The sequence below is a fragment of the Glycine max genome, chromosome 14 (genome assembly GCF_000004515.6).
Source record: "Glycine max cultivar Williams 82 chromosome 14, Glycine_max_v4.0, whole genome shotgun sequence".
Taxonomy (NCBI): Eukaryota; Viridiplantae; Streptophyta; class Magnoliopsida; order Fabales; family Fabaceae; genus Glycine; species Glycine max.
In genome coordinates, this window is record NC_038250.2 from 29,373,477 (window position 1) to 29,437,535 (window position 64,059).

A 64,059-nucleotide genomic window follows, 5' to 3' on the forward strand; every position below is an offset into this window, starting at 1 on the left:
ACATTATTTAAATTCATTTGTTTAGTTTAACTTACCCATTCAAGTAGGCTCTTAGGTACATATCTCATTTTGAATTTTACATCCAATTCTTCACGTAACTTTTTGATTCAAATTGTGATTGCCCAAATCTCTGGATGGACTGTGACTCGAGGAATCCATACACATCGGTATTCCCCACTCACATACTTGCTTCAGTCATGTGCCTATTGTTGTTAACACAAAGTAAATTATGTATGAATTTAAAATAATAAGTTATGTAATTAACAATAATCTAAATCAACTTACAGAATCCACAACTGTATAATAGAGATGCTGAGACATTGATCATCGTGTGCTTGTTCGCAACCGGCAAGTGTACCAGATCACACAAGTAGTATAAAATGGTAAGAACCGAGTATCGAACTCTCGGGGAACTTGTGTTATCTGGCAAGCTATTTCGATAAATAGGCGTCTGGTATGACAATATGACTGTGGTTATGAACAGGTATTTAAACTATCTAGGCAAAAAGAAAGAAAATCACGCAAGAGAAATACTATGTAAAAACAAGTAGAGAATGTGTTGGTCTTCCTCATAGGTTCTTGATGCTAAAAAGGATGTTCTCTATTTAACAATGCTCATGCATTCCTATGTTGTCTCTTGGACTGCTAGACCCCGATTCCTCATGATAGCCTAGCCTAGTCCTGCTCAAGCCTCGTCTGCAGATTCCTCTTATAAGACTAAACTCAACCAAGACCACATTAAGACACACATACACAACTAAGTTCTTGTACTCCGATTCCTCGTGATAACACAACAACTTAGTCCCGTACTATCTAGGACTTTAGAATCAGACCAGTTTCCATTGTTGAATGACCCTAACAAAGCATGCATCTACGTGATCAAGGTAAAAGCACACTGGAATGAAAAGCAGATAGCATAGAGAACACACAAAACATCATTACATAGATAGAAATATATTTACATCAGGTACCTACAGGGAAGATCCAACAGAGGATTTAGCTTTCCATAGTCTGGAAACCCCCTTTACAACAAAGAGAAGAACAAGATGAAAGACTGCAAAAACACAAGTGGTGAGGATGTCTCCTTCACCTCTAGGATCTCATAATCACTCACAAACTCATCTCAAGCTCTCAGAATGACTTCCGCTTCGAACTCGCGTCTCTGCAGATCTTCACACAGCAAAATCTCTCAGAACTCTCTAGAACTTGGACCTTTCTCTCTCTAGAACCTTCGTGCATGCAGAACTTCCCAAGAAAAGTGCCAAACTCTCTTTGCAAATCTGATTTCAGGCTTAAATAGGTGGCTTTGTTCGTGCTCGTGCGCTTAGAGCAGATCTGGACGCTTAGCACGCATAAGTGGATTTTGGCTTAGCGCGCTTGTTTCGCTTAGCGGATGAGCTGAAGCGGTGCGCTTGATGACCTGGAGCGGTGCGCTTAGTGAACTTGACAGGTCATCTTCTTCTGGATTCTTCCTCGCGCTTGGCCACTGAAGGTTGCGCTTAGCAAATTCTCGCTAAGCCAGCAGCTTGGCTTAGCGAAAAAGTGAAAAATATCACTTTGCCAAAGTTGCCTATTTAACCTGAAATTGAGAGAAATTGATTATTAAACGCACAAAACAAAAGTATAAATTATCTATTACCTATATTTAACAAAAAGTACTTATAGTATTACAAAACAGTCATAAATTGAGAAAGTTTGATGCAATATACACAGGTTTTATACACAAAAGTTAGTCGTATTCATCGACTAACAACTCCCCCAAATTTATAGTTTTGCTTGTCCTCAAGTGGTAAAATATGCAATGATTATGTACAGGGGTGTATGACCTATCCCTTGTTTTCATAGAATATGCAACTAGACAAAGAGGAGAACAAAATGTGAACAATACAATTAGATGAGGTTAATCATAAGACAGATTCAAGGAAAGTAGCTTAAACCACAGTCTCACGGCTACTGTCTCTCTCAAGCACAAGTGTTTAAGCTATTTATTGATAACAACTAACAGGAGGTCCAATCTTTGCATTTCATCTCAAGTCATCAAGTCAGAAATATATAAACAAAATCAGAAGGACTTTCTCAAGCTTGTAGTGAGGTTGTGGCTACATAAAAATCACTGGTTTTTCTAGGATTCAAAAGTTTAGATTCTAAGAGAGCACAAGTCCTAGACTAATCCCAATGATCTTTTCTTGTTTTGTACAAATAGCCTTCTCACTATTCCCTTTTCTTAAGTTGCTTTCGACCTTTTTGTAACAGCACAAGTTATTTTTTTTTTCTTTTTTTTTTGACATACAACTTATTTGTTGTGTGTGCTGATGCTTAACCTTTTTCTTTTCATTCTAATTGACTTTCCTCCCCCCAAATTTAGAGTAAATTTTCCTTGAACCATATGCTCTCCTAGAATCTAAACAAGGTATTAAGAGATAATCATTTAAAGTTTAGGGTTCAATTCATGACAAATCAATAAGCTTTATACAAGGGAGCAAAAGATACAAGTATCATTCAAGGTAAGCTATTTGGTCAAAAGAGCTTGTGTCTATACAATTCATGGCCTTCATCATGTTCTGAGTTATACAAATCATTCTAGAATTCAGAGATTTATGCAAAGATCATTATTCACAGTTAGTCGTTCACTCACAGAGTAAGGTCACACTCTCACCGGTTTTTGGTTCAAGCTTTTCTTTCACAATCAGTCTGTCTAGTGACTAACCATTCTATTATAAGTTCACACTCTTGTTCTTTCTTTGTTCAACATGCACATTTGCTCAAATTCATGAAAGGAAACACACATTTCATCATAAGCATGCATTCAATTTAAAACAAGGCATACAACCATTTTCACAAAATAAATAAACTACTTCACTGCCATACCATCAAAAGTTAAGTTAAACTGTTCACGATGCTTCAAGATGAGCAACTATACAACTCATGCACAAGACTAACAAAAAGTAACTAATGTACTAACATCAAAGTTATACTAATAATTCAAAAAAAGCACAAAAAATAACCAACAGGAATTTAAAAGTCCTATGATTGGTCCTAGGTGTCCTGTGTCTGAACCTCCTCCTCGTCAGTCGAATGCAGTACCGAAGTAGATACAAGAGAGGCATTCGAAGACTGGACTGGTGTGGTTTGATCTTCAGGCGTTGAAGGATCTGCTGCCTGCTATGGAGAAATGGTATCTGCCATTGGTGCCGGAGGCTCTGTGGCCTCAGGAGACTTTTCAGGAGTGGTTACGGCTTCCTGAGTTACAACTACCCTCATCTTTCTGATCAAGGGCTCAAGAGTGGAAGACTCTGATGACTCATTCGCTGGCTGATGTGGTACCTGAGCGGTGGGATCCTCGTCGTCCCTGTGAGGAGGAGGCTGAGTCCCTGGCTAGGCTACCCATTCATTAAATTTCTCTACTGTAGGGATGAAGTCTGGAAGTGCTACTAGCTAGAGACTTTGCAGCAAAATAATCTGCCCCTGATGTATGCTTCGAAGCATGGCTTTGAAACGTTGAAAATCTACAGGAGGTAGGGTAGAAGGAGCTACTGCAATACGAGCTGGAGGAGGAGCTGCTGATGTAGAAGCTAGATGAGGAGCTACTGATGTAGAAGGAGCCTCAGCTGGCCTTGCCCTTGGTCTTCTGGCCCCCCTAATAATAATTGTTGGATCATCAGGGTTCCAACAATTCTTCCTTATGTATGCCAAATTAATGACCGGGCTCAGATGTTCAAAGACAAGACTGTCGGAGGCAACTCCTTTGGTCCTGCATAAAGCTGTGATAAGAGCAGGAAACCTGAGTCTTGAGGAGTTAGATTGGGCCATAGAAGTAATCTGTCCATAAATGAGGGCTCCGGCATTCATGTCCAGCTGAGTAACTAGGCCAAAGATTAACCTAGCTCGATCCACAGTTAGATCCGATGTGTGGGAGGTCGGAGCCAGGTTGGAGTAGGATAGAACACTCCAGACCTGAGCCAGGGTGGTTAGATCTTTTCTGAGGATCTTCCCCGGGTGACCTTCAGCATTTAGAATAAACCCTCGGCCGGGTATGCACAGTGCAGCCTCAATTTCTCTAATATCAGAAGGCATCCTACAGTATTTTGAGTAGGCGGACAAAGATTCACCCTCAGCAAGCACCACAGGTGTTTCTAGAAAGGCATTGAGGCTGTCTGCATCAATCCTTATTAAGTGGCCCTGGATTCTGACTTGTTTAGGTGAAGGCCCCTCAGGACTGTAGAGGTTGGCATAGAACTCCTTCACCAACGCGAGGTCAATGCTACTATCAGCTAAGTTGGTGAGACGTTTGTGAAAGTTATGCCTCTCCAGCTTGCCCTTGAATTCATCCAGCTCTATGTGATAAATTTCCACTTTCCTCTCAGCTAATATGTGTCTTCCCAATACATTGTCAGTATATCTGGTCCAAGCCTCAAAGGAATGGAATCTCCGTCTATCATATTGAGCAGTGGGCCTTGAACCGACACTCTTTCTTTTCCTTGAAGACATCTGCAGACAAAGGAATCAAACATTTGATATTAAAAGAGAAAAGCTGAAAAATAACACTAAAAAAAACAATGGCCGCTTAGCGAGACAATTATCGCTTAGCAGCATTATGTAAAAGGCACACCCCTGCTTGGCGAAACATGGGTCGCTTAGCGGGTTTCACAAAAAACAACATTGGGCTTAGCGACATAGGAGTGCCGCTTAGCGGAAATTACTACGGTCCAATGTTTGCAAAATTGGCTTAGCTGGAGAGGAGCCCACTAAGCCTAAGGTCAGCCGCATGGATTTGCGCTTAGCCAAGGGTAGGCTGCGCTTAGCAGCACTAAACTGAGCAAAAATTTCACTAAGTTATGGAGGCTTAGCGAACAGGAACGCTCAGCTCAGCAAATGCTGCAAGGATTTTTGCTTGGCGCAGGAGATTCTGGCTTAACGCGCGGCCAATCAGTCAAAATATTTTACTAAGTTACCTGAACATAGCGAATCAGCCTCGCTTAGCCCAGGTACTATACCAGGCAGATGAATGTTCATCCTCAAGAAATAAACTCGCTTAGTGAACAATGCGCGCTTAGCAAGTGCTCATATAAACACCTATGTTCAAGGAAGAACTTGCTTAGCGCGGTAAGAGCGCTCAGCGAGTTCTTCAGGAAAACACTTATATTCAACGAATATTGATGAACTCGCTTAGCGTGGTATGAGTGCTAAGCGAATTCATTGCATTTTCCAGAAAAAAAAAACGCAGAAATAGTGTCGCATTTTCCTCCATATTTTGGGCCTCTACCAAGTAGATTGAACATGCACAGCCCTGAGTACAATTTTCAGGCACAAAATGAACCTAAAGGTTTCAACTTTAAATCATTCCTAAAACAACATAACCCTAAAAGTTTAAACCTACTCTAGAGTTGTCTAACCTAAGGTTTGATAAAATAACAAAGATAGAGATCAAAGAACTTACTTGTGCTACAGATGCTTGATGAAAACAAGTAGATGCAGAGTAGAAGAAGCAAAAGCACACAAGGAGAAGTTTGAGAGAGAAAGGGAGCAGAAGGGGTGCAAATTTTCAAAGAGTGGGTGTAACTGACGTTACACCCACAAAGAATGTTTCGTTCTTTTCGCTTAGCGGAGCGGTTCGCTGAGCGAAAAGACAAGACATTTGGTTTCTCAATTTTTCTTCCCGCTCAACAGTCCCGCGCTTAGCTAAATTCAAAATTCAATTTTTTTTTCCGTAGAATTTGGCTTAGCGTGAGAATGTTGTCGCTTAGCGAGATATGCAGATTAGAAAACTTGCAATTCCCGCTAAGCCAGGCTTTAGTCCGCTTAGCTAAAATTATGCAATTTAGGTACAGAGAAGCTGCCGTTGAGCGGTCAATAGCATCGCTTAGCGCATATACTGCCACAAGTGATTGAGCTAAGCGACCATGAGTGGCGCTAAGCTGCAGTGAATCCAGTTTAAACCGCAAGAATATCTGCTTAGCCAGCAGATTACGCGCTCATCCCCATGGCCCTCAATTTTGACCGCAATGAATCGCGCTTGGCGACATTGGGTCTCGCTTAGCCAAGGTGAAGCCATCGATCAGCGATCAATCTATCGCTTAGCGGAATTCAACTCGAATTGATTTTGGCTTAGCCAAACCTTGGTTAGCTTAGCGGAAATAATCAACCTCAGGTGCCAGGGTGGTGCACTAAGCGCTTGAACTCGTGGCTTAGCGCATGAGTGATTATGCGCTTAGCGAGAAGCAGACGCTTAGCGAAAGGACTAATTTTCAAAAAGATTTTTTACTAAGTTATAACTTAGTCCTTTCCCAAGAAATTAAAACCCTTAATTTCATATTCAAAGAGAGGTTGATATGCTCCATGTAAAGATTATTAAGCAAGTTCCTAATGATCAAATGCATGAAAAAAAATCACAACAAAGATTAAAACTGGGTTGCCTCCCAGGAAGTGCTTCTTTAACATCATTAGCTTGACGCTTTTACCTCCCTAGGCAATCTCATGTTTTGGTTCTGACCTTCAGAACCTCTTGACCTTCTCCCATTACCTGCAAGCAAACATTGTGTTCTGGAGCAGGCTTGTCTTCCACAAACAAGTCGAAATCAATTTTCTGGTCTTCAAAACCTAAGTCCAACTTTCTTTTCCCCATGTCAACTATGCAGCTTGCAGTCAACATGAACGACCTTCCCAAGATTGCAGGGATGTCAATATCTTCAGAGATATCCATGACCACAAAGTCTGTTGGGAAGATAAAATGCTTTACCCTGACCAACACGTCTTCAATCACTCCATAGGGCCTGGTAATGGAGCGGTCAACTAATTGCAAAGTCATTCGAGTGGGCATAATCTCCAACTCTCCCAGTCTTCTGCACATGGAGAGTGGCATCAAATTAATGTTGGCTCCCAGATCAATTAAAGCCTTTCCCAGATTGACTTCTCCTATTAAACAAGGAATGGTTACACTCCCAGGATCTTTGTGCTTAGGTGGAAGGATCTTTTGGATTACAACACTACAATTTCCTTCCACTATGATGTTTTCCTGATGAATGTACTTGTGCTTCCTTGTCAACATATCTTTCAAAAATTTAGAGTAGAGTGGCATCTACTGCAGAGCTTCACCAAAGGGCATGGTTATTTCCAGTTTCCTGAAAATATCCAAAAACCTTGCCAAATGACGAACTTTTTCTTTCTTGGAAGGCTCCACAGGATATGGTACTTCCACACTTTCTTGCACAACCTTTCCACTTCTACTCTTCTATGCAACCTTATTTTTTTTCATTTTCATTTTTCTCATTTTCTATTTCTTTTTCTTTTTCTTGGTCCTCCATCTCTTTATTCTGGACCATTATTTTCTTCCCTTTTTCCTGATTCTCTTTACCCTTCACATCATTTTTCTTAACCTCAGCACCTGTCTTTTCACTCAGTTGTTCCTTGTCTACCACATTTTCTTCATCCTCATCTTCCACAAACCTTTTACTCCTGGTCATGACAGCCTTGCATTCCTCCTTAGGATTATTTTCTGTATTTGCTCCAAAGCTGTTTGATGACTTGTCAGCCATCTGCTTGGCTAGTTGTCCCATTTGTACTTCAAGGTTCTCTAGTGCTGGCTCAGTACTCTTATGATTCGACATCGTTACCTGCATAAACTGAGTCAAGGTCTCTTCTAACTTAGTTGTCCTCTAAAAGATGTTAGGCCCTTGTTGAATTGGCCTGTTTGAGGATCCACCTTGGTCTTTATTGAACTGGTTGTCAGGGTGTGTCCTCCATTGTCCTTGCTGATTATAAGGACCTTGCTGGAAGCCTGAAAACCCTCCTTGAGTGTACCCTTGCCTCTACTGATTCCCCATGAAATGAATTTCTTGAGTGTTAGTGGGAATGCATTGACTTGTCTCATGAGCTTCACCACAAATGGTACAACCTGTGACCTGCAAAACAGAAGAATGTGTAGGTTGTCCAATCGACAGTTTAGTTGGCAGCTTACCAAGTGTTTTCGTTAGGATCCCAAGTTGCTTAGATAACAACTTGTTCTGTGCCAACAAGGCATCGTGTGATGTTAGTTCCAACAGGCTCTTCTTTGTGGGTTGATGGGTTCTATCCCTCAGGATGGCATGATCACTGGCTGACATGTTCTCTATGAGCTCAGTTGCTTCTTCTGGGTTTTCAGCTTTATTTTTCCCCCAACATAAGCATCTAGTAATTGCTTGGTTTGTGGTCTCAGCCCATCTATGAACATATTCAGTTGGATTGGCTCGGAGAATCCATGGGTGAGAGTTCTTCTCAGTAAGTCTCTGAATCTCTCCAATGCCTCACTCAATTTAAGAATTCTCGCTAAGCCAACAGCTTGGCTTAGCAAAAGAGTGAAAAACAGAACTTTGCCAAAGTTGCCTATTTAACCTCAAATTGAGAGAAATTGATTATTAAACGCACAAAACAAAAGTATAAATTATCTATTACCTATATTTAACAAAAAGTACTTATAGTATTACAAAACAACCATAAATTGGGAAAGTTTGATACAATATACATATGTTTTATACACAAAAGTTAGTCGTATTCATAGACTAACAGTGCTATTTTAGACAAATCTTCATACTTTATGTACAAGGGAAAGTATTCATTAAACACCCCGAACACGGTAGCATCCCACATAACATACAATGGCTTCAGAAAAATTTGTGGGATGATCAATGTCATCAGATATAGGGGATCATCAACCTCATGATCCGGCTAATCTGCAGGTTTTATTGGTCCAACAACTCCTTGTTTATCCAACATAATTTTATTACAGTGAACATTTTAATTGAAAAATGAAGCATTTAGTGACACTGAAATACTTGTTCTGATAAACACTTGACCAGATGTGTTGGCCAAGTAAGGAAGGTGTTAAGTGTCTACCCCACTAACTTAACCTCTTCAATGGGTACAGGAATAAGAGCATCTGCATCTCTAACCTCCTCAACACCGACCTTCACTTGATCATGCAACAAAGGGATGTTGTGAATGATTATGGATCCCTCATAAACTCTTCCTAGGGCAACCAGGCAAGGAGGATTTTCATCGATGTACAACCCGCATTTGTCTGAGTCACACATGTCTGGATCGTTCCCTGAGTGATCAATACAACTCTCCTTTGTGCTGACACGAGCAGCTGAAGGACCAACCTCAGGCTCAGGAGGCAGTGCAAGTCCCTGTGATTTTATCTGCGACTGAAACTGGGACTGCATCTAGCTTAACGATAACATTAGTTATCGAGTCACTTTTTTTGTGATCAACTCCTCTAGTCGGTCCAAAGTATTGCTTGATCGTCACACCGGCTCTAGCAGCACCCACACGACTGGGGTGTTCTGGTCGCCCAATGGTAGCAGTCAGTACATCCTGACGTCCATGGACAACAACCCTGTGGCACCTGCTCCTCCAACGAATCCTGTAAAGAACACATTTATTGGTTTACTCAATCACACAATAAACATAAATAATTACAATTATTAATTGAAAGTGACTTATAATCTTGTCAGCAATTTCCTTTGCTGCCTCAGACGTCATCTGGTCAATTTTCTTCGTGCGGGTCATCTTGCATTTGACGTGCCATCTGATGGGAGATGGAGGATAGATCATGGTGTTAGTGCTTCCGGATTGAGTAGCTTCCTATATTTTTTTTTTGTCTTCTCATCCATCAGCTTCTTTTCTAAATATTCATAACCCCCACGAGACAACACATGGGGGGCAGTGTTTTGCTTATGGCTGGCCTGTGCCTTTTTCTGGACATCTTGCAAAAATTCAAAATTAATGAAACTCATGATTACAATGTATTATAATAAGTGAATTTAAAGATGAAAACAATGAAAATCACAAAGCAGATACCTCCCACGAAGGGTCTCTACGACTCTGACAAAATTGGGCTCATTTCTCCTTGCTAATGTTGTACTTTACGCATATAGTGTCATCGACACTGTCCTTGTCGGCTACAAATGCCCATTTGGACGTCAAATCAGACTTAAATTGTCTCCACTGCTCTCTCACAGTCTAAAGTGTTTTCTTTTTTGTCCTTACATCAGATGCTTCAGGGATATCAAATTCAACCTGACAAACGAAAAATTAGGTTTTATTGTTACTAAATTCAAATTTTATGCTAATAAACAATATGCAACATGAAAACTAAAATACCTGAATATCCTTCCATATCAAATCCTTCCGAGCAGTAGGGACTTGCTTCCAATTCTCGTATGTCACATCGACCTTATCACGAGTGACGATCCCCAAATATGTTCTTAACTTCTTTTTGTGGGGACCGTTGGCCTTCCCGTCGCAGGATCTACATGGACCAGCGGTGTCTCTGTCCCAGCTAGTCTAGTCGCCAATGATCTTAGCTGTGTGGCTTTTCTTGTCCGCTTCAAGGTAGATGGCGATTGTGATGCTGCACCACTAGGAGGAGGACAACGACGACGACGAGAGCTGGGTGGAGTAGCCATTTGCTTGTAAAGAAAAAAACATTAGTTAATTAACATTATCACAAAACTAAATAAGTTATGTAAATGAATGGACTGAAATCAAATACATAATAAGAAAATTACATTAGACGATGTAAATTAATTCTCCTTCATCATGATCATTACAATTAGTATGAACATTGTCAGCTTCTTCTCTAACAATGTTAGGCGACATTTGTATGGACAAAGGACTAACGTAAATATCAATGCATGAATCATCATCTTCAACATTAACACCAATTGTTTTCCCATGTAGAACCACTGACCACCTTTCATCACAAGGGTCTTGAACATAAAATACTTGTTTAGCTTGTTCTGCCATGATGAAAGGGTCATTCTGGTAAGCGAGTTTCTTTAGATCTACCAACGTAAATCCTACATCATCGATCCGCACACCGGTGTTGTTATCAACCTATTTACATATGAAAACAGAAAAAGTAAATTTGACATAGTTAAGCTCCCAAATTTGTTCAATGAACCCAAAGTAAGGGATGGAAGCTACACAGGGATTGTTATCATGTACACTGGCGACGTGTTGAGATTTAGCCCTTAGGGTGACCCCGCTGTTTTGCATTGTACTTTTCCCATCTTGTGCTTTTGTATAAAAAAAAACTTGTTTATATCGTATCCTTGCCAAGTTATAACATTTCTTTTAGGCCCATCTGCTAGTTTTCTTAATGTTTTAGAAGCATTCTCATCAGCAAAGATTGTATCTTCAAACCAATCTAGGAAAGTCTTGTTATGCTTTTTCAAGACTCAGCTCTTCGACATTTTTGGATTACTTTCTTTCACTAAACCTTCATGGCGAAGTATGTATGGAAAAACTTGATTACTGTTATTCAACATATACAAGTGAGCTTGTTGCAAATCTTCTACAGTTGGAGTGATAACATGCAGTCCTCTTGAACCCTTACCTCTCACTTTTTTGTCATGCTGAGACTTGGGAAGTCCAACAGGTTTAGCTTTTTCAGTGTACTCTAAACAAAATTCAATGGCTTCTTCTGCAATGTAGCTTTCAACAATAGATGCTTCTGAGTGATGTAGATTCTTGGTATACCCTTTTTAGATCTTCATGTATCACTCAACCGGGTACATCCACCGCAAATAAACAGGACCACAACAGTTTATTTCTCTAACCAAATGAACAATTAAGTGAACCATGATGTCAAAGAAAGTAGGAGGAAAATACATCTCCAACTGACACAATATAATAACAGCCTTGTTTTTCAGCTCATCTAACTTCATAGGATCTAGGATTTTGCTCCATATGGCATTGAAGAAAAAGCACAGCCAAGTTATGGCTAACCTGACTTTGTTAGGCAAAATGTCTCGTATGGCCACGACTAACAATTGTTGCATCAAGACGTGACAATCGTGAGACTTTAACCCTACCAACTTAAGATCCTTCAACCGCACAAGACTCTTAATATTTGAAGAGTATCCTTGTGGGACTTTGACCCGGCGCAGACACTAACAAAAACTTATCTTCTCCTTTCTAGACAAAGTATGACAAGCTGAAGGCAAGTATATTTTTTTTACCATTAGACCTTGGATTCATTTGCGATCGTATACCCATCTCAACTAGATCTTGATGATTATTCAAACCATCTTTCGTCTTACCTTGAATGTTAAGGAGCATCCCAATGACACTATCACATACATTTTTCTCCACATGCATAACATCAATACAATGTCTAATATCTAGATCAGACAAGCACGAAAGATTAAAAAAATCAACCTCTTATTCCATATGCAAGTTGTTGGATTTCCCCTGCAATTACTTTTTGGTCCACTTTTTCTTTATACAAATATGTTCAAGGGAAATTCAGTTTGCCAGAAAGCGCACCAAATCGTCAAGTATTTAAAATTAAAATGGATGAATCCGAGTATCGAACTCAGGAAATTAGTCTTAAACAAGGTTAAATTCGGAAATAAGGCATTGTTGAAAGAAACATTGATAATTGATGATTTAAAACAGGATTAAACTAAGTCTAGGCTAAAAACAGTAAAAATGCAAGTAAAATTAACAGTGGTAGGTAAAGATGTTGGGTCTTTCTAACAAACCAACTGATGTATATAAAGATATTTCTCTAATTAATCATGCTTTTGTGTTCTATGCTATATCCTAAATTACTAAACCTCGATCCCTAGTTAGACTGAATCAATCCAAGCTTCGTCCTCAAATCCCTCTTATTGGACTAGGCTTAATTTAGACAGCCCTCCTAGGTTTAGACTTACTTAAACTAAGCTTCATCCTTAGATCCCTCTTGTTGGACTAGACTCAACTTAAATAGCTTATGAAAGTTTAGACTAATTTAGTCTAAGCTTTGTCCTCAGATCTCTCTTATTGAACTAGACTTAGACCAAACAACATTATTGTAACAACATATTTAAAACCAAAACTTAATCCGCAGATCTCTCTTGTAAGACTAAGTTTCAATTCTGCTTCATTCAAGTTCTAAGGCAGCAATACATTTCCCAATGCTAAAATCACCTAACCAGGCACACAAATGGTTGATCAGACCAAGAGCATACAAAATTTAAGCACTGAAAGAAGCATTGAACACAAGAAACACAATCAATTAGATATTAAAATAATTACATCAGTTGTTCTTTAGAAATCCCCAACAAGGGTGTTTAGCAAGCCATTACAAAAAAATCCCTAACAATAATGAGATTGCAAAACCTAGGTATCTCTGCAAAAGTTGCTCCTTTTGCTGCCTCCAGAGCTCTTTTCCCGAAATAGGCATTGTGGTGTGCTCTGGAATGTTGTAAAAATTTGTGTCAGGCTATTGTGTACCCTAATTCTGCACAAGATAGGCTATAAATAGGCTTTGAATTCGCGACGTTGCGCTTAGTGCCACCCTCGCGCTTAGCGCAAGTAAGTGGATTTGAGTTTAACGCTAGTCGTGCGTTGATCCTGGCTGAAGACAACTACTGCGCTTAGCACACTGATCTCACGCTTAGCATGCGGCCTTGATATTGATGCTCTTCCAGATTCTTCTATCGCGCTTAGCGGTGGATGCGTGTTTAGCCCACTGATGAGCTAAGCTCAACTATCACTTTTAGCACTTCATGAATTGGCCTCTTTTTCACTTGAAATTATACATATTTCGTCATTAAATTCAATGGAAATATTCTAGAGACAACTTTAACCATAAAACAAGATTTATTTACAAAATAACCATAAATTGGGGGACTATATAATTTTTTGAAAATGTTTTCTATACAAAAGTTAGTCTTATAAGACAACTAACACAAGTCTTACTTTTTTTCCTTCTTTTAGGTCTTTCCAAATACCACATTTAGGTGTTGAACCCGCTGGAAGACCTGGTCACCAATTAACGATATCAACACAGTTTCATGCTCTTGACTTCCATTAAATGCTTTTTTCAATCGCCTGTAAGGGTGATGAGGTTTTAGAAAACGTCGATGCCTAGTGTACACTATTTTCTACCATGTTTCAGTTGTATGTAACTTGTGTCTTCTTCAAAGATGGGGCATCCACGATGGCCCTTAACACTGTAACCGCTCAAATTCCCGTATGCTGGAAAGTCATTAATGGTACAAAAAAGCATTGCACACATTGAAAAGTCTCATTCCAAAACCCATCAAACACTAAAACCTTCTTGTCCCACAACTTTCTCAAGTCTTCAATCAACGAACTTAGATAGACATCAATGTCATTTCCTGACTATTTTGGGCCCGATATCATCATAGAAAACAACATGTATTTTCACTTCATGAACAACCAAGGTGGCAAATTTTAGATTACTAGCAGAACCAGCCATAAACTATGTTGAGTGCTTAAACTGCCATATGGATTCATTCCATCATTGGCTAGTCCAAGCCTAAGATTTCTTGCCTCTTAGCCAAAATCTAGATACAAACAATCTATCTTCTTTCACTAGGAGGAATCAGCTGGATGACGGAGCATTCTATCGCAGTTTCTCCCATTTGCATGCCATGTAAGGTCTTTTGCATCATCTCCATTAGCAAATAGACGCTTAAACCTTGGAATGATCGAAAGATACCACAACACCTTATTTGAGTTTCCATCACTACTACACTCCTCATCATCCTTGACTTTGTACCGTGATACCCCACACCTAGGGCATTTTGGCATTTCTTCAAATTCATTTCTATACAATACGCAATAATTCGAGCAAGCATGAATCTTCTAATACTCCATACCCATCGGACACAGTAACTTCTTCTCCTGATAGTAACTTTTAGGCAATGTGTTTTCCTCTGGAAGCATATCATGCACTACTTGAAGCAGCGAACTAAAACTTGTGTCACTCCACCCATATTTGGTCTTCACATTAACCAGACCTAACATCATTGACAACAACGTCAACAAATTCTTGCACCCCGAATACAAAGGTTTCTTTGAATCATTTTGCAATGTATCATACATAGGGGCATGTGCTTGCTGAAAAGACTCTTGTCCTAGGTCACAAATCATATCCTCCAAGCGATCTCCTATTTCTATATCAAATGGTTTAGATTGGGACTCACTCTGCATGTCTATCAATTCACCATGTGATATCCACATCGTATAATTCTTCTTAATTTCATCACACAGCAAATGCTCCCGTATGTCATCCACTTTTTGTCGTCTCCCATTCAAACAATTTATGCAAGGACAAAAAAATTTCCCGTTTTCATCCGGGCGACTTGTTCCGAAGCAAATTGTAAGAACTGTTCGACGCCTTCCTCATATGCAATGTTCAAGTAGCTTTCATTCATCCAACTTCGATCCATCTAAATAATAACTAGGTGATACTCCGAAACTCATTAATGCATGAAATTTCACTTTTTTTATTTAAGGTATGGCCCTATCCCATTCAGGAAGACATTTTTTTATGGTAGATTCATGCGTCAAGGTTAATCTTATTTTGTTAAATTTGATGAAATTTTGGCAGCATTTCTCATTGGTCTCCAAGTACACGACATGAAATCGGTGACTTTGATTCCCCGATAATCAAGTATGCACTCAGAGAACAACTAGAAATGCATTGTACCGAAATTCCATCAAATTTAAAAAAAAATAATGTTAACCTTAACGCATGGATCTACTATAAAACTACATTAATGACATACAACAACATAAAAAAACAATCATAACAAAATTAAGCATCAAAAGTTTATGAAAAACTTTTGTACCTGTGATGATGATCAGTATAGTGTCCAAGAACGAATGTCGTGATCACGATGCAAACAACTAGATAAATAGTGCCTACAATTTAAATATTTCAATGTAACACCAAGAGCAACAAAGAAAGCCAAGTGCTTTGGTTCAGCTCCTTTGAAAAATAAGTAGGTAAATCATCATGTAACACCAATGGATTTAGGTAATGTATTTCTAAGCAACTTGCTTAAGGTAAATGTATTTCTCATGATTTTTAGTCCTTAAGGTTTTGGGGTTAGGATACACTAGTAGCTTTAAGTTGTTGTTATCATACATTTAGACTATCAATTTTTCTAAAATGATGCAATTTTGATACATTAGTAGTATAGTAGTATTATAACTAGAAAAATATTGATAATTTGTCTAGGTTTTTATCTTTTGGCAGAATGTGCTAATCCCTTGACAAAACTAGAGAAAAGACATGTGTCCCTGTCATTAACTTTACTTATCATCCAATATAATGTTGTTTTGGGGGCCTTTATAGGGAAAGCACCCAGGGTTAAGTCCACTTTGAGGGTTTTCTTTGGGGGGTGGTTGGCCATGGCTATTACTTTTGGTTTAACAAACCTTATAGATCATTATAGCCAGCTATCCTGGATTATATATATGTTGATATCACTATCCTCAATTATAGACAGCTATCCTAGACTTGGAGTAGCTAGATCATCTTGCACTTGGGCTTTTCTTTATTTGTTACCTAATTATAGACAACTATCACTATCCTACTCTCTTGGTACACAATACAAGTTGTTACCAAAAGAAAAATAAAAATGATTGTTGGGAAGTATAATTGTTTTCCAATGGTAGTCATTGTATGCCCTTTGAATGCCAATACTAAAAGCAAAGTCGTGACATTGGGTTTATACTTTTTACAGAGGGCTGGAGTGCAGTTTGCTCAAAAGGATCAAGTGGTCCAACCAAATAATCCTACTTCACAACCTAGTAGGACTACTAATGTACCAAACAGGGAGCAGGCCTCACCTAGACATGAAGCAATTGCTCAGCCAGTAGAATCCCAGGCTGTCCCTGAGTTTCTACTATTGATTCAGAATATGAAAATTGGATCTCTCTATACATACAGAGATCAACAAGAAAGTAACTACAACAGTTAATCAATCATGGTTAACGACCAACTTTGATCCAAAGAGACAAATTGACCTTAGAGCATTTGCTATCAAATTATGTAAAGGTTGTCTTCAACATGATGATGGTTTTGATTATACAGTCGCAATAAAGCGATTTAATGTTAAAGACATTCAAGCATTGGAAGATTTCAAGAATGAAATATAGTTGCTCTGCCAGCTTCGTCACCCTAATTGTGTCTCATAGGATTCTGCAACCATAAACTTGCAAATTTTGGCATTAGCATACAGGGACCACATTTTATGTCAAAGCCAAAACCAATTAAAGTAGATTTTGTTATGGGTAATGTTTTATTTTATGAGCTTACTAATACAATGAATTTTTGTCATATAAACTAAGCTAATACTTTAACTTATAGGTACTTCAACAGATGTTGATATGAAGGAGGTTAACCAAACAAAACAGTATAAGGAACAATTTCAAAAACAATTGTTGGTTGTGCAGTTAAAAAATTCATAATCTATGTTTCCCTTCTCACTTTTTGTTTTTAAATACCTTTTTCTAAGTCAAGTTCATGCTACTCATCAATTAACTTCTATTAAGTTTTACAAATTGTTTTCAAAATAAGTGTTTTTAAAAACCAAAGAATAGAAACAGTTGGGAGATGTTTTCAGTTTTCTCATCTTTTGTTTCATAATGTTCAATCTCTTCCTCAATTCTATACTCTATGTCTTGCACCACCCTCTGTCAGTTGTTTGAGTAACCTTATTTAGTTGTGTTTTGAAAAATTAAAACTAGTCTCTAAAAATAGAAATCAAGCACAGCCTAAATGTTTGTTGGTGCAACAAAAAATTTAGGTTCTTAGAGATTGGGAGATGGACTGAACAAGATGCTGCAATTTTGGTCCCAAGAGACATAATCAGCATCAAACTGAGAGATATCATTCATGCTGATGCACGTCTTCTAGAGGGTGATGCTTTAAGTGTTGATCAGTCTTCTTTGACTGGAGAGTCTCTTCCAGTAACAAAGAATCTCTCTGAAGAAGTGTTTTCTGGATCAACCGTTAAAAAAGGTGAGATAAAAGCAGTGGTGATTGCCACAGGAGTGCACACCTTTTTTGGCTAAGCTACTCATCTGGTGGACAGCACAAACCAAGTTGGTCACTTCCAGAAAGTGCTTACAACAATTGGTAACTTTTGTATTTGCTTCATCGCAGTGGGAATAATCATTGAGCCAATGTGGTTAATGGCGGATGGCGGTTCATGGCGGAAAGTAAAAAATCCGCCATAAAAATATGGCGGATGGCGTAGCGGAAAATGGCGGAAGTCATGGCGGACCAAAAAAAAAAACATATATATAAACTCATTGAAATTAAAAAAAACAAAGGATTGCATTCAAATAAACTAAAAAAGTTTCATGAGTTCATACAATAATCAAGTACCAACACCAAATAAACTCATTAAAGAGGATGATGGTTCAGCCATTTAAAAGAGGACTGAACAGAAAAAAAAAAAATTGTGGTGTCAAATAGAAAAAAAAATTAAAAATGGGACTGTCGAAAGTAAAAGGGGGGTGTCAAATAGAAAAACGGAAAAAAAAAAGCTGCAGACATAAAAAAGGGGTGTCAAGCAGCAAAAACAAAAAAAAGGCTTTGGCCCACCCACCAGTATAAGTCGAGGTCGCGGTTCTGGGTCGTCTTCTCCGTTCGCGTCGCCGCCGTTCACGCCATGGGTCGTCGCTGCTGGCTGCTGTGTGCAGCGGGTCACGCGCGGCTGGTTCCGAGGCTGGTTGCAGGGGTCGTGGCTGGTTCCGAGGTCGCGCTGTGTTGAAGCTTCGAGGGTTGCAGCAGCGTTCTGAAAGGTAGGGGGGTCATGGTTTTCATTAAGTTTCCGGGTAGGGTTGGGTCGGGTCAGCCCAACTCCTACCGCGGACAAAAAAAAAAATTCCGCCATTTTCCGCCTCCCCGCCACATCCGCCATGGCCGCCATGGCTATGGCGGCCGCCATGGCGCCGCCATCTTTAACCCGTCACGCCACCGCTATTCGGTGGCGTTTTTTCAGAAAACCGCTACGCAACTCCGCCATGGCGCCGCCATGGCCGCCATTTAACAACACTGACGGTAATTCAGAGATATCATTCTCAAAGTTATCATAGCAAGGAAGAAACATTCTCTATCACTTAACAAATTGAACATGGAAAAAAAATAGTTTTGTTGTAAAAAAATTAATAATAATAATGTGCAACACAACATTCATTGTCGTACACTAATAGATAAAAGCAAACTATCATAAGAACATAATATAAAAAAAAGTAAGAATCTGTGTAAAAAGAAGAAATGAGAAATCCAATTTAATAGCTCAAATAACAATCGAATATTGTTATTTTGATTCAATAAAAGTGACTGATGATCATGTCCATTCAGTAATTTGCTATACAAACTAGAAGTTGCATTTAAGTTGTAGGATCGTCCTGCAGCAGCAACCTGACTTTCTAAAACCCTCAATCATAAATTTCATACCCATCATCATTTCTCAACCCTATTTCATTTTTTTTTTATGAAAAAGAAGTATAACTTACAAAACAGGAAAAGAAACGAGAAAATATTAGTATAATGTGAAAATCTCTTACAAATGAAAAATAATATTTTACCCAAAAAAAATTCTGTCGCCAAATGCCAATTTCCAAGAGAACTTTACAACCATCTGGCAAAGTCTTTTCGAATTGGCATAGAACAAAAACCCAAAGACAATATTAAGTGCACACCCCTGACGGAATAGCCAACATGTGCGTGAACTCAGTGAGAACGAAAATTTCATATAAAAAATAACTACCGTGTGAACCCAAGCACTAAAATCTGCCCATTAATCAGATGCAGCACTCAACAACGAAGTGATCCATGTTTAATAGAATTGCAAAGATATAATAGAAGAAATAAGATTAGATCTTCGATCCCTTACAATTTTGCTGGAACAGCAATTGGTATGAAAAAAGATTGGGAACAATAACGCTTGGATCGAAGAAAAGGAGACTTGGAAACTATACCTCCAAAGACGCGAGAAAGAGAGGTCTGTGAGCTGATTAGGGTTTGTAATCGTAGCGAATATTAGAGCTCTGCTTGTCACCTTCAAATGAATGTTTCTCCCAATTTCAGAAATCGGGATTGGCTGCGTGAATAGTGAAAACAAGACTAAAAGAAAAATCAAACAATAAAAAATAAATGGGCCATGATAATCTTGTCCAGTTTTTGAATGGGGATTGCTATTGGCCCATCTACATTTGTTATTCGCCCTAAGTGACACTTTTTTTTCACAAATATCCTTTTCACGAATATATGATTCCATTGTTTATTGATGAGGGTGCGAATAATGAAAATATAATTTCGTTGTATAGTATGTAACAAAATCATGTTTTTTGAAGGGGTGAAAAAAAAAATAAAAACACAATTTTGTTGCACATTATACAAAGAAATTGTGTTTCTGTTGTTTTTTGAAAGGGTGAAAAAAATGAACAAGAGAATCACGATTTTATTGTTTAATTTTTTTCGACCCAAAAATAGAACTACACTTTTGTTGCCCGTTTCCCTCTTCTTCTTCCTCTACAAGAACAAATCTAATGATGGTGGGGCACGCGAACCAAGGCAAAGAGTTGTGATGGTGCTATGGTGTTTGGACACAGTGGTGAGGATGTGCAGTGGTGGCTGGGACGATGAGGGGTCACGTGCTAGCAAATCTGAAGTTGGGAACAGCGCACGACACTAATAGTGGTGTTGCATTTAGATTTAACCGATGAGGGGGTCGCACAATGAGGTGGTGGCGCAATGAGGGGATTTGTTTAAGGTGGTGATGCAGTAAGGTCAATGTTGCACGACGAGGTGGTGGTGTGTGACCTTGGTGTTGGGATAAGAGGGAGGGTTAAAAAAGTATTTACTCACGTTTTTAGGGGCCAATAGCAAATCAATTGGAGTCAATAACAACTCTTTTTTTTAAATCTGGTGTGAATCTATTTTTTAAATGGTCCTAGGTATGCAATAACATCTAGGAGATTCAACCTTTACTTCCTGCAGTCCATTTTTTGCTTTTGGCACCTCCAAAAAGACTCCAATAGATATCCCTCACTCAGGCACCTCCTATTACAAAATGGTAATTCCAAAAAAGTATTTCAAAATAGCTATTTCGAAATACGAAAATCATATTATGAAATAGTTATTCTAGAATAGGATAGCAAATTTTCCTACACCCCTTCAATTCTTCTTTTATTCACTTATTCATTTAGACTTGTCTTTGGATTAAGGAGAAGCCCGAAGAAAACCTCTCCCTCTTCAATGTTGATGTTAGGGTCCATGTTAGAGAACAAGTGGTGGTCATCAAGGAAGTTGATTGGCGAGGAGGCCTTGACGCCTAAAGGAGTGTGCAGACTCGAAGAATGGCACGACAAGGATGCGCTAATGGTAGAGTCAACCTTGCAAGTAAAGTCCATCGATGCCTGCATGAATAACGTCGCGTTAAGAGGAGGTCGGAGAGGGCGAAAGCAATGGTCATGCTTAACGAAAAATTTGAGATACTGTCTCCACCAACACCACCATAGGTTCAGAGTTGAGGTGCAAGGAAAGGGAAGGGTTGCGTTAAATCACAAAGGAGAAGGAAAGGGAGCTAGGGTCAAGGACATATTTGTCCATTCACTTTTCTTATGGGGTGTAGGAACTAATTATTTTTCTCTTTTTACCTCTACTTTCATTTTGGTATTTTGGAAATTGGTTTTGGACCTTTTTTCAATAATTTTTTAAATTTAAAGAAACAAAAAATGGAAATTATTTTTGAACCTTTTTTTAATAATTTTTTAAATGTAAAGAAATGGAAAATGTAAAAAGAAAAAATAACTAAGAGTACAAATAAAATTATCTTTTTAAGAATATTTTAATGTTGAAATTTAATTTGGGTTCTTATTTCACTTTTTGTGGTCCTTGGTTGCCATGTAGGATTTAAGAAATTTTTGAAGTAGTAAAACTAATTCTTAACTTACTCTTATGAAACATTTAGTACAAGAAAATTTTTGTTTCCCAAAGACTTAAAGTTAAGAAACTTTGTTTTTTGAGTTTGATTTATTTTTTTAAAAATGGCATATATAGGGGGACAATGTTTCTTGAGTGTGTGTTTTTTAGTTATGTTTTTCACAAAATTATTTCCATGTGAAGGTGGAAACTAAATATCACATTGTTCTTCTAGTAGATCATTTAATATGATCAATAATTAATGTTTTTGATAAAAAAAAAAAAAACTAGTATGGTACCCGTGCATTCGCACGGGTAACTCGACTTGTTGCAGCCTACAATCGATTGTTTTTGTTATATTTATAGAGAAATAAAGTACTTTAAAATTTGAAATGATGAATTTTACTGGCAATTAAGAGTACCAAAGTATCAAAAAGACATGCAAATAATTGAAATGTTGAATATTGTTATACTTTCATGTTTTGTAAAGAAGTACTTGTCAATTCCTTAAGTAATCAGGTTGGAATAAAAATGACTACATATTAGGACATGCTAGAAGGCCTATATACAAAAATCCCTCATAATAGCCTCCTCTGTTGTGTTCACATATGCCATATTAGCCTTCATTAAAATCTAATGATACATTGGTGCAAATGCACATATATCACTACTGCTACTATCAAATTTAGTGACTTGTCTTCAGATGAAGAAGCATTGTTTTCATTCAGAAGACGCTCTATCCGCTCTGCCACATTAGGTGGAACTCTAAGTATGAATTGCTCCTCCATAACTATAACCATTAGGACATATTTGGAAACATTAAAATGCTAAATGATTTGATTTAGAAAACACATAATAGAAATGAACTGAAATGATTTAGAAATCAAATCACATGTTTTGCACATATTATAAGAAATGGGATTCAAATGTATTTGGAAATTAATTATTATGTTTGACATTTATTAAAACAGAATTGATTTCATTTCATTTTATTATATTTCATTTCTACCATTTTAATAAGATATGACGTTATGAATGACTTTATCCCCTCTCTACCCCCAGCATAAAAATAAACAAATAAATAAAACATCATAATCATCAAAACTGTAAGATAAGCAGCAAAAGTAATATTCCTGAATAGTGTGCTATTTCTGATAACAATAAGTATTGATATAAGAACTAAGAAACAAAAGAGTGAACACACATATTAAATTCATTACTTTCTTGAAGAGGCATTGCATGAATTCATGTTTTAACAACTTATTTAGGATAATAGCTAGAACAATTATTGAACAATGAACATCAAAAAGAGTCATAAAAGAGAAAACGAAAAAGTAACATGAGAGGAAAACAATCAGCAGTTGCTAGATGCTACAAAGAGAACTAATACTGTTAAATTCAAATTAATTACAGAAGCTATTTAGAATTAGATTTCCCAACATTAACCATCCCGTGAGCAAAGATAACATGGAAAGGAATTCAGCATCACCATCTGGGAAATAAAAGACTGCATGGCGCTTCAAAAAAACTATGCAGAAATATTTTTATAGCACCATAGCACTTTGATTTTGTATCAACCACAATAATCATTAAGCAAATTACCTAGCAACAAGCTAATCTACATAACTAAGCCAATCACCACCAAAATGGAGGAAAAAAATGGGTTTCAAACATGGTTGCTAAATTCGTGAGAGAACTTGTAGAATCAAACAGATGACTCTACAAGTTTGAAGCCATCAATCTGTTCAACTAGTAAGCAAACTCGTTTCCGGTGGGCTCACGGGTAAACTCAAGCAGGCTCAGGTGAAACTGCAATTTCACTCGTGATTTCAGGGGTGAAATGGCGAGTAAACTCAGGGAAAAAACACCTCACCCAAAAACGACAATTGCTTAGGGCCATTCCGAGGAGCGTTAGACAAAAAAAATGTTAGGGCATTTAGTTCTCAGCCTTCAACCTCTCTCAAAACAGCACTCAAAACCATTACATGTTAGTTTGAGCATATCATGTCTTGGACGACCTTTTGTCAAGCATAATTCGAGCAATTTTAATTATTAGTATTTTTCACAGAATATACATTGATTTACCTAATCAGCAATAAACTAAAGCGCCTAAAAGTACACTTGATTAAAAAAAAAATTAAAAATTGAGGTGCTTAAATGAACATTGCAAGATTATTAACCCTAATTCTACATCCTTAAAATTACACAAATCCTCAAGAGCCAAGTGCAGATAGGACGAAATAAGCAAAACCTAATTAAAAACCAGAAACTGTAAAGTGAAGGTAATCACCCAAAATCATTCTCAGCAACATCAATCATAGTCCACGATAACTAGATCAAGAAAGTTAAATAAATAAATTGAAGAAAACAAACAACTCAACGAACCAAGAAAGAAGACAGAGAGAGAGACCTGTAACACAGAAGCTTGAGCGCCGGAAAATGAACCGGGCGTGACAGATCACAGATTGAAGCCTGGCAAGAGGAATTGCAATAGGTATCTACGAGACGTAAAATTACAATGTTCTAATCTAATGGCACACTGGTCGGTTTAAATAATTAAATATGTATTCAATATTTAAATTATTATAATATTCTATTTTTTTGATTGGTTTTTATTTTGTTATTAACAATACAATATTAGATAATATACAATTGCATATTATTAGAATATTTTTTATTTTTTTATTCTTGCAACACGTATTTTGTGCCCAAAAAGATCCTCTAATAAAATTAATTAAATTAAAAAAAAAATCAACCGAATATAATGAATTAAAACATATTTTACTTTTGAAAATTTCATCCGCACATTTAATATATTTTTTAAATCACATTGATTATATATTTTGGTGACTAAAATAGTTTTTTTTTCTGTGATTTCAATCCCTAATAAATATTTAAATTGTGTATTTGTTATTTTAATAGAAAATTTCTTTACATTGAATTCCTAATAAAATAAAATTTTGTTTTTAGTTCTTAACACTTTTTTTAGTTCTTATTAAATTAGTGAATTTTGTGTTTATTTCTTGATAAAAAAATCATTTGTTACTCATTCCTAATAAATTAGCACTTTTTTTTAGTCCTCGATGAATTAATGAATTTATATTTGCTAATTTTATGTTTTATCAAAGAGAAAAAACGAAAAAAAGTTTATTAAGAATCAAACACAAAATTCGGACATTTATTAAGAACCACAAATATATTTTATAGCCTTTTTATTTGCTAAAAAACACATTAATAAAAGGTACAAGCAAATCCAAAATTTGGTGTTAATGGGAGAAAATTATTTAAAATAAATGAATATTTATTATCATACATATGAAAAGAAGTAAAATATGTTTTGTTCTTCTAAAATTTTTGAAGTTTAGTTTTAATCTTTCTAAAAATATATGTTTGCTTTTTGTCCCTTAATTTTAAAATGAACCACTTTTGATCCATAAGCATTATCTAAACCACTTTTTGTTCCTTTATAAAGTGTTATTAAAAATACTTTGAGAAGCAAATGTCATGTATTTCAACATTAGGAGACAAAAAGTGAACGATTTTTTTAAGGAAACTAAATCCGAACTTTAAAAATGTTAGAGGACCAAAAACATATTTTAACTTCTAAAAGAGAATGAAATGTCTAACCAAATAACCTAAAAAGTGAAATATAAGAAATCACATTAGAAGAGGGTTGAATAGTGTGTTAGATAAACTTAGAAAGCTTTTCACAATGAAGGTGATTTTACAATCAAAATGTATTCTCAAAGAATTGATGTCTAGTGACAGAACTTAGGTTTTCACAAAAGAGTTATGGATTGTCATTCAGTGATTAGCAAAACAATAATTTAAAGAGCAGTTCAATATAAAACTTGTGTGCAAAGTGGTGTGAGTAATAAGCCTTAAGAAATACTCAGAGAAACTTAAAAATAGTAATAGAAACACTTAGTTTATACTAGTTCACTCAACTTGAGTTATGTCTAATTCTCCTTCACAAAACTATGAAGAGTTCCACTAATCAATATTTGATTACAAGTATTCTAACTTATCACTTTTGGCTTTACAAGTATTCTCTAGGTCACTACCAACTCAACCTTTTGACTCTTCCTGAATCTAAGAACACTCAAGTATTGCTTTGTTACTAAGCTACTTTTGGCTTTCAAAAATAAATAGTTTGTCGAATCACAGATTCTATCAATCAAAGAGTACATTTACAAAAAAAATAATCCTTAGTACAATGTCTTTGCTACACAAAGGATAGACTCAATAAGCATTGTGTTTCACAAAGTAGTATCTCTCCTTAATTCTTTCTTGCTCCTTTTCAATGTATGAATATTGTCCATAAGTCTTGTGCTAGGCTTTGATGTGCTTTTTATAGGAGAAGGATGATCGAATCATTGTGGGATCTTGTGCATTCAATTTTTGACCATTGTATATCTTGTTCTTTTGGTGTCAACAGGGAAGAGATGAAATTAGCGTAATCATGGCATGTGTGATATGTTGTCCTTAGCGAGAATGATCACAAATCAATTCCTTCTAAATCTGTCATTCACATTCTAATTTCAAACATTAGACATTTATAAAAGGAAAGATAATATCATTTCACAAAATATTGTCTTTATAACCATATCCTTATACAAAATGAAATAAATGGATTATACTTAAATAATATATCATATTTGTTTTTAAGTATTGAGGATAGTTGGATGTTGAAAATGATTTAGTATAAAACAAATTATAGTGAATGAGAGCGGACAATGATAACAACTACTTAAGATTAGAAAGATTTTACCATATTTGCTTCAACTGATAAGTTATGTTTATTTACATGTAAATAATTAGTCATCTTAAATTTATATTTTTTTTTCATTAAAACTAAGAGATGAGTGAATCATCCAGTAAAACATGTGAAAGAAACTAAATAATAAAAGATAAAAATTGATGAAAAATAAAAAAATTAAAAGTAGTGGGTCAAATTAGAAAAATAAAGGGTGCAAAAAAATAACAACACTAGCTATATCCTTATGTTTTGCTACAAAGTTAGGGAGAGCATGTGCACTGCAAGGGGTATCTTTAACCCATATATATAAGGATTATGTGAGCCAAGGTATCTTTAACCAGTTTTCTTTATAGAAGACAAATGTATTATTATGTAAGAAACTTGAGATGGGAACAAGAAGTGCCCAAAGCAAATCACAAAGCACCATGCATCTGCATAAAACCCGCATACCCATACCATGCCAACAACAACATCAACATAACAAAAAATAAGGCGTAGGACAGTCCCCCTACCCCAGAAACAAGGAGCAAACAACTAAAGCACAACATAACCCAACGAACTATCACTATCCATCCAAATTGAGAAGGCAAGTTGCAGGGGACAAAGCCCATTCAAAGAACGAGTAGTTAAACCACTTCACTTAATTATGTATCCAGTCCAAGACTTCAAATAAGCTGCATCTAAAAGACCTTCAAATGATAACACCCCATTGTTGGAAATCACGTCATTCCTCATTCTCCCAAGGCATCAGATTATAGGTGTCTAGACTAGACAACATGACTTAGATCCTACTTTCCCACTGACCATGAATCCATGCTACCAATAGTGAAGCACAAAATCATTAGGAAAAGTCACTTGAAAACACCAACCTTATCATACCAATATTTCCAAATTCTGTCAGACACATAACAGGATAGCAACAGATGGGCCTCCGTTTTCGATTCCCTCCCACAGAATGTGCATAAACCCAAATTGTCCTGCGCTAAAATCCATTTCCTCCTCAGATTAGGTCGTGTTGGAAAATTCTGCATTACAACCTTCCACACGCAAAGAAGCACCGATGGAGGTGCCTTAACCTTCCATAAGAACTTGAAGAAATTATCAAACTGCAACATGTCTGTTTGTTCACTACTACAAAAGAAGCATTTTACGACGCACATTCTAAGATAGTTAATATGTGACCGTCTTAGAATGTAACGTGGTGGCAAACTTGTAATTAAGTAGCGAAAATTTGTTTTCTACGATATACATACTAAGACGATCGTTAATAATCGTCTTAGAATGTGCTTGGTTGGCATTTTCGTAATTCTTGGTAAAACAACAACGACAGGTTTCAATGAAAACCGCATTGGTTGCATTTAGTCTTTTTGCACACCAGCCCATTAGGTTTATGCATTATTGAATGTTCTCTACTCACCTTTGTAGTCCCCGCCATCAAAATACCCATTTCCATCGCCTCTCTCCTTCTTCCTCTGCCCCCAAAAAAATGAAGCGCTTTATGCTCCCAAGAAACCCTCTCACGGACACAGTAGAGCTTCCTTCTTCGCCAAGCCCAACCCCAACTACCAGCTCTACCAAACCCCGTCCCTCTTCTCGCAAACACAAACCCTCCAAAGAGAACAACACTCCCTCTTCGATCTCAATCTCATTACTCCCTCCCCTGCCGAATTGAAGAGCCCCTTGCCCCCGAGACCCCCTTCTTCCAACCCTCTCGAGAGCAAGCTCACCGCCATCGATGTCGTAACCAACAATTCCCTCCCTGCACCCTCCGATTTCGGCATCAAGGTAATGATCTGTGTGCCGATTTTCACTCCTTTTTTTCTTTGTAGGTTATTGTCAGGATGAGGCCGCTGTCTTCGGACAAGGACGAAGGAGATCCCACAGTTCACAAGGTTTTAGTGTGTGACAATTTTAGTAGTGTGTGTGTTTTGGTTGACTTTGGATTTGGATTAATTTGGCAGGTTGTTGTTAATGCGGAAATGGTTGAGTACTATGATATTTCCGGTTGCTATATTCTGAGGCCTTGGTCAATGGCAATATGGGAGATCATGCAAGTTAGTTTCTTCTTATTTTTATTTTTTAGATAAATGAATAAGGGGATGCGTTTGTGTATAGTGTACTTGCTTTATACTAGAGTTTCATTTAATGCATGAGTGCTATATTGCAAGAACATGAATACAGAATTGCAGATTTATTTCTTTTAAATATTTACATAAGTCAGAGTTGCTTTAATTTCGAAAACAATGTGCAGTAGTTTTTCGATCCAGAAATAAAGAAAATGAAAATCAAGACCTGCTACTTCCCATTGTTTGTATCTCCTGAAATTCTACAAAAGGAGAAGGACCACGTTGAGGATTTTGCTCCTGAGGTGAGAGTTTGTGAATCTGTTGGCCCATGTAATGTTGACTGTTCAATAAGTTAGTTTAAGTTTTTTTTTTTAACTAAGGAATATTCTCCCAGAATATCCTATAGATTGGTTTGGTTGTAAAGATTTGGAGAAATAATAACTGTTACATGTTAAATATCTTATCAATATAAAGAGGGTAGCCTTGGCCTGATCTAGAGGTCATGCGTTCATGTCCATGTCCTGGTAACAGCCTCTCTGCTTGCAAGGGTAAGGCTAAAAAAATCTATCCCCCAAGACTAAAAAAATCTATGCCCTGCTTGTTGTTATGTAAACTAATTTATAGTATGGAACTTTGTCTAGTCCATTGTGTGGTGCTTATAGAAGTTTTGATTTCAGGAGTCGTCAGTTTCTTTGGCAAGAAGGGCACACTGCTTTTGCAACAAAGGATGAAGCAGATGCAGAGGTGTTTCATTAAATAGTTATTTTAGGAATTTGTCTTTTTGAATCAGTCAGTTGTATAAGCTGCCTTGATTTCGTCATCTTCTGTCTTTGCATGCTTAATGAAGAGTTGTCAAGGCCCTTCTCTTGGGGTTCTGTAGTACTTAAGTTAGTTATGATCTTCCCTTTTGCTTTAGGCACATACTATCTGCATGTTACTTTGTATTTTTCGTCCACCCAAGCAGGCTGATGTCCCATCTTTTGGAAATTTGTTTTCAAAATATTCTGAACTATACTGCTTCAGGTTTTTGAGATTCTGGAATTATATAGGTGTATATACGAAGAGTATTTGGCGGTGTTGAGGTATATGTCTGATATTCTTGCATAAACAGTTATGTTATTTTAATGGTTTAAGCTGCTTATAAAATTTTGATGTTCAATTTTGCTAGGCGTTTATTCCAAACACTGGTCGTGGTATCCAAGGTGCAACTTCTCATTGTTTGGGCCAAAATTTTGCTAAAATGTTTGAGATAAACTTTGAAAATGAAAAGGGAGAGAAAGCAATGGTCTGACAAAATTCATGGGCCTATAGTACTCGAACTATAAGCTTTAATTTCTTGAAAAGTTTTTAGCTTTCGCAATTAAAGTAAATTTTGAGAACAAAAAAAAACAATCAAAAATAAAAATTGTTACCTTAACTCCCTCTTCCTCTATTTCTAATTATCCAAGTTTTTTACTTATTCATGCATAGTTTTTTTACTGAAGTGTATTATTATAAGTATTTATATAACTATTTTTTTAATTAAAATTAGAGTTTTACTTTGGTAAAGTGTTCAATTTTTATTGTCTTTATTGTGCGAGTTACTAAGTGAAACTCTAATTTTAGTTTAAAAACATTAGAAAAAACATTTAAGGTACTACTCTTACGTTTTATAAAAAAATAAATAGAATAGATTTTGGCATAAATTATGAAATACAAAACAATACTTAGTCGATAAATTTTAAATAGACAAAAAGTAATCAATTCACCTAATTGTGAAATTATTAGTATATACTAATAAAACATAGGGAGATAGAAAAATGGATGATTCGTTTATTAAATAAGTGCAGTAAAACTTATAACGTGTACGTCTTCTGTAAGTTTCCATCTCAATAGTTTGCAATTTTGAATAGTGTATTAACGTTTCCTATGCTAAATTTTTCCAAAGACAGAGATTTGTATGTTTTTAATTAATGTTCTGAACGATTAGTACGTGGTCCAGCCGCGTGATGTTGCCTCGATCGGGTATAATTTATATCATATTTAAATTTTCAAGTTATAATCTTGACCATCCATCTAAATATGATGAACTTTTTATAATAATAATAATAATAATTCATGGGCTTGTATGGTGGTCCTTCTAGAGAATGGAAACCATGTCCTATATAAGACATTAAAGTATTAAAACAGTTAGGAATTTATTGATGAATTAAAAAAAATAAAATATAATAATAATTAACTAAGAAGCTAAAAGGCATTATGACATTCATGATATATTTGTTGTAGATTCTATTTTAATCTCTGAAGCTCTTCTCATACTGATATCAATTAACATTCCAAAGAAACATGAACAGGACTTGAAAGATGGAAATTGGGTTGGTGTCAAACCTAACCCCCGAGCTCTGGTTGTTAATATTGGTGATTTACTCCAGGTAATGATCTTAGCATTCTTACTTTATTCTTATAGAATAACATAGCTTATATTTTTGTTATGACTTATCATAATGTAAGTATTTCTATATAAGTCGTTTATATAATAAAATAAAACAAAAATAGTTAAATCAAGCTCCTATTTTGGTTGGAAGTGCAACAAAAAAACCAAGAAATATTTGAAAGTCAAGACAAGAGACTAGCTGAACGACACGCTATTTTTTAATACATGAGCCTTATATAAGATATTTTTTGCTATATTGTATTTTTTTCTATATTGTATTTTAACAACTTTAATACATGTGCCTTATATTTTTGTTATGACAGTAAGTAATTTATCTGCTTACTGTCTTCCCAAATTTCTTCTTGTAATCTTGTCTTATGGTTTTGTGTGTTTAATTTCAAAATTCTTTTTGGATTTCTATGTCCACCTCTGTGGTACTATGCAACAATCCTCTACTTTGGAAATTATTATAGGAAGGATCCTAGGGAATGAGTTGGGTTAGGAGCCTCTGCAATTGCTGTAACATTTATCTTCCATCTCTCTTGTTTAATTGTTTGTGTGCTCATGCTTACATTTTCCAAATTGCCATTGTCAACATAATGCACTAGAATATCATCAACCAAAATTATGTAATTCTCTTAATTCCCTGTACCACATACTAAGTGCGTATTTTTGTTATATGGTGCAATATTTATTTTGGATTAAAAGATGAGTATTATATTTGTTGCCGTCCAATTATTGTTGGGGATCGTATTGGACTCTTGCTTGTGATGATCCAAAATTTAGCATAAAACTTCACTCAATTGAACACGACATCATTACTGGAAGTGAAAATTGATTGTACAATCAAATGTAGTTTGTATATAATATAATATGGAGGAAGAAAGTCTAACGAATGTTAAACTTTTAAATGAGTTTTAATTAACACTTCTATACTAAAAAATATATTTACAATACTTGCATTTGAATGTGTATTTATTCCTTACTGGATAATGTCTTGAAAAATCATTGATATTATGTCTTCCTGGAATGCCTTCCTAAATGATTATAACTTTTTTGTGATTCATCTAATTGAATTATTGAATTATTTGCAATATAAAGTGGTGTGCTGGAATTGGGTATTGACTATTCACGTGAACTCCAACAAGTGGAAGGGGAGATCATCTAACTCCAACCAAAGGGGAAGAGGTCCCCTCGGACAACGAAATGCAGACATAAGCAGGTAATCCCACTAGTTGATGAGTTCTTGGATGAAGATTCCCGATCGAGACATGTAAAGATGGACCCACGTACCATGCTCACAAGAGAACATCTGCTCGGGTAAAATTTGCTTTTATAGTTTTTTTTATCCTGAAAAATCAATTATTGTGATCCCATAGTTGCTTAAACTCTTGAAACCAGAAGTGAGTTGCTTCTAAAGCTATAACAATATTTGGTAACATTGTGATTTTGTAGTTTTTTTTATCCTAAAATACAAATTGTTCTCTCATCTTATTTTTGTTTCAGTTTGCCTTTTTTATCCTAGACTATTATTTGTTCATGGTTTTAACCAATGTTTATATAATAAGTAGTGGTCTACAATTCTGTTAGTTATATACACTAACAATTTTTATTTTTGTTGATGTAATATTTATCATATGTCACATAGAGCAACAAAAAAAAACAAAAGAAACCCACAAAAAAATTTAAACATACTAAGACGGTTCTAGAAATAACTGTCTTAATATATTTCATATACTACGACGGTTATTATTATTAGACCGTCTTAGTATGTCGTTTGAAGAAAAAAAAATTAAACATACTAAGACGGTTCCGATAATAACCGTCTTAGAAAGGCAACACATACTAAGACGGCCTCCAATAACCGTCTCAGTATATGTCTCTTTTTAAGATGGTTGCTCTTACAACCGTCGTAATATGTGCTGGAAAATAATGTCTTCTTAAGACGGTTGTTATAATAACCATTTTAGATTCTAGAAACATTTTAAGACGGTTATTAAGATAACTGTCGTAAAAAGTTATACATACGACGATGATTTTTCCAAGTGTCGTTAAATTGTTTTTGCTTTTTACAACGGTTCAAAACCATCGTAAAATTGGCGATTTAACCGACATAAAACGTCATAATTCTAGTAGTGGTTGTAGTAGAGTGTACGCCGATGCAACCGAGTAAAGGTCCAATGATTCTAGCTTCCACCTCCAATTGGGCCTTTGGTGCTTTTTCAGAGATACCCCATTGACAATTGTCTGAAAGTTATGAACGATAGGGATCGTGGTAAAAACAGAAAACTACCTACAATTGAGGTCAGGTAAGGAACCTCCAGAAATAAAGAAAGGAGCAAAATTTGGAGCTGATAAATTTTCATGCCTTTATTCTATACTCATTCGTGCATATATATAGGTTATACGACTTTAGACACCAACAACATATCGTTCTAACAGCACCATTCACTAATGGACACCTGGATCACTACAGACTCTATTATAATAGAAATAGCAATTCCACTACAACAGAATTCACGATTACATTAATACCAAGATTTTGATTCTAACAGCCTAGTGGACATAATCCTCCCATCCTTGGGGCTTTTTACCAATACGTTTGGGCCTGTGATTGTGCTCTTCCTAGTCCTGATTGCTATCACATCTCCACCTTCCCACGTAAACCACCTGCTTCTCCATTGAAGATCCCACCCCCATAACTCACCATCTCACTTGCCCAAATCCCTCGATACATAATCCTTTTGCATTGAATTCCGGAATGATCTACTAAACCTTGTCATCAATCTCTCCTCACCCACCCATCTATGTTTCCAAAACACTATCTCACCCACATCACCTACACACGACACCATATTATCATCAAACCATCCTCCCCCCACACACCCTTCCTAAGTCCCTCCACCAAGAAGATTGTTTGGTCGAGGCTCCATTTTTACCAAGATGTTGCCACCCATGGCTTTAATCATCTCGTACCACAACCCACCATCCTCATGCATCATTCTCTACTTCCATTTTGCTAAAAAGGCATCTTGAAGAGGGATATATTTTTTATCCCCAACCCACCCTTGTCTCTTGGGAGGTACACAAGATCCCACTTAGGCTAGACAATCTTATTTTTTTCCCTCCAAGACACCCATAAGAAATTCATTCCAAGCTGGTGAACTTTTTCACCACCCCCTTTGACATTTTGTAGAATGAAAGCATATACAATGGCAATGATGTGAGAACAACTTTGATAGGGCATGACAAATGGATGGATCATATAAATTTTAATCCATATCCTAATCGATTGGATCAAACTAATCTATTAATTCATTTTGATCCATAAAAAATTATTTAATGCATCCAATCCAATCCGATCTATTTGATAAAAAAAAAATCTATGTGATTCATCCATTAATACTTTTTTCATGGATGGATATTCAATATATCCATAAAAATAATATTTTTAAAATCTCTTTTTTTTTTTAATTACTCTCTTTCTTTGTTTCATTGGAAGAAGAAAATGTACTTGCGAGGTTGGGACACTCCTATTTGTTTTATTTATTTATTTATTTATTTTTTAAAATATTTGGAAATGACAATTGTATTCTATAAACTAACCATATTTACAAGGATTCTTCCCTAATTATTTGAATCAATCCAGTCAAATTTTTTTATGCATAATCCAGCCAACTTGATTGAAAGCAATTATAATTTATTTTTTAATAACAATTATTATGACATAAGAAATTGCTTATTAATATAGTACATTTTTTCTTTAGAATTCTTGGTAGAAATTAATTAAAATGTTGTTATAGGATTACACTTAATTGAACGATGAATTAAAAAAAATCCCAAATCATATAAATCCAAATAACACAATTTATATTTTATTTTCAATTGCAAAAGATAAAATTTAATTTTAACTTGTTAAAGGAATGTATGAAATCACTACAATTTTTTTGTTATTAATAAGTAGATACTACAAGACCAAAACGTTAATTTTTCCATCACTCTTAATTATATTATTATTGTACATAAAATTTTTAAGAACTTGAAATAAGTCTCACAGTAAATCCAACTTGTTTGCATTATTTTGTTAATTGTAATAAGCAAAATAATACTTTTAATCCCGTAACAACCTCTATAGTATATAATGATGACTGATTCAATAATTTTGAACAGAATCTAAACTTATGGCTAAAAAACAAGAGTTCAAAATATAGACATGGTTGAAAAGTCTTCCATAAGTTATTGAACATCAAGATCCAATGCAGCTACAAAAGAGAATGAAAGTAAAAAAAAATAAAAAAAATAAACAACAATAACTAAAAAAACCTCACATTAAATAAAATGATTAAGAATAACAAGTTGATGGATACTAATTAACTTGGAGTTACATGAAACCAATCATTTAAACATACTAAGCTTCAACATTTTCCGATAAAAGAGAACTTTAATACATGTTAAGTATATGTTCACTAATGCTAAATGTTGATTGATGCCACTGTAGTAAACAATATACTCAATATCTCGTGTCATCTTTGGATATTACTACTATAAAAATGATTTTCTACTGCACGGGTTCTAAAATGATTGTAACAAAATCAATGATGTAAGTAAAATGGCGATATTTTTATAAATAATTATAAATTTTAAAAAATGGTTCTTAAAGAACCGACATAGAATCCGACAATACAATGCGAAGTGACTCTCTCTCACTCCTTATTTTCATCTTTTTAATCTCCCTCTCCAGTTTTAGAATATCCTAAATTCCTCCCTAGCCCACACTCACAATGCAGTCCACACTCTCCAATTTCATTTTTCACCGCCATAACCGAAACGAGCCTGGTGTCAGGCTTAATCGTGCCAATGAGGGATGAAGATGTTGACGTCTTGGTACCTTTTTTCACTCAATTTATATTTTAATTGTTCTATGTTAGTGGTACCTTCTCGGAATTCTCTGCGGCCTTCCCCACCGTAATAGAGAACCCAACAGCATGCCTTAAAGAGGCAGAGCCTGAACCGGAAATCCCGGTTTTCTCTTTCAAAACCCCGGTTCAGACCAAAGCAAGAAGCAAGCAAACCAGAAACGGTCTTCGTGTTTGGCCATTCCGTTCACCTTCCTTCACCAATTCTTCCTCAAGCTCCACCACATCTTTCTCTTCCTCTTTCTCAGCTTCTAGCCCCTTACTAATTTATAGCCAAAGCCTTCGGTGGCATGATCTTTGTCCTCGTCTACTACACCGTCGGCATTTCTGGTAACCCTACCTCGTCTACTCCACCACCTCTTTTTTTTATTTATTTATTACTTACTTTTTCGTTTTGCGGCGTCAACAACATAACTTAGGTGGACACATTAACACTGCCGTGACTTTTGGCCTGTTCCTGGCATGCAAGGTGTCTCTCATTCGTGCCATGTTCTACATGGTAGCACATTGTTTGGGTGCTATCTGCGGTTTTGGGTTGGTGAAGGCCTTCATGAAGCACTCCTACAACTCCCTCGGCGGTGGTGCTAACTCCGTTAGCGCTGCCTACAACAAAGGCAGTGCTCTGGGTGCGGAGATCATCGACACTTTCGTCCTTGTCAACACCATTTCTCTCAGCTACCAACCCCAAGAGAAGCGCTCGTGACTCCCATATCCCCGTATGTTTCTTTTCTTTACTCATGTTTATTGTTGTTGTTGTTTGTAAATCAAATCAAATCGCGTTAATTTGTGCAGGTGTTGGCCCCATTGCCCATTGGGTTTGCTGTTTTCATGGTTCACTTGGCCACCATTCCCATCACTGTACCAGCATTAACCCAGTAAGGAGCTTTGGTGTTGTTGTTATCTACAACAATGGCAAAGTTGGGGATGACCATGTATGCATCTATTGTTTACCTCTAACTCATATCATTTTGTTATTTAATTTATTAAATAAATGTGTTTGGTTGTAGTGGATATTCTGGGTTGGACCATTCGTGGGAGCGTTGGTGGCGGTGGCATACCACCAGTTTATCCTAAGAGCAGTGGCTATTAAGGCCTTAGGGTCATTCAGGAACAATCCTACCAACTAGTTACTTCATCCATAGACAGACTCTTTATTTTGTGTTTGCATTCTATGTGTGTGTATGTGTTTGATGTAGGAGAACCATGATGATGACCGGCCAATCTGTGTTTTCTTTCATTTGTAATTTACTATTTATTTATTTATTTCTTAATTTGCTTTTGTTTGTATCAGAGATCAATCTCCCCTACTAATCGTAGAGGTAATTAAGCAGGAAAAAGTTAAAGAATATGAAAAAGGTAGGAAAAGAAAAAAGATGAAACGAACAAGATCAGTGTTGAATCACTGGTAGCAAAAGAAGGCATGAATTTAGCAAAAGAAAAAAAGTTAAGGATATTGGTGGCTTGTTTTGGATTCATAGCCAGGTTACACAACTTGTGTGTTTTGGATAGACCTTTACCTTGTTAATTGAAGATTTTATGAAAAATTGTCACAAGCTAAAATGCTAATTTGATCGTTCTAATTTGATAGAAACTGTGGTGACTGCTTTAGTGTACAATTCTAGATGACATATTACATATATTTTAAACAAGAAATATATATTTTGCCAAGACTCTAACACTTAACACTAATATGCTTTATAAAAGTTTTGTCCATCTGAGTTTGGAAATGATGTGGACCGGACTCATGCAGTTGAACCAGCCAAGTCTGCATTTGCAACAAAGGCCAAAGTTCGCCGAGCTATTGAGGCTGAAGGAATTCCTTCACTTATGTGTCAAGCAACTTCTTTGCTGGTTACTTCCTACCCAACTTGTCACAGCCTGGAGCCACAACTGCCCCTAGAAACAGAGTTATATCCTAGGAGATGGAAACCCCAAAGGTAGTATACTATGAATGATGCAGTATTGTATCAAAGATTGACTAGAAATTACTATAAATTTACTTGTCACATTTTTCTTATTAACATTTGCTTCACTAATACCTTGTCGTTTAATGAGCTTGTTACTCTCTGGGAGGGAAAGATTGTTAAAACTCTTGAAAGAATCTATGTTCCAGAAGAACAACTCCTGAAGCAAATTGAAGGTTAGTAAGTGATCATTATTCAGGTTATGTGCTGGATTTAGCAGTGATAACTTAAGTAGCTGGAGGGAGTTCTTAGATTAACCAAGGTTTGATATCTAGGGATTATATTAAAAGGTGTCTGGAATTTTTAAGTTTGGAGACGTTAGGTAAGATAAGAAAGGAATTTAATTTATGTAGTGAGTGCGGTCAGAATTTGACAGCAAAGGAGCTGTCTTCTATCAGCTCTTGTATAAAGGTCTGGAAGAATTAAGAGCGGTCATTTTAGGATCTTTTAGTATATGTCTATGACATCACTAGCTCGGTATGATATCTTTGCATTTGGATATTGTTGAATACCTATTTAAATGGACAATATTTGGTGTACAAATGACCATAGTAGTCAATAGTTTGCTATAGTTAAGTGGAGCTTCCTTGAACCGCTATAAGATTCGAATGGTTGAGCATTTTTCAATAGCAGCCATTGTATCTGTAGTAATGGCTTTTCACATGTTGTAGCGGTGCTATGATTATATCAGCTTCAGAAAACAATTGTTGCCCCTGAAACATTGTTGTTTGAGTTTTTTTTGGGGGGTAAAATATTCCAACAAAAGTTAACTTTGTTTTGACCTTTGCTTCTTCACACTTTACAGGACTTTTTTTTTTTTGTTCTATTCTTCTTTCTCAAACATTGATTCATATTTCTAGACAGCAGCAAAGATTTGTAACTTTCAATATTCATGGGTACTTGGGATTCAACATTTTATCCCTAAAGTTTCAATTTTTTTGGCAACGAGCAGAGAAAAAAAAAAAGTGAAATAGATTCATAGGTACTTGAGATCCAAAGTTTTTACCCCTAAATCTCAATTTTTTTTAAAAGTTAGTGCAAAAAATAAATTGTTGCTTTGTTCAGTGGGGCAAAAAAATAAGTTTTGAAACCTCTTTATACTCTCTCTTAATTTGTGTTATTTTGTTGTTTTGTTTGGTTATTATTATTATTATTATTATTATTATTATTATTATTATTATTATTATTATTATTATTATTATTATTATTATTATTATTATTATTATTATTATTATTATTATTATTATTATTATTATTATTATTATTATTATTATTATTATTATTATTATTATTATTATTATTATTATTATTATTATTATTATTATTATTATTATTATTATTATTATTATTATTATTATTATTATTATTATTATTATTATGCCGGCTCTAGTTGAAGCCCCTTTTTTATTATGTAGATATCCAGCAGGCAAGATTCTTCTTTTGTTTGCTGGTATGCATGTTTGTTTCCTCAAAAAAATGAAGTTTTGAAGGCCCTTTTTTACATTGCGGTGACGGGAGTTAACGTTAATATTTCCTATCTCTTAATTGCTTGTCTCGATTTGTTTTTCCCTTTAATGTTATTATATTCTATGGTATGAAATTTTGGGTATTCTTAGTTTACTTTCTTATCTATTGTGATTCTTTTCATCGGAGTTCATGATGTTTGAAGTTAGAAAATTCTTAAAAGATACCAGTGTTTCAATCCTGATGATAAAAACTGCTAGAAAACCACCTAGTTATTTACTTATACTAATTAAATTTATATTGTATTCTATGTAGGTTTGCTTTATTCCGCAGTTCTACGGATCAGAATCAAAAGATGATTACTTCAGTCTACGAAATGGTTTCAAAAGATGCATGATTTAGTTGTCAAGTTGTGTAAATTTATTTTTAATAATGTGTATATTTAAAATTTTATATTGTAAGTATAATAATAGATAAATGAAATATTTAATGTTTTGGACAATTTTTTATTATATATTTTATTATTTATTTAGAGTTGAAAATTGATCCAATTCAAATCCAATTATTAGATTAGCTTAAAATTTGAAAATTTTATTATATTATTATTATTCAATTTTAGACAAACAGGGTAAGTAGTAGATAACCATAATTCAAGTACTTTATGTGCTGCACAATGTTGTTTAGGAAGTTGGCAATGAAGTATTTATCAAAGGAGAATGTGACTAACATATATTGTTTGCCTCAGTTGAAAGTAGCAGATTTCTCCTTTAGCTTTTAAGCTGTTAGCATACCCAGATACTTCAAGTATATTCCAAGGTACTTCTATATCATTGGAATAAGTTGACATTCTACTCCTACACTATATTTAGTGAACATATACTATGTCTTCTATACAATGTGGTATGTATTGGTTTTACTATGTCTTCTATAATAAATCTTTGCTTCTCTTCATTTTCAGGTCTTACCTTTCAAATAGGTTATTTTTTATATACAAACTTTTTATGTTAATTCCTATAATAACAATTACTTGATTTGAATTTAATTATTATTACCCTTCTATTGACTAGCTAATTCCAATTAGTGTGAACTCCTATATAGATTGTATTAATTGATCTCAATCTGAATTACCCTATGACAAAGGTTGTTTTGGAAATGTTGGCTTAGGAGAAAAAGATGATGACATGCAAGTGTTTTACTGCTTTGGTAAGTCAAAAAATAATCCTCTTGTGCTTTGGCTAACTGGTGATCCTGCATGCCCTTCATTTTCAGGTCTTGCCTTTCAACTAGGGAATTTTTTAGATACAAACTTTGTATGTTAATTCCTATAATAAATCCTCGCTGCTCTAAATTTTCAGGTCTTGCCTTTAAAATAGTTGATTTTTTAGATACACACTTTCTATGTTAAATCCTATAATAACAATAACTAGATTTGGATTGTGTTACTATTACCCTTCTATTTGACCAACTAATTCCAACACGTGTAAACTCCTATATAGATTGTATTACTCGATCTGAATCCGATATGAATCACTAAAAAAGCAGTTTTGGGAAATAGTTTTATAAAAAAAAAAACTCTTAACTGTGGCCTCAAAAATTCCTTCCCAAACTAAATTTTGTGGACTTAAATATAATTATAAATTGATAAGTGCAATTTATATCCTGATATGAATCTAGAGGGAGTAGTGTAAAAATTCTTGAGGGTTTCCTAGACTATCAATTATAGAAAACCAACAGGATCTTGAAATTTATGGTTCTCACAAACAATCAATAAAGAATAATAGATAATGATGTGTACCTTTCTCCATAGGAACTTCTCTCTGGTGCACTTTGATTTCCTTGAAAATGAGAGAAATAGGATTTCACTTCCTTTGGCCTTTCTTTTCTGTCTCTCTCCATTCGTGATGGCTATGGGTGAGAAAAGAGCACTTTCTGGTCAGGAAGGAGACCTTATTTCACGTTAGTGGGTATTAAGCCCCTTTTATAACCACTACTCCCATCAAGTAGCAGTTAACCTAGAAACTTCTCCTATTAAGCCCAATTACAATTTAGCCCTTAATCGTTAATTATTTATTTATTAGTCCCTACTAAGTCATATGCCTCTCACATGAGACATTAATTCTAACATTCTCCCACTTGGCTCATGTGACATTAATAAACATTATGGACTAAATAAATAAATAGATTAACTAACATAATGCGCATTAAAAATTGACTAAATTGTTTTATACATTGGGTACATCATAATTTCATGATTAAGAATAGGAACCAATTCGAGTCATGGCGGTTGTACATCATCTAATCGACATAGTCCCTTCCATGTACTACAAATTAGTCTTCTCCTTAATATGACCATTAGTTAGGAGTACATAATTGGTCCAACATAATGTCTTCATTCAAGACAAAACCTGTTAACATTACTTTAACACAAAAATGCATGCAAACATAGAGAACAGGTAATCAGAAACATATCATAATTGAGCTCAGAGTGTCAGCAAAATTACATAAGGTAAATTACACTTAATGATCATCAATAACAATAATGCCCATACTTTCAACATGTTCTATAAATGTCTTGGGCGGTAATCCCTTTGTCAAAGGGTCAACTATCATAAGCTTTGTCCTAATATGTTCTATTGACACTCTTTATTTCTGAACTTCTTCTTTCACGGCAAAGTACTTTAATTCCATATGCTTAGCACCCGTAGAGTACTTGTCGTTCTTAGAAAAGAATATTGCTGCGGAGTTATCACAATACATTTTCAGCGGCCTAGCAATACTGTCGACAATTCCAAGCCCTGAAATAAAGTTCCGCAACCAATTAGCCTAAATTGTAGCCTCAAAACATGCTACAAATTCAGCTTCCATGGTGGATGCAGCAACAACTGATTGTTTTGCACTCTTCCATGATATTGCTCCTCCGGCTAAGAGAAATACAAAGCCAAGAGTGGATTTTCTTGTATCCACACATCCAGCAAAGTCTGAGTCTGAATATCCAATCACCTCTAGGTGATCAGACCTCTTATATGTAAGCATGTGGTCTTTTGTTCCCTGTAAGTATCTCAGAACTTTCTTTGCAGCTTTCCAATGTTCCATTCCTGGATTACTTTGATATCTTCCCAACATTCTGGTTGCAAAGCTTATATCTGGTCGAGTGCAAGTCTGAGCATACATAATACTCCCAACAACTGATGCATACGGAATTGCTTCCATTTGCTTCCGTTCCAGATCATTTTTAGGACATTGTGCGAGACTAAATTTGTCTCCTTTCTGAATTGGAACGGGAGATGCTGAACACTTTTCCATCCTAAATCTCTCTAGTACTTCATTGATATATGCTTTTTGAGACAAGCCTAACAATCCTTGTGATCTATTTCGGAATATTTCTATCCCTATCACATAGCTTGCCTCACCCATATCCTTCATTTCAAAGTTACTAGAAAGAAACTTCTTAGTCTCATGAAGAAGACCAAGATCATTAGTTGCAAGCAATACATCATCAACATACAGGACTAGAAACATAACCTTACTCCCACTGACCTTCAGATATACACACCGATCAACAGTGTTTTCCTTAAATCCAAAAGGAAACAATGGTATCATTAAATTTCAAATACCATTGGCGGGAAGCTTGCTTAAGACCGTATATTGATTTCATTAATTTGCACACCATGTGTTCCTTCCCTTCAACTGAGAATCCCATTGGTTAGTCCATATAAACATCCTCCTCTAAATCTCCATTCAAAAAGGTAGTTTTCACATCCATCTGATGTAGCTCTAAGTCATAATGGGCTACTAATGCCATGATAATCCTGAAAGAATCCTTTCGTGAGACTGGTGAAAACGTCTCTTTATAATCAATGCCATCTTTCTGAGTAAATCCCTTAGCAACAAGTGTAGCCTTGTAACGTTCAAGGTTGCCATGAGAGTCACGTTTAGTCTTGAAGACCCACTTACAACCAACTCTCTTACAACCCTTTGGTAATTCTACAAGGTCCCAAACACCATTATGTTCCATGGAATCTATCTCTTCTTTCATGGCATTTAACCACTTCTCAGAATTATCACAACTTACAGCTTGTGAAAATGAAACTGGATCATTATCATTAATGCTTAAGTTTGTTTCTGTTTCATGTAAGTATACCACATAATCATTCGAAATAGTTGGTCTTCTTTCTCTTTGAGACTTCCTTAATGCTACTTCATGTGGTTCTTCCATAATGGGTTCATTATGTATCATGGGCTCATCATTGTGTTGTACTTCTTCATTACTGTTTGTAGCAATAGCTGAAGTAGTAATCACCTTACTGCTAGAGGCAAAAGCTAAAGGGACTTGCACTCTAACTTCTTTAATTTTCACTTCTCGTGGAACTGTACTCCCACTGATTTCACCGTTTTCAACGAACCTTACATTTCCAGTTTCGACAATTCTCATACTATGATTAGGACAATAAAACATATACCCCTTTGACTTTTCTGGATAACCAATGAAATATCCACTGATTGTTCTTGAATCCAATTTTCTTTCTTGCGGATTGTAAATTCTTATTTCTGCCTGGCAACCCCAAACGTGCAGGTGCCTCATACTAGGTGTCCTATTTGTCCACAGTTCAAAAGGTGTCTTTGGAACTGCCTTACTAGGAACCCTATTTAACAAATACATGGCAGTTTTCAAAGCATACATCCACAAAGATACGGGCAAGGTTGAATTGATTAACATACTCCTAACCATATCCATTAAAGTTCTGTTACGCCTTTCTGTTACACCATTTTGTTGTAGCGTACCAGGCATTGTGTATTGCGCACAAATGCCTCGTTTCTGAAGGAGCTTAGCAAATGGACCTGAGTGTTGCCCAGTTTCATCATATCTTCTGTAATACTCACCATCTCTATCAGATCTAATAATTTTCACCTTTCTGTCTAATTGTCTTTCTACTTCATTCAAGTAAATTTCCAAAGCATTCACTGCCTGAGATTTCTCATGCAGTAAGTAGACATAACCATAATGTGAATAATCATCAATAAAGGTGATAAAGTATCTTTCCCTTCTGAAAGAACTAACATCAAAAGGTCCACAAATATCTGTATGCACAATTTCAAGAAGCTGAGTGCTTCTTGTGGCTCCTTTCTTTGTGTGTTTTGTTTGTTTTCCCTTAATACAATCCACACAAATATTTAGATCCGTAAAATCTAGATCAGGAAGAATTTCATTCTTTATTAATCTTTCTATCCTTTCTCTAGAAATGTGACCTAAACGTTTATGCCACAAGAAAGCAGATCGTTCATTCACTAAACTACGTTTAGTGCCAACATTATGATGCAGAGTTAAAACGGTTTCAGCATACAAGCCATCTAATTTATATAAACCATCACAAAGAACACCAGTACCAATGAGATGATTATACTTAAATAAACTGAAACATCCATTACCAAAATTAAAAGAGTATCCAGTAATATCAAGTTTAGATAATGAAACCAAATTCCTAGATAAACTAGGTACATAAAGAGTTTCCAGTAAATCTAAATGATGTTCAGTGTCGAGTTTTAAACGATAAGTCCCGACCGTTTCCACTAGAGCTTTCACTCTATTCCCCATGAAAACAAACTTCTTATTTGGGCTTATGGTCTGGATTGTAAGGAATCCCTGCATAGTATTAGAAACATGAGTTGTACATCCAGAATCAATCCACCATGTATTATGGGGAACTTCAGTTAAGTTTGATTCAAAACATACAAGAGCATTGAGCTCACCTTTCTTTTCGAACCAAGACTTACGCTTTGGGCAATCTTTCTGGAAGTGTCCAGATTTTCCACAAAAATGACAATTATTGTTCTTTGATGCTTTCTTCTGGATTTGCACAGGACCGTCCTTGATCTTTAATGGTCCTTTGCCTTTATCATGTTTCTTTACAAATTTTTTTCCAGCTCCTTGATTCCCTCGGTGGCTTACATAATGGATTGAGTGACTTCCTTGATTCTTAAGCCTCGTTTCTTCCTGAACTAACATACTGTGCAATTCATGCACATTCCATTTATCTTTCATGGTATTATAACTCATTTGAAATGGGCCATACTCAGATGGTAATGAGTTTAGAATAAACTGAACAAGGAAGTTCTCATTCACAGCCATTCCCAAGGTCTTAAGTCTTGCTGCAATGTTTGTCATCTCAATGACATGTTCATGCATAGTACGCGAACCATCAAACTTCATGGTGGTTAGTGTACTCATTAATGTCCCAGCAAGAGACTTATCAGCTGTTTGAGAGCGCTCTCCTACTAACCCCATAAACTCTTTAGCACTATCGGTTTTAGGGAGAGTTGTCTTAATACTGTCTGCAACAGTCATTCTCATGAACATTAGGCTGAGTCTGTTAGATCTTTCCCAAGCTTTATAATGAGCTTTCTGTTCATTGCTACTAGCATTAGTAATAGTAGCAGGCTTCTCTTCCAATATATCAAGGTCAAGATCCAAAACACCGAGATGAAATTGGACTTGCTCATTCCAATCAGAGAAGTTAAGCCCATTAAAAATTGGTACAGATGATACATGAGAATTCAATGAGTTGGGAACAGGTACTGCATAATAAAACTTCACATAAGCATTTTGTTACATGAAACACAAGTCATACATATAATTTACTCAGATAACAATCAATGTATATTGATGTTCTCCTTTGGGTGACACACCAACACACAACATACAAACATGATGATGCTGATAAAATTTTAACATTATTTGACAATTAAATATGCACCAATTAGTAGTATCTATTTCCTTTGGGTATATAAATAAAACTAATGATACACACAAATCGCCTACAATAATATTCATTAATTATAAGAACAACTAATCAACCTTTGGGCGATCCATAAATGTCTTATAACAATGAATTTCAATTACCCATAAGCCAACAATCATATAATTTAGCATCCATTATTCTATGAGTAATTGAAATAATTATTAATTTGGAATTAAATAACCTTACAAATTTGGTCACTTTGGTGACTAACAAATTTAACATACATTTAATTCCAACCAAATATATATGGCCTGCACATACTTATTGCTATTAACAATTCATAGTCATTCCATTAATTTCATTCTAGGCCATAAAATAATATTTGCATTTATTTGTGTTTTTACATTCTAACACGTTCAAGCAAATATGTAGTATATACATATATTTACTGCTACCAATAATTGCAAAACATTCACATTAATTTAATTATAGAACATAAACTTTCAATCCTTTAATCATGTTTAATGATCATTTTCGAGGAAAAAAAATAGGCAAGTGGGATTGGAAATAGCAGAAAGGGGTTTGCAAATAGAAATTCGAAAAGGAATCCTTCCCTGCACCCAACGTACATGGCAGTGCTTTTCACAAAATTGAAATTAGCACGTACCTACGTGCAGCTTTTGAAAAAAGGATAATATTTGCATTTTCCAAAACGTAATTGGAATTAAAACTTTCTATAAAGTGGTACGTAATTGCCCAATTTTATTATTATTATAATATATGATTGTCATCTTTGATCTTAAATAAAAGGCATGAATTTGCAGTTCGACTAAAGCGTCACTTTTCGCTTTCTTTCCCAAAATGTAATTTCCAAAAATTCTACCGCTTTCATGGCTTTCCTTCTCATGAAATTTTATATATCTAGAATTTCATACTTTGCAGCGAAAAATATAATTAACACGAAAGGCACGTTATCAAAACATGTAATTGAAAATACATGTAACATAAATTAAAAATCCCTAAATTTCATAATTAGGGTTTATGCATAATTGGGAGAAATTAAATCATTCTTGGAGAATCATAAATTTCATAACACATGCTCTGATACCACATGTAAAAATTCTTGAGGGTTTCCTAGACTATCAATTATAGAAAACCAACAGGATCTTGAAATTTATGGTTCTCACAAACAATCAATAAAGGATAATAGATAATGATGTGTACCTTTCTCCATAGGAACTTCTCTCTGGTGCACTTTGATTTCCTTGAAAATGAGAGAAATAGGATTTCACTTCCTTTGGCCTTTCTTTTCTGTCTCTCTCCGTTCGTGATGGCTATGGGTGAGAAAAGAGCACTTTCTGGTCAGGAAGGGGACCTTATTTCACGTTAGTGGGTATTAAGCCCTTTTTATAACCACTACTCTCATCAAGTAGCAGTTAACCTAGAAACTTCTCCTATTAAGTCCAATTACAATTTAGCCCTTAATCGTTAATTATTTATTTATTAGTCCCTACTAAGTCATATGTCTCTCACATGAGACATTAATTCTAACAAGTAGTACTTCTATACATTTTTATCTGTCCACATTGGAAGATACGACACAAATTAAATTGAGAAGTGCAATTTATATTATGATATGACTTCCAAGTCCACTGTCATTTCTCTCTCATTTGTGAAGTCCAAAATATTTAAGAATTACAATAATGTCATAATTGAAAAGATAGTAATTAGTAATTTATATTTTGTTGAGCTTTAAAACCGAAAGATTAAATAGGAACTATTTTATTAAATTTAATTTATGTAAATTTTCTCCTCAGTAGTACATGTTAGACAAACTTAGCCTTTATTTATTTTATTTTCTTTATCCATCTTTCCTTTACTTAGCTTTGGAGTGTTTTTGGTGTGCTGAGAGGTTAGCTTAGTGTGTCTCTGTCCATCTATATTTTACGTGTGTTTATCGTAACAATATGTAGTTTTGACCGTTTTAAAGAGGCAAAAGAGAGGTAAGAATGAAAAATCAATTGATGTGCTTTAAAAGTTTATACCATTTCCAGTTAAAATATTAAGTTTGATGTTACACATGAAAGGTGTGCTTCAGTTTCTTTCAAGACAAAGCATAGGTAAGAAGTCTACATGTTACTTGGAAAGAAACTTTGATAAGTAGATCTAACTCTAAACTCACATGGAAGGTATTCATGTTTTCTTAATTCTTTTATATTTTTCCTATTTATTTATCCTCTACTGACACTAGCATGTTCTCTGCTCATATATTATTTCTGTAATTTCTAATTCTAATTTTTGCTTCCCAATATAATATAAAATTTCATGATGTGCTAAATTGAAGATTACCTTACTGTTGCAGCCCTATGGAAGAAGCTTGAAGGCTCACCCTTTCCTTCATTGAAATCCCAATATAATATGTATCTTTTGGCATTCATTAGAAGAGATAAGGACCCTAACTTCTACTCCAAGGAGGCAACAATCAACGAGTGCACAAAGATAACCCTTTTTTTATTATTATAATCTGTAATACACTATTGTTCATGCATAACCAAAAGAATCGTATGATGCTGTTAAAAATTTGAGGCTAATTAATTTTTGTTTTTGATCAACAAATAAAAGGGCTATATTGATATAGAGTATGTTGCAAGGGGTACCATCCCATTTACATCAATTCTGAATTTTGCTAACTATTATCTAAACTTCATTTTAACGTCTAGTGTTGCTCAATTAGCTGATCATTTTAATTTTGTTTTTAGCAAGGTCAACAACAAAAAAGAATCCAGCAAACACTGTATTATTCTATTACCCATTTTTTCTTCCTTAATAATTTCCTTTAATTTGTTTTGTTCTTTTTCAGTAAGGACATTTCTCCATCGACATCTAGAAAGCTTTGTCTACACCATCAACCTCAAAGAGTACAATTTTGACCTCTGATACAATATTCTTCTTGCTATTCAAAATGTTTTTCTCTTGATTATTTTATTGTTGTTATTATTGTTCATTGAAACTTTTTGACATGTTTTCTCGCCATTGAAAATGTGTTTCGATGGATAGTTACTGGCATGAGTTTGGACCATGACTTGGAAATTGTTTCATAATGGACTGTTGATTTTGTTCGACATGATATTGTCTTTTTGAAAAGGATATCTATTTGGAGTTTTCATGTGGTTTGATTATGGATTTTTAACAACTGCTTTTGATATACCTACTTTTACTATGAATTTCCTGTCATGGATACAGATACGCTTGATTAGATCCTCAATAAATATGGCTCCCATAGATGAAACATAAAGGTCTATCTCAGATAATGATAAAAAAATAATTATATGTTGCTTTTAAGCTTGATCTAGCCTGCTCTTTAGAGTGTCCAATTTTTCTGCTTTTCCTTTTTGGCCTATAAAGAGGTCCAAGAAGTAGCATGCAAGAGGATACTAAAATTCAATATCAGCTATGATAAAGAGGTGGCAATGATGTTTTACTTATCCACTTGGCGGACAAAAATTAGTTTCTCCCTTGACTTGGTTCCAGTTCAGGTTGTTTAATCTTTTTGACATGTTTAGTCAATATTTCAACACTCATTGTCATACATAAATATTATAGTTATGTTCATCTGATTTTTTTTTGTTTCCAATTTGTTTCTTAATATATGATGTAGGCATCCTGCAAGGTCCATTTTCCACTCTCTGATTCCAATGATCCTCCCTACTACGAGCCTGTAAGTGAAAAGTTTTATGTTTCAATTTTAGGTTCATAATTGTGGGCACTATCGCATGTTCAAGCTGCACCAATGCTAACTTTTAATCGGACTCAAAAGTTACTTCGTATTTTACGCAGCAATCCCTACCTCTACGGACACCTCAAGGATTCAGTTTCCATATTTCACCTGTTCAACTTTCATCCAACAAATTAGCAAAACAATATACACGGTCTAAGGGGCTGCTTTTGCATTGTATGTCTGCCTATGCTTCATAAAAGCTTACCATATTTCGTGTCTTATGAATGTAGGATATATGTATTACTCCTTATTCTATATGTGAATTAGTATGTCACTGTTATGCAATTTAAGTTGTACATAGGATGGGTTGTCATGTTAATTATAGAACTTCATAGAAATGTATTGATGGTGTGTGAATCTTTATATTATCAATTAATAAACAAATAGATATTTTGCATTGTACATGCGCAAATATAATCAACAAATTGTATTGTGTTTCAAACCCATTTAAGTTAATACAATTTTAAATAAATAAATTTAAAGGCCATTTTTTATCGTAAACATCATTTAGGTCTTTGTCATCTTGAAGACTGCATACAATGTTTCAAAAGAAAGATTACCACAAGCTCCTGGAAAATAACATTATATGCTTATTTATATATTAAATTTTTACAATCAAATGATAAATTATCCGCGGTATAAAATCGTTCAATAAAAAACATAAATATATATATATATATATATATATATATATATATATATATATATATATATATATATTGTGACATAGGGAATGAAAAATAAAATTAAGCACGCAAACAGAGTGAGAATTTTTTTTTTTACCAATGTCATCTTTTTTATTTTTAAAAAATTTAGATATCATTTTATCTTGACTATTTTATTTTAAAAAACTTATTTTAATGACAAATTCAATATTGATAAAGTGTACAATGAAAAAATATAATCAATAAATTAAATCCTATTTGCGAATTTATTGTAAATGAAAAACCATATTTGTGGATGCCACTTGCAAAAAAAAATCTCAAAAAAAAAATCGCATGCTTGCTAAATAAATAATCAACGAAATCAATATACTGCACTCTATAAAACTCTTTAGTATCAATGTTAACCTTTTTTTCTTTTTTTTTATAATATTTTCTTTTAATTCTTGCATTAAAAATCAATTGACAAACGATACAGAGTTACCGACTAGTAAATATATAACACAAATTTCAAGATATTACAACTCTTCCCTCCGTTTTTATATTATAAACTATTTAATTATTATTAATTTATTAATATGGATTTTACAACAGGCCAGGTGACGTTCAACCACGGTTAAATCAATGAACGTTGAACCAATACCTTAATCAATTCAATGATCGATCCAATTTTAAAAACATTGATATCAAAAGTGATTTATGATTAAATGATAATATAAAATTATTTATACTATCATTGTATCATCAATAAATTATGAAAATATTGTATACAAGGTATTTTAAAACATAAAATATATTTACTCTTTAAAAAATATTATCTTTTTTCACGTTAATTTTTTATATTAAAAAAAAACCCAGACAACTCCGAGTAAGGACACTAGTAAGGTAAAAAAGCAAAATGGCTTTAATTAAACACATGCTTACCCTTACTCATATATCCGGGGGAAAATTAGGGCTCAAAGGTTAACTATCAAAAATGTATACCACAAATCATTAGACAAGAAAATGCACGATTTGTAAAAGATAGCGAGAAAATGCACGATTTGTAAAATACAAAACAGTGTATACAGATCACCTACAATGGAAAATCTACTGTAGGTGAGATTTTAAGGCTGGATGGAATTCAAATTTAACTGCGAAAGTTATACTATACAGGCTTTCATTTCATCATTGTGATATAAATATTCTTTTGGTAGTTGATTTGGTCAGACTGAGTCATCAGATTCCTCAGAATCACTCCTGTCAGCTTCTCCTGCATTAGTAAGATTCTCTGGAATATCATGTTTTGGTGCAGGCTTAGGTGCAGATTTTTTATTAGCACCTCGGGCATTCTCATCCCCTTCTTCTTGCTCAGCTGTTTCCACATGTGAATTTCGGTCAAGGAAATAACCAAAGTTAAGCTTGTTTCCACTATCAGGTGGGCAACTGGGAGGAAAGGAATAAGTAAAAGGGGAAGAAATAAGCAACAGCAATGATCACAATAACTACTCATTTTAAAGAGAACAATTCAAAGTAGAGTCAAATTTGTGTTTAAGGATTGAAAATTTTGCTAAATTGCTATTTGAGACAAACAAAGATGTAAGGATATCAAGATTGTCCGCTGTTCCTCCAGCCATGATTTTGAGAAGATCTTTCTCAACACGGGAGACAAGCTCAGGCTGAAAAATGGGAAAAAGAATAAAAAAAAGTATTTATGAGAGCATATATATATATATATATATATATATTAGGCAGAGAGGCATGTTAATGTGTATGTTATGTGAATGAAAACTATACATTAAGATCAGGCTCCCTGCGAAATCTACGCTTGCGAGCATCTCTCATGGGTGGAGTGAGGCCATGTCTGTACTCAATTACATCTGGAGCAGCATCACCAGATTCCCTCACCATAATCATCTGTTTGTTGGATGCAGTAACCAGTTAGAACGTTATATGAATCAAAGAGTATGATTAAGAATGAAAGAATTATTTGAATCTGACCTGACCAATATTGGCAGTCTTAATCAAAGAGTTATCATCATAAGTCTTATAGGATTCAACAACGCAAGGAAGATCCAATAGAGAAGCTGGGAATTGTTCATTCCCAATCATAAACGTACCACTTCTTCCATCCTCTCTAAATGACAAATCTAGTGACTTGTCTTCAGATGAAGAAGCATTGTTTTCATTCAGAAGACGCTCTATCCGCTCTGCCACATTAGGTGGAACTCTAAGTATGAATTGCTCCTCCATAACTATAACCATTAGGACATATTTGGAAACATTAAAATGCTAAATGATTTGATTTAGAAAACACATAATAGAAATGAACTGAAATGATTTAGAATTGAGCTCATAGTAATGTACCCAATACAATATCACAAGTACAGAGATGGGATTAACAATCTGTTGGTTCTCTTAATTGGAGGAATTCCAATTGCCATGCCAACTGTTCTGTCTATCACTATGGCTATTTGTTTTCACAGGCTTTCGCAGCAAGGTGCAATTACAAAATGTATAACGACTATCGAGGAAATGGCAGGAATGGATGTCCTCTGCAGTGACAAAATTAGAACTCTCACCTTAAACAAGCTCAGTGTTGACAAAAACCTGATTGAGGTTTTTTCCAAGGGTGATGAAAAGGACTATGTTATCCTTCTTGCTGCAAGGGCTTCTAGGACTGAGAATCAGGATGTTATAGATGTTGCAATTGTTGGTATGCTTGCTGATCCAAAGGAGGTAAATATGCCAACATGATTATCTTTTATGATTTGGGATGAATGGTGATAAATAAATTCACTTTTCCTATGAACTGATCAGGCACGAGCTGGTATTAGGGAGGTCCACTTTCTTCCATTCAATCTTGTGGACAAGAGGACTCCTCTAACTTACATTGATTCTGATGGAAATTGGCATCGATCTAGCAAAGGTGCTCCTGAGCAGGTAAACATGTGGCTATTTGGCACCATTAGGTTACATTTGTGAAGATTTTAGATGACTAATAAGTTTTTTTTCCTGGCTTAGATATTGAACCTCTGCAACTACAAAGAGGATGTAAGGAAAAGGGTTCATGGAATGATTAACAACTAAATAAACCTCGTTCACCACTACAATAATCAGAGGTGCATTACCTGTACCGTACATCATGCTAGGCAGAGGGAATTTTTTAGGAATTAGGAGCAAAGCTTTATCATTCTCACCACAATATGTACCCATCATTCATCCCAATAATAATTAGATAGAAGATCCTAGTTCAGCATGACAGATGCAATATACCCTCACACTCCACAACTAACAAATTTCACAACCATAACATTTCACCATCCTATCATTTCCTTGGCCTCTATATAACCCGTCTCTTTCACACATGCCACTCATCAAACACAAATTGCAAGAACCTTGCATTCCAATCATTCACATTAATCCAGAATCATCAAAGCCATCCAAAGGGCTTGACTTGGAAACTGGAAGATGAAGCATGCAACTCTTTTCTCTTTCTCACTCTTCCTACTCCTTTCCTCCACCACCATGGCCATTTCACCAACACCAAAAGCCGCAGCAAAAACTCCTCCTACCCCAAAGGCAACAACACCATAACCAAACTTATATCTATTTATAGATAAATTTTATTTAATGCTTCATTAGGTTTCCTATCTATTGTATATTACTGTATGTATATAAAAAAAATAAGAGACAAAGACAGAGACATGAGAGAAAAGTGATGTCTCAACTTATGCTTGCTAAGTCTTCATGGCAAAATGTTTTGTCAACACATTGCTACTATTGTCCCTAACATTTGCGTGCTCTATATATTCCTATAAGTTGCTTCTTCACGGTCTCATACTATTTTACTAATATGGAAACTTGAGACCAAACACAATATGTCATTTCCCAAATCTCATTGATTAAAAGCTAATGGACAATGAGAAACAACCATAACAAATTCACTAAAAGATCAATGGATCCACACCTAGCACGTTATGCCCTACCTAGTAGGAGAAGATCCATAGAGAGACATTTAGCCTTTGGCAGTTTGCAGATTGTTCGTGACTTTGGATGTTATATTTGGTGCAACAATATTTGGCATGGTTAAAGAAGAATAGGATCAGGCCATTTCACTGTAACTGATGTGTGCGGTCGAAATTTAGATTTTGGCACACAAAGAGAGGTTGTATTATTGTAGACCACCTATATAATTCTGTTTTGACAAATTACTAAAAGATCTCTTTTTATTTATAATATGAGAAAATGGACCATATACTTATAACAGTTTTATACTACTGTTATTCAACAAACTACATATATGTTAAGTTTATCGTCCTTATCTTACAAATCATATTATCACTCATTCTTTATTAGTTCATAGTGACTTCATACAAATAATGGTATTTTGTGTGTGTCACCAACCTCTGCAAGCCAAATAATCTGGCAGCAAGTACATATGTTAGGAAAATCAAAACAACAAGAAACCCAAATCCCAGAGCCGATGACAAAAACCAGTTCCTATTGCCACCACAACTTACTATACCGGGTATCCATGACCTGAGCCATCCTAGTTACATTTAATCAAACTCAACTTAGGGGATGCCAAATGACATAGTTGATGCAAATGGACTTTCTAGGGTGGACACTAATACCTGACTGCTTTAAGATGAGAAGCTCATAAATAGAGGGGCCACCACACTCATTAATCCACCATACCCAGTCACTCACTGTGTGCTTACTACTTAGCAAACAAAGGAACTTTATTGACTAGTATTAGTGGCAACTTTACTGACTAGTATTAGTGGCAAACAAAGTAACTTTATAAACAGAACACACTCAGACCTCATAAATTTGTAATAGCTGACAAATTTTGCATTCAAGATCAGTTATTTATAAATAGAACACACTCACACCACACTCAGTTATTTATAAATAGAACACACTCAAATCTAAAACTATCAGCAACGCAATACGTACCTTAATCGTGATAGTAACGAACCCCAACTCGTTTGCAGGTTCAGCAGTGCAGTTACAGGTTTGGTGCGAGACGACAGTGTGCGGAGGAGGAGATAGGGTGAGGAAGACAAAGGAGAAAGAGGGTTTGCGAGACTGAGCGCTTAGGGCAAAAATGAATTGGGATTTTAATTTAATCATAGCACTACATCAATTTTTTTATAAAAAAAAACGATGTTAACTAGTTTAGGTTAACATCAATTTTAAAAAAAATGATGTTAACTACTTGATGTTAACCTCGATCTTGGAAAAACCAATATTAACTACTTAATGTTAACCTTGATTTTGAACAAAAAACGATGTTAACTACTTGATATTAACATCCATTATTGAAAAAACCGATGCTAACTAACTCAACTTATTTACAAAAATGTCAATGTGCTCTTCTTAATATCGGTTTTTTGAAAAATCGATGTTAACCTTGCAATGTTAATTTTATAAATTCTAGTAGTGAATATTCATTTTCGGGGGTTGGAGACTAGAATAACGGAATTATAAAAAATGTGAGACTCAATTGGTAAATTAAATTACAGGGGAACCAAATTCGTGGATTGAGATAAATATGGGATTCAAATTTACAATTAAACCTAAAATATAATTAACTTATTTTTAGAGAGAAATAAATTAAAAATTGGAAATAATTAATTTAAATATAAGTAATTGAAATTTGAGTTAAAAAGATATAATATAAAAGAAATTAAAGCTGATAGTCGAAAGAAAACACACGCACAAGTGAACACACACATAACTTATACCAATAAATCCAACTATTAAATCAAGTAAAATATTAATAGCAAAAATTGATACGAAAAATAGAGTATTGGGTTAATGTTGGTTTAATTTTTCTCTAGTAGTATATTTATCTCTAATTTTATTCATAAAATTCATAATAAATATTTTTATGGAAATTTTTATTTATTACATAATTATTTATTAAAATTTAGAAAATTAAATATTTATGTAAAAAAAAAACTCAGTCCCCTTTTTATGCATTCCTAAATCGGTCCCTCATGGTAACGCGGCGAATTGAAATAGCTCGTGATCGACAATATGAGAGCGTGTGTCACATGTGAGAATGATCATAATTATCAGTGCCACGAAGAGGAAGAGTGAGCAATGTGACGCATGAGTCAAGACAGAAGGAAAGAAAACGTAAAGGTTTAAATATATTTTTATTTTTATAATTTTTTATTTTTTATTTTTTGTCTTTATGATTTTTTTATTTTAGTTTTTATAATTTGTATTTATTTTATTTTTTATCCTTAAAGTGTTAAAAAAATATTATTTAAAGTGTTATAAAAATAAAAAAAAATAAAATAAACGCAATTTGTAATAACTAAAAATAAAAATATAATTTTACAAAAAGACCAAAATAAAAAATATTAAATTAAAAATAATAAAAAAATATTTAAATCAAACTAAACTGGTCATGTCATCGGTAGCTATCGTAATGGAAGTGGGTAAGTTACGGGTTCCACGGTTTTATGTATTTGTGTTCAATTAACTAGGGGATGATTATATATAGTAAAAACAGTTATGCCTACTAATAAGGCTTAAGTAATTATCAGATATGCACAGGTGGATTTGCATGCAGAGTCATGCTAATTGTTCCCACAAAATAATTTTTTTATTTAAATATGTTAAATAAATATTTTTTCCCATAAAAAGTTAGATATTGTTCCTATAAATTTTTGTTTTTAAAAAATAATGTAAAAAACTGCAAAAGAAAAAACAAATAAGCTTCTAATTTTTCTAATACCCTTTTAATAAAACTTAAACTGTTTTCATCTAAGAAAATATTAAATTATTTTTTATTTTCACTAAAAAAAATTCTAAACCCGTTAGTAATGATATGTCTCATTATAGTTGAAGACTTGAAGTGACTTAAAATGTGTTTGTGTTTCGGTACAATAGCCTTTCGAGAAAAGACTAATCATCATGTTCAACGATTCATCTAGGTTTCCTTTGGCTGCATGATCTCTAGCTAAGTTGTAGCTATCAATTCTTTCTAATACATATTTCATGTTGGATAATAGAATACTATTAGAAAAGTATTTTTCTACAAATGTTACTTTAGACATTCTACGTCGCTTATTAATCATCGTCGTAGTCAACATCGTAAAAAATCTTGACTTCCTACAACGTTTTTCTAAAAAATAGTCTTAGAAAAAAATACTCTTAAAATATTTTTCTAAGACGGTTTTAAGCTAAAAATCATCTTAAAATGATATCTTTTTAAGACGATTCTAAGTTAAAAATCGTCTTAGAATGAGTGTTTTTTAACAAAAATTAAAATATATCGAGGATTCTAACACAATTTTCCCATAAAACCGTCATTCTAAGATAGTTTTTCATAGAATCATCTTAAACTATGTTTTGTTTAAATCATTTTCTTTCGGACAATGTTTTTAAAAAAAAAACATTTATAGTGAAAATCAAAAGAACAAAATCCAACTAGTTTTCAAGCAGTGATGTCAAAAATGCCAAAACACATATGAAGATTAATTGATACCATATATATGACTATGTTTTAAACCAATCTATACTTGATATATAGTCAAGTTTTTCAATTTACAAGTAAAAATTAATATCATTGAACTATGTCATATGAAGCATATGAAGTTAAATTAATATAAGTGCTTTTATCATTTATAGCGGGTGCTGGAAAAGCATATGAAGAGATAGTCAGACAAACTAAACTCATAACCAACAAACAAATTTAAAGAAAAAATTAAGCACTTTGTCAGACACTTAATTAACAACATAACAGACATATCATAGAAAAAAACACCAATGCATTTAATCTAATCCTATATGCAAACTAAGTGTTATTAAATCAAGACTTCTCATAAATTTATTGCTTGGTTGAAAAAACCACATAACAATTTTCATGAGAAAAACTAAAAGAGTTTCTTATTATATGTTATCACAAATTATCACAAACAAAACATTAACAAAACATTCAAGTAATGAACTAATGATAATAAATCTCTTAAAGAAGAATGGACAACATTTATACACTCCAAAGAACACAGTCTTGAGGCAGTGGAATTAAATATTAGCCCAAATCATAGTAAAATACCATAGTTAGTAAAGTAATTAATTATATGCCTAGTATGAACACGTACAAAGAAGTGTGCTACGAATTATAGCCAAAAGAAAAATTGCATGATCTAACACGACTAGTAATATTCTCTAACTTATAATAAAAAAAAGGATGGTAAAGGTTAGGTCTTACTTGTTATTGTTGGAGCATTCCAAATATCAAAAGCCACAGACATTATGAAACCAAAAGCCAAAACCGTAAAGCTGTAGAAGTTAGAAATATGCACCCGACTTAAAAAAATGATAAAAGAACCTAAAGTACGTGACACATTGACATTTTGATAAGTGATGAGTCTGCCTCAATAATATTCTCTAAATTATTATATGTTCTTCTGCACCACACTGCAATGCACAAAGTGTAGTCAATTTAATAATAATAATAATAATAATAATAATAATAATAATAAATAAATAAATAAAAGAATGGACCACAAGCTTCATTGGATAATCTTTTGTAGCATGCCAATTAGGATAAGGGAATTGTTAAGGGCATCTAACATTTTTGTTGAGGCACCTAATAATTTTTGGAAATGTCGAAAATACCCTTATGGTATTTTCTGTTATAAATAGTAGGAGGAGTTTTTCATTTCCGCAAAATCTTCATCACTTAGTGTAAGTTGCTTCTGATAAGATCGGTTTCGAAGCGTATTTGGTCTTCGACTGTGTACGTGCGTTGCTGAAGAGTATACGGTAAATTTTGGTTGGTTTTCGTTGCTGGAGAAGAAGAGGTACACGAAATACATATAGATTGTCAATCCATATGGGTTATACGAATCAGCAATCCATATGACTCATAAGGATCAGCAATCCATATGACTCATACGGATTGTCAATCTGTATGGTTATACGGATTGTTGATCCATATGTCCATACAGATTGTCAATTCGTATGGTCATACATATTTATTTTTTTGTTGTATTTATTAGATTATAATTGTTGATTTAATTATTAATAATTTTGTACTAGTTTTAGTAATTTTAGAAATTTGATTTGGTGATATTATTTTTTATAGTGATATAAAGAAATGTATTAAGTAATTAGAATGGTGAAAAAAGAAATACTAATGATTAATAATTTACTAATATTACATTGCTTAAAAATTAATATACTAACGATTAATAATTAAACAAATTTATATGAAAATGACTATGTATTTATATGTTTAACTGAATTATATATTTTATTGAAGGATGTATTTATTAGATTTATATGACATTTTAATGAAAAAGTGCATTAAAATATTTTTTTTGTAAACAACTATGTTTGTGTGAATAACAAAAGAGGTGATTGTATAATTTGTTGTCATTGAATTGAATTTGTTAAATATTTTATTAAGATGGATGAAGACTAGTGGATGTATGATAGTATGATGTCTAAAGAATTTGATATGAATGTTGAAAATGAGGAAAATGGTGGTGTTAAAGTAGAACACGTTGATTGCCTAGGACCTTTAATACTTCTCAAGTATTTGTGTAATTTGTTGTTGTTGTACAGTAATTATATTACATAGATGCTTACTCATGTCAAACCTGATTTGAATTGTGTTCTAGTTGTTTGATAGTGGTGATGAAGTTTTACAATGGGCTCAATCGTTGGCTTATAACATTGGATTTGTTGTCGTTATAATGAGGTCAGACACCAATATCGGTGTTTGAGGAAGAGCCTTATTTCTATTGATAGCTTGTGAAAGGAGTGGCAAGTATAGGCCTAAGAAACATAATTTGGTAAAAACATGCACTACAGTAGAAAATGTGGATGCCCGTTTAAGTTTCATGCGAAGCCATTTTCGGGAGGAGACGGATGAAATGGAAAAGTCATTCGTTGGGTATTCATATGCGGGTCAACTTACAAAGGATGAGAAGATTGTTATTGCTGATATGATGAAGTCCATGGTGAAGCCAAGAAATATTTTGTTGACATTGAAGGAGCACAATGACAACAGTTATACAACAATCAAACAAATTTACAATGCAAGACATGCTTATCGTTCTTCCATGAGAGTAACACCGAAATGCAACAATTGATGATGATGCTTGATCGAGATCAATATATTCACTGGCATAGGCTGAAGGATGATAATGTTGTACCTGACTTGTTCTCGAGTCATCGTGATGCATTAAAGTTAACCAATTTTTGTAATTTGGTTTTTTTGATCGACAATACCTACAAAACAAATAGGTACAAACTGTCGTTGCTTGATATTGTTGGTGTTACACCAACAGGAATGACATTCTCCGCCGATTTTGCTTACTTGAAAGGAGAACGTCTTAATAATGTTGTTTGGGTTCTACAACGATTTCAGGGTCTTTTCATGAGAGTTGATGCACTCCTCGAGGTTATTGCCACCAACAGGGATTTGTCTTTGATGAATGCAGTGAAAATTCTATTTCCGGATGCTACGAACTTGTTGTTTTGGTTCCACATTGACAAGAATTTGAAGGCAAAGTGCAAAACCCTGGTTGCTCAAAAGAATGCATGGGATTATGCGATGGGGGCTTGGGGAGTTTGGTTGACTGTCCATGTGAGAGTTCTTTTGATGAGTACCTTAAAAACTTTGAAATGGCTTGCTCTTTGTGGCCTATGTTTGTGGACTATGTGGGCAAATTTCCCCATCTGGGGTTTTTTTAAAAAGTATTTCCCCAAATGGGGTTCTTTTGTTATTATTTCCGGTAGGGGGCAGTTTTTAACGTGAAGTGCATGCCATGCAGGACCCAAACCGCCATTGCCAATGGCGAGTTTGGTCTCAGTGAGCAAATTGCTCATGCTGCTGGCGATACGTGCATGCAGTCCTGAAATCGCCATTAAAGCTGGCGATATGCAGAAAGCGTAGGGAACCGCCAGTCAAACTGGCGAGTTCCAATAACTGAGGGTGCAGAGCGCAGGGCTAGTCCTGCCATGGCAGTGCAGCAGCGCGTCAATCAAGGCCAAATCGCCATTACCATTGGCGATTTGCCTTGCCCACGGATCGCCAGCATGGCTGGCGGGTTGCCTTTGCTTGAAAATTTTGGTTCTTCCATTATAAAAGCTGGAGCTCCGAGAGTGCACAACTGCACTTCCTTCTTTGCTTTGCTATTGTTCTTCATAAGTTTCTCCATTAGACTGATTGTGTTCTTCATTTTGTTGCTGCCTTTTGTTTTTGGTAAGTATTTTTGAATGATAAATATTTATTGTGTGTGTGTGTGTGTATATATATATATATATATATATATATATATATATATATATATATATATATATATATATATATATATATATTTACTGCGTTCTTCATTTTTGTTAATGTTTGTAGGTTGTGATTTGTTTCACTCCTTATACGTGGTTTGTCTCATCTTCTCCTCTTCATATTACGCGTGAGTTCTCTGTACTTGGTAAGTGGTTCTTAACTTGGTAACTCTAGTTGATAGGTTAATATTATTTAAGTTAGGTTTTAAAAATAATATGTTATTAGTTGTGTTATATATATAGATATATGTTAGATTAGTTATAGTTAAATTGATATATATTATTTTCTTTAATTGTAGTGATATATTATGATTTAAGTTAGGTTCTTATGATTTGCACGTTATATATATATATATATATATATATATATGTTAGGTTAGTTATGTTATAAATTTGAGTTGGTATATTATGATTTGTATGTTAGTTGTAGTGAATTTATTAATATGATTTTGTTAAGATTTTTTAAATTTGTATGTTATTATTTGTGATAAAATTATTTGTAGGTTAATTTTAGTTGTTATGTTATTATTATTTGGTTTAGATTTATTAGGTTTGTATGATATTATTTGTATTTTATATATGATATTTTAGGTTTAGTTAGAATGTGAATATTATTTAATTGACTTATTTATAGTTTTTATTGAAATATATGATATTTTATTAATTATATATATATATATATATATATATATATATATATATTAAAATACGTTCTTTAAATTTTTTATTCCATGAAATTTTTTTGATTTAATACCATTTTTTTGTGTATAATATTTGTTATTTAATTTAAATTTTAATAATTGGAAAAAAAATATGGTCATTTAATTAAATTTATGTACGTATTTTAATATTTAATTTTGTTATGTATAGAGTATTTTAGTTACTAAATTAAGTTTTTTTGTGTAAAATTTATGTACGTGTAACAATTTTTAATTTTATTATGTATTTTAATTTGGACATTTATTTAAATTTTTGTAGCTATTTAATTTTTAATTTTGTTATTTGTAGACTATTTTAGATAGTATTTTAAGTTTATTTGTGTACAATTTATGTACGTGTTTAAATTTTTAATTTTGTTATGTATTTTAATTTGGTCATTTATTTAAATTTTTGTAGCTATTTAATTTTTAAATTTGTTATTTGTAGACTATTTTAGGTAGTATTTTAAGTTTATTTGTGTACAATTTATGTACATGTTTAAATTTTTAATTTTGTTATGTATTTTAATTTGGTCATTTATTTAAATTTTTATAGTTATTTAATTTGTAATTTTGTTATTTGTAGACTATTTTAGGTAGTATTTTAAGTTTATTTGTGTAAAATTGATGTACGTGTTTAAATTTTTAATTTTGTTATGTATTTGAATTTTGGAATTTATTTAAATTTGTTTAGGTTTGTAATTTTTAATTTTTTTATTTGTAGACTATTTTAGGTAGTATTTTATGTTTTTTTGTGTTAAATTTTTGTACGTGTAACAAATCTATGTATTTTAATTTGGTAATTTATTTTAATTTGTGTAGCTATTAAATTTGTAATTTTGTTATTTGTAGAGTATTTTAGAACATTTATTTAAATTTGTGTAGCTATTAAATTTGTTAATTTTTTTAATGTAAAATTTTTGTTGTCAATTATTTGTATTATATTTAACTTTACAGCATCAATGGCATCTTCGTCATCATCTTCATCTAGTATACACATTAAGTCTGGTCCAATAGATGGAGACGTCTTATGGCTGCAACCTAAACATGTTTTCGAACATGTTTGGAATGGGGAAGCAGGCAGAAAACTACATATCAGATGAGTTGTACCCATCTATCAAGGACAAGAAGAAATACCAGAGGAAATTATTCCTCTGCTTTGCCAATCAGGATTCTATTGGATAATGAAAATGAGGTACCTGAAAATTAATTCTTCATTAATTACAGCCTTGATTGAAAGATGGAGGCCCGAGACACACACGTTTCACTTGAGATGCGGAGAGGCTACGATTACTCTTCAAGATGTGTCAATCTTGTTAGGTCTTCGTACTGAGGGGACACCATTAATTGGTCAGACTAATCTTGATTGGGCTGAATTGTGTGAAGAATTATTGGGAGTCAGACCACAGGAAGGTGAACTTCAAGGCAGTGTGGTCAAATTAAGTTGGCTGGCTCACCATTTTTCAGAAATAAATATCCATGACGGTAACGTAGAAAAATTACAAAGGTTTACCCGTGCATGGATCCTCAGATTCATAGGAGGAGTTCTATTTGTTGACAAAAGCAGCAGTAAA

General features: G+C 34.3%; 2 protein-coding genes, 1 non-coding gene and 1 pseudogene across 4 annotated transcripts; 2 read left to right on the forward strand and 2 right to left on the reverse strand.

Moving 5' to 3' along the window:
* The first annotated feature begins 28,863 nt into the window (after positions 1–28,863).
* Positions 28,864–32,606, forward strand: LOC100797138 (uncharacterized). Of its 2 annotated transcripts, XR_418050.4 has the most exons (4): positions 28,864–29,097; positions 29,227–29,631; positions 29,718–30,960; positions 32,064–32,606. It is a non-coding gene; the product is annotated as an uncharacterized protein (transcript). The 2 variants fall into 2 exon arrangements; XR_005888520.1 differs by having other exon boundaries at positions 29,227–30,960.
* A 2,338-nt stretch (positions 32,607–34,944) lies between these two features.
* On the forward strand, positions 34,945–39,808 carry LOC102662457 (aquaporin PIP-type-like; annotated as a pseudogene).
* Positions 39,809–42,129: 2,321 nt separating this feature from the next.
* On the reverse strand, positions 42,130–42,609 carry LOC121173448 (secreted RxLR effector protein 161-like). Its single transcript, XM_041009042.1, has one exon. The coding sequence runs from the start codon at positions 42,607–42,609 to the stop codon at positions 42,130–42,132; it is 480 nt and encodes a 159-aa protein (XP_040864976.1).
* An 8,898-nt stretch (positions 42,610–51,507) lies between these two features.
* Positions 51,508–55,589, reverse strand: LOC100781772 (transcription initiation factor TFIID subunit 7). The gene is made up of 5 exons (XM_003544656.5): positions 55,425–55,589; positions 52,464–52,717; positions 52,260–52,379; positions 52,072–52,141; positions 51,508–51,849 (listed from the first exon to the last, which is right to left on the reverse strand). The coding sequence occupies exons 2-5, from the start codon at positions 52,713–52,715 to the stop codon at positions 51,689–51,691; spliced, it is 603 nt and encodes a 200-aa protein (XP_003544704.1). The 5' UTR covers positions 52,716–52,717; positions 55,425–55,589; the 3' UTR covers positions 51,508–51,688.
* Positions 55,590–64,059: the final 8,470 nt, after the last annotated feature.

Bases quoted from the DNA above. Each gene is read 5' to 3' on its own strand.
- LOC121173448 (XM_041009042.1), bottom strand. From the start codon at position 42,609: ATGGAAAAGTGTTCAGCATCTCCCGTTCCAATTCAGAAAGGAGACAAA.
- LOC100781772 (XM_003544656.5), bottom strand. From the start codon at position 52,715: ATGGAGGAGCAATTCATACTTAGAGTTCCACCTAATGTGGCAGAGCGG. The intron at 52,380-52,463 runs GTCAGATTCAAA...TCCAACAAACAG, and splicing joins AGACTGCCAATATTGGTCAG to ATGATTATGGTGAGGGAATC. The intron at 51,850-52,071 runs ATATCCTTACAT...ACCGAAATTCAC, and splicing joins AGGAACAGCGGACAATCTTG to ATGTGGAAACAGCTGAGCAA.